The sequence below is a fragment of the Hypomesus transpacificus genome, chromosome 10 (genome assembly GCF_021917145.1).
Source record: "Hypomesus transpacificus isolate Combined female chromosome 10, fHypTra1, whole genome shotgun sequence".
NCBI lineage: Eukaryota > Metazoa > Chordata > Actinopteri > Osmeriformes > Osmeridae > Hypomesus > Hypomesus transpacificus.
Window position 1 is genome coordinate 3105784 of NC_061069.1, and position 60176 is coordinate 3165959.

The 60176-nt window shown below is 42.4% G+C and overlaps 10 protein-coding genes across 16 annotated transcripts; 5 read left to right on the top strand and 5 right to left on the bottom strand.

Annotated features, from left to right (window-relative positions):
• The first annotated feature begins 972 nt into the window (after window positions 1–972).
• bcl6ab (BCL6A transcription repressor b) lies at window positions 973–17862 on the top strand. Of its 5 annotated transcripts, XM_047026965.1 has the most exons (11): window positions 973–1223; window positions 5823–6639; window positions 6867–7011; window positions 14079–14250; window positions 14451–14672; window positions 14762–15625; window positions 15724–15851; window positions 15970–16137; window positions 16280–16410; window positions 16510–16647; window positions 16933–17862. In XM_047026965.1, the coding sequence occupies exons 3-11, from the start codon at window positions 6942–6944 to the stop codon at window positions 17074–17076; spliced, it is 2037 nt and encodes a 678-aa protein (XP_046882921.1). In that variant the 5' UTR covers window positions 973–1223; window positions 5823–6639; window positions 6867–6941; the 3' UTR covers window positions 17077–17862. The 5 variants fall into 5 exon arrangements, with proteins under 5 accessions (XP_046882921.1, XP_046882922.1, XP_046882919.1 ...); XM_047026963.1 differs by lacking the exons at window positions 973–1223; window positions 5823–6639 and adding an exon at window positions 6685–6769; XM_047026966.1 differs by lacking the exons at window positions 973–1223; window positions 5823–6639 and having other exon boundaries at window positions 6676–7011.
• A 657-nt stretch (window positions 17863–18519) lies between these two features.
• cmpk (cytidylate kinase) lies at window positions 18520–22603 on the bottom strand. The gene is made up of 6 exons (XM_047027055.1): window positions 22326–22603; window positions 20813–20959; window positions 20439–20591; window positions 20171–20247; window positions 19885–19981; window positions 18520–19729 (listed from the first exon to the last, which is right to left on the bottom strand). Exons 1-6 carry the CDS (start codon window positions 22467–22469, stop codon window positions 19688–19690), a joined length of 660 nt encoding a protein of 219 aa, XP_046883011.1. The 5' UTR covers window positions 22470–22603; the 3' UTR covers window positions 18520–19687.
• Window positions 22604–22767: 164 nt separating this feature from the next.
• Window positions 22768–25528, top strand: fam78ba (family with sequence similarity 78 member Ba). The gene is made up of 4 exons (XM_047027038.1): window positions 22768–22895; window positions 23261–24021; window positions 24276–24555; window positions 24684–25528. Exons 2-4 carry the CDS (start codon window positions 23693–23695, stop codon window positions 24924–24926), a joined length of 852 nt encoding a protein of 283 aa, XP_046882994.1. The 5' UTR covers window positions 22768–22895; window positions 23261–23692; the 3' UTR covers window positions 24927–25528.
• Window positions 25529–27398: 1870 nt separating this feature from the next.
• Window positions 27399–32577, bottom strand: slc35a3b (solute carrier family 35 member A3b). Of its 2 annotated transcripts, none has more exons than XM_047027028.1 (7): window positions 32321–32577; window positions 29062–29323; window positions 28698–28975; window positions 28408–28582; window positions 28071–28189; window positions 27831–27964; window positions 27399–27587 (listed from the first exon to the last, which is right to left on the bottom strand). In XM_047027028.1, the coding sequence occupies exons 2-7, from the start codon at window positions 29261–29263 to the stop codon at window positions 27509–27511; spliced, it is 987 nt and encodes a 328-aa protein (XP_046882984.1). In that variant the 5' UTR covers window positions 29264–29323; window positions 32321–32577; the 3' UTR covers window positions 27399–27508. The 2 variants fall into 2 exon arrangements, with proteins under 2 accessions (XP_046882984.1, XP_046882983.1); XM_047027027.1 differs by lacking the exon at window positions 32321–32577 and adding an exon at window positions 29972–30084.
• Window positions 32578–32841: 264 nt separating this feature from the next.
• Window positions 32842–34937, top strand: imp3 (IMP U3 small nucleolar ribonucleoprotein 3). Its single transcript, XM_047027062.1, has 7 exons — window positions 32842–33057; window positions 33405–33512; window positions 33616–33690; window positions 33994–34073; window positions 34196–34247; window positions 34326–34398; window positions 34646–34937. Exons 1-7 carry the CDS (start codon window positions 32921–32923, stop codon window positions 34670–34672), a joined length of 552 nt encoding a protein of 183 aa, XP_046883018.1. The 5' UTR covers window positions 32842–32920; the 3' UTR covers window positions 34673–34937.
• Window positions 34859–37203, bottom strand: sec22ba (SEC22 homolog B, vesicle trafficking protein a). 2 transcript variants are annotated; one of them, XM_047027056.1, is made up of 5 exons: window positions 37001–37203; window positions 36661–36770; window positions 36237–36397; window positions 35943–36089; window positions 34859–35786 (listed from the first exon to the last, which is right to left on the bottom strand). In XM_047027056.1, exons 1-5 carry the CDS (start codon window positions 37073–37075, stop codon window positions 35632–35634), a joined length of 648 nt encoding a protein of 215 aa, XP_046883012.1. In that variant the 5' UTR covers window positions 37076–37203; the 3' UTR covers window positions 34859–35631. The 2 variants fall into 2 exon arrangements, with proteins under 2 accessions (XP_046883012.1, XP_046883013.1); XM_047027057.1 differs by having other exon boundaries at window positions 36661–36766; window positions 37001–37198.
• Window positions 37204–37322: 119 nt separating this feature from the next.
• zgc:55943 (uncharacterized protein LOC406337 homolog) lies at window positions 37323–41293 on the top strand. Its single transcript, XM_047027075.1, has 6 exons — window positions 37323–37666; window positions 38666–38798; window positions 39387–39472; window positions 39703–39773; window positions 39946–40006; window positions 40211–41293. Exons 2-6 carry the CDS (start codon window positions 38708–38710, stop codon window positions 40247–40249), a joined length of 348 nt encoding a protein of 115 aa, XP_046883031.1. The 5' UTR covers window positions 37323–37666; window positions 38666–38707; the 3' UTR covers window positions 40250–41293.
• A 45-nt stretch (window positions 41294–41338) lies between these two features.
• On the bottom strand, window positions 41339–42666 carry tsen15 (TSEN15 tRNA splicing endonuclease subunit). The gene is made up of 4 exons (XM_047027064.1): window positions 42483–42666; window positions 42303–42384; window positions 42053–42188; window positions 41339–41846 (listed from the first exon to the last, which is right to left on the bottom strand). The coding sequence occupies exons 1-4, from the start codon at window positions 42561–42563 to the stop codon at window positions 41663–41665; spliced, it is 483 nt and encodes a 160-aa protein (XP_046883020.1). The 5' UTR covers window positions 42564–42666; the 3' UTR covers window positions 41339–41662.
• A 453-nt stretch (window positions 42667–43119) lies between these two features.
• Window positions 43120–47356, top strand: LOC124472238 (procollagen galactosyltransferase 2-like). The gene is made up of 12 exons (XM_047026976.1): window positions 43120–43369; window positions 43940–44050; window positions 44144–44261; window positions 44384–44518; window positions 44724–44928; window positions 45058–45177; window positions 45602–45675; window positions 45761–45867; window positions 46078–46210; window positions 46516–46643; window positions 46755–46961; window positions 47063–47356. Exons 1-12 carry the CDS (start codon window positions 43134–43136, stop codon window positions 47337–47339), a joined length of 1851 nt encoding a protein of 616 aa, XP_046882932.1. The 5' UTR covers window positions 43120–43133; the 3' UTR covers window positions 47340–47356.
• A 316-nt stretch (window positions 47357–47672) lies between these two features.
• On the bottom strand, window positions 47673–52829 carry zgc:153115 (uncharacterized protein LOC768186 homolog). The gene is made up of 2 exons (XM_047027047.1): window positions 52041–52829; window positions 47673–50618 (listed from the first exon to the last, which is right to left on the bottom strand). The coding sequence occupies exons 1-2, from the start codon at window positions 52537–52539 to the stop codon at window positions 50365–50367; spliced, it is 753 nt and encodes a 250-aa protein (XP_046883003.1). The 5' UTR covers window positions 52540–52829; the 3' UTR covers window positions 47673–50364.
• Window positions 52830–60176: the final 7347 nt, after the last annotated feature.

Consider the following 60176-nt stretch of genomic DNA (forward strand, 5'->3'; position numbering starts at 1 on the left):
GTGTGCATGTGTTTGTGTGCATGTGCATGCACATGTGTATCTGAAAAGCCTGTTCACTGCAGATGTGCTTGCTTCATTGCCAACAGTGAACCCTGCAGACCCGAACAAGCTACCGGAGCGCCCGTCTACACACACGCCACAAAGACAGATGGTTTCCATGGCAACGCATGTGTCCAGAATCATTTTACCGTTGTTCTTTATCTGCGTGTGGATCATTTCTCCATCCTCTCATGTCAGAAAAAAAGATTTTTGAATGGATTTTACCCAGTCACCTTAATCAGCAAGTTAGCACAGCGGGTTTCACAAGGATCTCATTAAAACTATCAACTCGGATGAACTAGGGTGCCCCGTCGATTGTGCATAAAAGAATGATGGGATAACTTCCTCCAAGAACAAATTAAATGAACAGTTAATCTACATGTTAAAAAGTGTAATGCAACTGACACATGGTTCATATGTTGATTATTGGACACAGAGCCATCTGCTGAACCACTTTATCTAAAGTGAATCAAAAGTTTTCTTTACTAAATGCTTAAGATTTGCTGTATCCATTAAGGGTTATTCCTCTCGAAAACAAACAAGCTCTCAGGCTCTGATAACTGCACATGAAATACATGTATGTTGTTTAAAGATAAGAGCGCACAGTTATCTCATAATGACCACATCAATTATCTGAGAAGTGGGTCAACCTAAGTTCCTTTTCAGAGGAAAAACAAACGCTTCAGAGATCCTTTATTGCGTTAACGAAACAAAATGTACAACATGTACTGGAAAAGATTATGTAAACGCCATTCTGCCATAAACCTCAAGTCAATCATTTACCAAGGCAACTGTAAGATAATAAAGAAAGTGTAATCTCAACAGCAAACATCACTACTTGGTCACAAACGGGTTAACGGTGACAGAACTACGTCAGTTCCAGAGAGATCTGGAGCTACGTTTACACACGGGAAAGCTTAGGGCAGCTAGGTTCATGCTGTGCGGAATGTGAACAGCATGTACCCAACTGATTCAATTTACAGGCGACGTGTGGAGAACAGCATTGTGTGTACATGATGTGGGAACAGAGAGGAGACAACACAGGAGGCCACCTGCGAACTGCAGACATCTGATTTATGAAATGATAAAACCCATCATCTGTAAGAGTTGGTCTCGGTATCTCTTTTTTTGTTCTCACAGCATGAGCTCTTCGATTACACTGCTGGACTCCAGCTAACCATCAGGTAAGCATTCATCTATCCAGTGTACAAGACTGAAGTTTGAGTTTTCTGAATCTCAGCATGTAGCTCTCCTCTTGGCCTTTTTGTGTCATGCAACACGAATAAATTCCATAGACCCCCCCCCCCCCACACACACACACCACCAACACAAACACACTCACTTTTTCTTGTCCTTTATGAGGAACACTCACACAGACATACACAAAAACCATCAGTAGGACAGCCTAGGCGAACAGCAGGTGAATATTGAGCTGGGCCTTTCAGCATCGACTGCACACCCCAGAGAGTCTCTGTTGCCAGGGCCAATCTCAGGCAATAATCCACGGGTCAACAAGTGTGTAGCCAGGAATGAGTCATCTCTATGGAAAATCAAAGAGGCAACTCTGTTTGCAGCCTGGTACATTGCTTGGCATCCAGACCATCAGGATACATCTCAACAATTAATGAACTGTGTTTTCAGAGAGAAAGAGATAGTAGAAAGAAAGAAAGAAAGAAAGAAAGAAAGAAAGAAAGAAAGAAAGAAAGAAAGAAAGAAATTGGGCAAGTTAGTTTATGAATACTTCTGGTGTTGATAGTTGTGGGTCAGTGCTGCTTTTCTCTGGCACAGGACGCCCTGGCTGTAAAAAGATGGTGGACTGATTGATATTTACTTGTTTCAGCAGTGCAAGAAACAGTTACTGAGTAACTTCTAGTGATTGTTCTCATAATGACCTAATGATGTTAACTTTGGTCAGACAGTGCCCTCTCCAACGAGTGGGAAGGTATAACCTCTAATCTCATTTACATCAGTTGTGTGTAATAGACATCCCAAATTAATTTATCTGACAAACTGGTTCCTTCTGAGTTTTCTCTGATGTTATGGGTGCCAGGACTAAAAGATCATGTGTTACTGATGAATCCTGCGGTAACTGATGAATAGTGAATGGAGTTTGTAAGGGTGAGGGGAGTGTCCGTGTTATGTAACCTATATTGTCCAATCGCATTCACAGTTCTGCGTTCCCATGGGAACTGTGCCCAGCTATAGAAAACCACTGTGCTATGTACACAGCTGATTCCTTATGGGGAACACTGAGAGTCACATGTCTTGCCTGTTAATTAACTTAAAGGACAACAGGAAACTAACCCAGTATAGTGTACAGTCATTAAGGAACCCTTCACAGTGTTTTTTTATATTAACAACACAAAAAAACTGTGTAGTTAAAAGTTTGGACCACAAGAAAATATGTTTTGAAGTTTGAGGCCTCTTGTTGGATGTTGAGATCGAAACTTTTTTGTCACATCTCAGAAGAGTCCAGCACTGTGACAGCAACACTGAACTCTACCTTTCCTCTTCCTGCTGTCCATTGATTCCTTGCATCATGCCTCTATATTAAAAGGTAATTCTGTAGGAGACATACACTATACTGTACATACATGCTTGTATCACATTTCACTTTCATTCAAGTCCATCATTACTAATTGACCTTTCTGTTAAACTTGCATTCAGTTATACATGAGAACATGATATGTTATCCATAATTGGCCTTTGAGATCGAAAAGTTATTTTGAGATCTTAATATTTCCATCTGGAGATAAGTGAGTGTTTGAGACGTATACATTCCATTTGCAAACAGCATGATAACATCAACAGTATGGTCCTCGAGGGAGATCTCTTATTAGTTATTATCTTCCAATATTCTCTCCCTTTTCCTCAGCATGACTATTTCCTTTGTCTTTCTTCCTCCATCTTATCCTTACTCTGTCACTCTCTCTCTCACTTTATCTCACTCTCACTCGCTCATACACACACACAAACATAGGTACACTTTATCCCCCTGCTTTAATTACATTATATTATTATGCGTCTGGACACAGTCCAAACATAGCAGACCGGAATGAAGTTGATGTTATGGTGTTCAGCCTCCTCTAGGGCTGGGTGGAGGAATGTGCTCTCTCAATCCACCCAGATCTCCTGTGACTGTGGCCTGCATGTGAACCGTGTTCTGTAGACATGGACTTAGCCGGACACACATGTCAAGAATGCACAGCGAGACGTGGATTCTCTCCAAGTGCAACACCATGATCAGGGAATATAAACTTCATGCATTTGAGCTTTAAGAAGCATATTTTTCCTCTGTCTCAACAACTGTCTGACCCTTCTGACTTATAAACCATGCGACCACCTCCTGCATCTATTGTTTAGCCACTGACACTAACTAAAATACAGCACTTCAAAAGCATGGTGGGTTGGTATTTCTTATTGAGGAATCAAACCAATTCATCTTAACCAATTCAACTTGAGTGCTTGTACTGTATGTGCCCCTGGAAAAACGTTTTGTTTCTATCTAAATGCCAGTCAGCAGCCTCCGTTGCTGTTATACTTGCTTCCTATTATGTTATTCTACTTCTGTCTTGTCCTTCATCCAGACAGCGGCACCTTACGCAAACTAATCCATGCAGGGGTCAGATGAGTGGTTGGAAATCTGTCAAGTGCAGGTGTGAAATACAAGGACAACCAAGAACCCCACTGTGACATGGCAGCAAGCCAAACATGCTCCGGTGATTCATCTCAACACCGCTGAAACACAGACCCACACACCTCCGATTGCTGCTTACCAGTGGGTCATGTTACTCCTGCCATTGTGGTACTATGTGTGTTGGGAAACCAAAGAGATGATCTGGAATTTAATCCCTAGATCATGGAGACCATCTCCAGTGATGAAACAGCTGCCCTGTCAACATGGTTTGGGCACACTGCTTTCTTTTACTAACAAATCACCCAACAAATATTTGAAATAACAACTTTGAGGGATTTGTTTGGGGGGTTTTGGAGTGGAGAAACTGAATTCTGAGCACATCACTTATTCATTAGGGCCAACACATTTAGATCCTGGGTTTCTTATGAATCTCTGTTTGTGAGCAGAGTCAATTGTGAAGAAATGGGAAGAAACACAAGAAACACTAACTCTCTCCAAACCTAACCCTTTACTTGACAGTGCATTAACTAACCAGCTGTTTTGCTAAAAATTACAGAAAAGGATGGTCAATCATAAACAAATTCCCATTTGTTCCTTTTGAGTTTAAGTTTGCAAATGATTTTAAATATATTCAAGTGTGTAAACGTATATAAATCATAATCGTACTTATAGACGGTGGTAACGAACCAGATTGTCACCACACAACAATAACATACACAAAATATTGAAGTAAAACGGCAAAATGTGAAAAATAAATTAAAATGCAGGCAATTTCAATCAAACAATGGTTTTGACCGAGATAGAGAAATGCACGTTTGTCAGCTATAATCATGGCATTACTGGAAAACACCAAAGCAGATAGCTGGACAGTGTTTCAGTAACCCACTAACTAGCCAGGTTATAAACAACTCCACAGGCATTTGCTTGCCAAGTGACCTTCACCTGTGGGAATGTGAGCCTGGTGATGGTTACACAAGGCAAACACAAGGCAACAGAACAAGGGGCCCTCAGACCACATGCCCCAGCACCATCAGTAGAGTGGTAAGACTTTACCTGAAGAGGCAACCGGTTTTAAAAACCTGAACAAAAACGTAACTTTAACATTTAAAAAAATGCATCAACTAAGTTAAAGATTCGAAAGAATGGTAGAATGGAATGATACAATTTCAAAACTCAAGATTAAAGAAAGCAGATATGGTAGCGTAATGAGGGAATCTGCAAATTCTTTATTTTTTGTATTTACATTTACATTTACATTTATTAATTTAGCAGACGCTTTTATCCAAAGCAACTTCCAAGAAAGAGCTTTACAAAGTGCATAGGTCACTGATAATAACAACAACATAGCACCAAAAACATTGCGGGTAGCCAAAACATGAAGCACATATTGTGAACAACCAAAATAAGGGCCAAAGGAAAAAACCACAATAGCATGTGATTAAAAAAGTTACAATTACTGTAAACAACATGAATCACTATAAGTGCAAGTGTACCTGTAAAAAGCAAGCAACAGTAAAAATGGATGGTTTGTCAGTTGTAACAGAAAGGATACACACATAGGCTACATCAAAATGTGCAAGGTTCTTAAGGTAATGAGCAAAGGTCAACATAACTACCTAATGACAGGTGAGAACCTGTATTGCTGTGGTACAAAACTGAATACCGAGTCAGTCCACTTATCATTCTTAAACATTCAACTTTACAATTCCCACAATTTTCACACATCTTCTGAATATCTGAAAATCGAGTTGAAAGTTAATGGTTTATAAATACTGTTAGGGTCATTGAAATTCTTCCTTTCTTTTTCCTACCATCTTACTGCACCGTTTCAGATGGCAATGTTTGTTGACCCCACAACTCGATGATGAGCCTGTTTTGATGCAGCAGACCACACACTCTATCTCACTCTCTCTCTCTGTGTTGCTAACTGATTTACCTTATTTTTCTTGTCATGTGATGCCTTTTATGGCTTTGAAAGGAAGGCACTGTTAACTTATGTATCAAAGTCAATTTAAGCCTGGTTGTCAGACCTTTTCAAATGAAGATAAATGAGAATGAAATGCATTTCTGTTTACATGAATGGACATTTCTCAATGCTACCCATATAAATCACTTATGGCAGATTTCATTTGTTGTCTAATCCTAGGTGTGTCCTGTGTGAGATGATGTGAGACCTTCACATCTGTCATATATTCCACAGAATTCAAACTTCGCAACATGGATTCAATTGTTCTTCTCATGAACCAGTACAGAAAACAAGAAACTTGTTTGGAGTGATTGAAAAGAATCTAGGTTGGTTGACCACAAACTCAACCCACGTGACAATATGAACAGAGCCTGGAATTAGAACCTAGCCTTTGACCTTGTCCTGTTTGACCTCGAATGATCCTTCAAAGCATTTACTACTCGTAAATCCTGCCTTGTAAGACTTGTTCACAACCAGAGAAACGCACAATTACTTACATACAGATGCAGTTATATCTGTGCTGAACCTCCCTTAAATATACAGGTATTTCCCTTGGAAACATCAAACATACAAACTGTCAGACGGAACCAAGAACATCTTTGAACATCCAGTAGCAAGAACGTCTGAGACAGTCCAGGTCCCCTTAGAGAAAACAGAAAAGACAGAAATAATTTTTTTGTGAGACAGTTATGGTTTGAGACCTTCAAGTAAGGACACATTCTTTCTCTGCTAGTTTGGAGACCAGCATTTTAATAGTTTTCATGAGTTCAAAGACCACACCAATAACTGTATTTTTCAATTATTTGCTTAAAGGAAGAACAAGAATGAATAAATGAATGAATAAAGTGAGTTTGGGAGAGTAATCTGGATGTGGCAGATGAGTCCTAGGGTCCTGACTGGATTCATTAGAGCCCAGCCAATCCCCCTCGAGGTGCCTGGATAACAGAAGAAACTGAGGAGGAAATGGGGAGGGGCTGGAAGTCAAAAGTAGAGACATGTAAGTGGCTGGTGTAGCCGGGTTGTATTTATAGTTGGCAACTGACTGGCCTGAGTTACACATTGGATTAGCTGATGAGTAATTGATATGGTAATCAGTGGTGGAGACGAAGTAGCAGATGGGAGTTGAGGTGTCGTCTTCTCCCAAACCTCAATTTGTTCTTACCCCATTTATTCATATTTTAAAGTATATTCTATCCCACTTTATTTATTGTATCTAAATTACAGAAACCTATACCCAGTTGGTGTGCCTCTGGTTACCTTCTCTGGAAGTCCTTCAGTGAACAGGAATGCCAATTATTTATGGAATTCAGAAAGCCAAAGCCATTGTCTGGCCTCACATATACCGGTACATCAACCACACGTATACAGGGTAAGTCTGAAGGCCATGGTATTTCTATCACTACTGTTTGATATCAGTGAAATGGCTACCCTCATTTAACCCCTTGCCTACGTTCTCAGATGACCTTGTTAGGCCTTAATAAGTCTAATCTAATTTATAGGTTTTTTTTGCCTCAGTTGAGTGAGCTCTGGAACGACACCAATACATAATCTAACACATCACAACAATTCTGCTGCTAAAGACGACATTATTTAAGAGCTAAACTCAAAATAAGAATCACTCAGTGAACTTACTGAACTATTTTTGCACGTATTTTTTATGAGCCAATTACTTAAATGTCCTGTAGGATGGTAAACTATTTAATAAGTATGTGGCCAAGATTTGTTCTGTCTGGTAATAGCAGCATCAAAGTAAACAGTATAACTTGTAAAAAGAGTGCCAACGTGAGGGATATGCTTAAAAGTACCTCATTTCGTTTATATAACCAGTTCGACATGTCTTTTCGTGTTTTTCTGTCATGTATAATCTTTGAAGGGTTTGTTACTGTCAACAATAGGTCATATTCCGGTACAGTGTATCAAGATTTTGAGCTTCAACAAACTAATGCCTAAGCAATGTGTTGATGTGGGTTACATGGTGATAACTTTATGTATTTGTCAAGAGGATTGGAAAGAAAATAATTGACTGGATTCCTCACTGTGAAGCCAGAAGAACTGAAAGTGTAAAACAAATGTATTGGTACTCACATATGTAGAGGTTACTATAGGGCTTTCAGACACTGATGAGTGCTGACATGAACACCGGACCGTATGTGCTTAGCCATGGTTTGTTTACGTTCACTAAGGCTTGTACCCAGAGTTGGATAAACTGCACCCAGCCATGTGTTTCCTTCATTACTCAAGTCTGAGAACAGCTGGGTCACATGACAACCATCCTTCAGAAGGACGTTGCAGCAGAAACATTAGCTGGGGGTGAAATCAGACAGAGGCAGCTTTATGTGGCCCAAATACAAATGGCCACTTGTATGTTGAGACAGAGAAAGGATGTGATTGGTCCTTTTCTTAAGATTCTGTAAATGGACTACTAACATCAACGAATGACAACAAGGTCTAACCATTTGCTTGAAAATAAATTTTAAATGTTTTAATCATTTAGCATACACTTTTATCCAAAAACAAATAGTGCATATAATCCCAGTTTCCCAGACATGGATTAAGCCTTGCCCTAAAGTAAGAGAAAGGTTCAGTGAAGATCTCCATTGAAAAGGTTTTTAGTCTATGACTAGGCTTAATCCATGTCTGGGAAACTGGACAACAGAGGTTACAGCAGAGCATCAAGAATCTGAAGTGCGCAGTTGGTGCAGTTCGCTGGTCAGTTAGTTAAGGAACAGTCTCAGCTATAATGGACTGTAATAATACCTCAACTACAATACTGTATAATACAGAGCATCAATAATAATGTGAATGAAATGGTCAACTGCAGAAGGGTTTTATTACTTGTATAATTGTTTTTATTGATTTTATGTAAAGCACCTTGAGCTGCAATTCTTGCATGAAATGTGCTATATACATAAAATCTTATTATTATATTACAATATAAACACATTTCTCGATAAAATAATCCGAAAACATGACTGATGATGAAAAGACAAGTCCTTGTCCTTTTTGGCAATGTTCCCTTTCCATGGGGTACATACTAAAGAACATAATAATAATCAGATACTTAACCATCCTATACATGGTAACATGAAGTCCAGGAGTCAGCATTTAGTATCTTTCCACACCACCAGTCCTGTGTTTACATTCCACATGACATTCAAACAATGTCTGGCCAGTTTCCTTCAAGGCTCTGTGGTGTTCTCCTGGACATAATTACCTTCCAATATTTTGAATGAAGCCTCACAAACGGAAAAAACTACTGTGTGCAACACACACCAGTGAAAGTGTTGTTGGAACTTAGCTGCGTCATCCTTAGCTAGTAAAAGGGCAACTGGCAGAGCAGGGCTCATCTCTAGCCTGCAATACCAGATGGCAAGTCACCTCAGATGACAGTGAACAGCTACAAGAAAGTACAAAGTTGCATTCCACCCTCCTTCCTCCCTGAAGACCCCTTCCATATGTAAGAAAGACAAATTAGAATATAATGAATCTTTTTAACCAATTACTCAGAACAGAACGGTGCAGCAAGTCAAAAAAGTTCATCTTTATGTTGGTTTTATGTTTTTCTTTATCATAATTTTGGGAAATATCAGCAAGATATCATCCGTATGCCTTCATAAAGTTAACAGTCAACAAAGCACTTCACACGATAAGCCCTTATTTATGCCTATGAGTCAGTGCCATGTCAAACACTCAAACTGCAGATGCACTCCTGATGACTTTGAGTATTGTGAGTTGAAACATTATCACCTAACAGTTGTGAATGTTGTGATCTTGTCAACAACAATAGAAGTGTCAGCTCCACATCACAAACCAAGAGAACCAATGTACCTCTAGTATGGGAGATACCAACAGTTGTTCTCATACTGAGTGACAACAACAATGTCATGACAACAGTATTAGAATTATATTTACACACCAGTTGCCTGCTTGCCATACTTAAATACATGTATCATTGGTAATGATCTGATATGTATAACAAAGGAAAACAGCACTTGGTTCATCGAGTAGAATCAGCACATAATTGTTTTCACGACATTACTATATAAAGGGACAGACACAGGCACCTTACTGTAGTGTCACAAAAAAAAAATCTGACTGGTGCTTACTAAAGATATATAGACTCTATTTAAATGTATTATGCAATATTGTGTGTATGTGTGTGTTTTGTGTGTGCGTGTCTCCACAGTCATTCTGATTTTGTGTTTATGGCACATTTTATGTAACATATTGATATGCACATATAATGTAGTCAGACCCTCTGCGTAGACCCGGCTTTTGAATCTTGAACTAACCAGTGGGTCTCCTGAGGACAGGATCTATAGAGTTCTAAGTTCAGTTCATATAGATTAATGTATTTACAGTAGTTCCCACATGGCGCATGTCTATGTATGCCTTGGGGCACCTACAGGACAAGTTTTGTGATGTTGAAATATGGTTCCTGTTAGCAAAGACAGTTATCTGACCACATACAGACTGAAATACTTGTGCTGACAGCTTTATGGTTGAAATCAATTACAGTTATCCAGTGTAACATTGTAACTGGTGCTAAATAGACACAGGTGGTCAAAGTCACAGTCAACTAATTGTACCAAAAGAAACTGTTAAGAATGTACTGAATGCAATGCCTAAACCAAAATATTTGAAGCACTGCGATATGGAATAGTTTACTTTAGTTTTTCATTTATTTAGTTTATTTTTACAGGGACAGTGCACATTAATCAATGTTTCAGTAAAAGTGCCGGTTTTAACCAGCCGGCTCATTTTCAACCGCAGTCCCTGGGCCCCAGTCCCTGAGAATACAAAATTATATTTTGTAATGAAGCTACTCAAAGATTTATAATATGATAACATTGGGTCTATGTTAAACAGATGCCAAATCGGTTAAAGCATTATTTAATTCTAGTCATTGCTATATGTGAAGACTGAGTTGATGTTGTTCCTGGTGTTGACCCCTGTCATGCGTGGGCTGTAGATAGAAGCCTGTGATAAGTCAAGAAATATAGTTGATGTTGAATACTGTGTTCCAGTAGCTTAGGTACCAACACTTCAGTGTTCAGATCTATCTTAACAACTTTTCCTGGCTTGTCTGAGAATTTACCTCCCATTAAAACAAAAGAGTAGAAATGAGTTATTCTTATGTATTGCTTGTTTGAGTTCACTCACAAAGACATTGTAGAAGACAAAAATTAAATGGCAAATTGTCGTCAATGCAGCATTGACTGACAAAACTTCCACAGTCGTAACATTGAGTGTGTCTCAACCCCTTGTGTGTGGGATTGAGAATGCTGATCTCAGAAAGGATTCTCAGATCTGCCCAGTGTGCTGCTTGCAGTTAATAAGGCTGCTGAATGCTGTGGTGAAGAGGTTAAGGCAACTGCAGTAGGACATCAATGATTATCAACTATTATCTGGTGCTGCTTAAGACACAAACTGTTTGTACGTGTGTACGTGTGTGTTTGTGAGAACCCAAGTACATTATGTTTCAAAAGGATGTGAACACGAACAAACCACAGAAACTTTAACCACGATAGATAACATTGAAGAAAACAAGACTAATATAGAGCTCCTAGTTTCCATGGTCACCTAAACACCTTTGTCGTATTACAACAGTCAAACTATATAAGGTTGTAGATGCTGCTGCTCATACAGAACTGCCCTCCACTCATTTTTACAATAGGTAGACACTGTATTTAGATAATGTTACTGTGCATTCAAAGTCATACATTTCACCAGATTATCAATCTTACTTTAAAAACACCATTCCTGCAATTTTCCTACTGGCTTAGACACGTTAAGCTCCTAATGTAACCCATCCCTGTGACCCAAAAACCTGACCATTCAACCCAACACTATGAAGAATGGTAGCCATGCACCAAGAATAACAGAGGTGGTGCCACTGAAATTAACCCAGTAACCAGACAAACTGAAATATTGTAATCATTATTCAGTAAATGAATTAGAAGACCTAACAGAAGATAATGAGTAATTCATCCCAAAAGTATGCGAAAGTTATTTATATGAATTTATATGGTTGTATGCAAAGGCATTATTGCATTTGTGTGGTAAATGCAATGTCAACTATATTCACAGATATAACCCTCTACTGGTTATTAATACACATGTTTCTGTCAATTAATTTAAGGCAATTAATGCAAATTGTAATTTTTTATTTTGAAAAATCCATGAGAAGATGAGTTGCTACCCATCCGCGAGGTAGCAACATGTTTTACATAAACCTCTTCGAACAATAATTATATGACTGACAGCTTATAAAGAAACGACATGACGCTTAATGGTCATAATGGCAAGTTACATTGTTGCATGCCATCGCGCTGAATTGTTAAATAGTTTTAACCTGTGGAAACTGTAGGCAGCGCAACACTGTTTTCGTGTCCATCAACGTGTCCTTTCTGCAACAAACCTGCTATAGGAAAGGTTCCAGCGACCAAACATGAATAAATCAATGCTAGGACAAAAAAATAATGACAAGCATCCGTGACCATCGTAATTTCAATGTTTAAGTTTGCCAAATAGAGCCAAGTTCAGAAATGCATTCGTGCGCAGCAATGGACAAGCTGACTTCGCGAACTAGTATCTCCATGGTTTAAGAGGTCAGGTGACCTTGCTTTTGGACAAATCTATTTGAAAGAGTAATCGATTCATATATAGAATTGTGTTGATTTCACAAAAATCCAAAAAAGTACTGAATAGTTAACATGTGATTATTTTAATACATTTAAATATGAGTTGTTCGTTATATGTATATCTTATCCAAAATATGTACAACGTTCAACCGAAATAATCAAGTAGCACCCCCGTTACCTCGAAAATGGTATGGCTTCCTGGTAGAATTCCGAGAATTAAGCCCTTGAGTTTCTTAGAACTGGATTCTCAGAACTGGTGATGAACGAAGTTTCCAGGAAAGTTTTACAAGGTGACTTTTTTCATATTTCTAAACATTTCGCCAGCAGTTGCATGTAGTGGTAGACGTTAGTGGTGATATATGCAGCAATTCATCTTGTATACGATATTTAAGCGATGATTATGCCAAACGTGAATCCGTAGTTCGTGTGAAGATGTTTTTAAATACGATTTAGCCGTACTAGGCGGAGATACTTGAAGAGCGACTCGGAAGTTCGCCATGTCTGAACTCAAATTTTGATTTGATCGACTAGGGAGTCAATTTCTCGTTTTGGACACATTGATTTGTCTATTATCATATCGGACACATTTGGAAACTTAAAAGTATAGGCTACACTTTCAGTAAACAAGTGAAGTGAATGCTGTTGACAATTTAAATGGGGGGTTCTGTTAAATGAATGTTAATTACTTTTTAAAATGTTACAAAAACATTTTTGGTACTCGTCATTTGAACAACATGGCACAGGCTCTGTGGAAATAAGTTGAGCAACAGGACAAGCCTGTCAGTTCAGATCACTTGAGCTTGAACTATAGCCTCACACAGCACTGTGTGCATTTTTTCCAGTCGCCTAAAGCGCAGTTGTTATTTTCTATGCTTATTAGGAATCATTACCTACTTGTGTAACATTGTTATGTACTGCATTGCCATTTTAACATGGCTCATCCAGGTGATGTGCTATATGCTATTTTAGCCTATACTTAATCAAACATATTTTAAATAGTTTATATCCTGTTCATGTTCAATCCCTCATGAAATGAGAAATCCTATGTTTTCTACTTGAATGTAAAGTAAGCTAATGTAATTTTTCTAGTTGAGAGTAGGACGTTATAGCCTACTGTACTTTAAATGTCATTGGGTAAATAGGGTAGCTGATGTCGTGGAATAGGAAACCTTTTTTAGAAGCAACATAATCTATTGCACACAAGACGGAATGTACTAAATGCCAGACACGTTGCGCGAACAAGCCATATCGAGGTGGCCACCGCTATACCTCCTCGGAGGTGGCTATTCTGTATTCCCCCCCCCCCCCCCCCCCCCACACACAAACACACACACACACAAATCTTAATACTCCGAACGAGTTTAAAAAATACCTTGAGAAATATTGAGCATTCCGTCTGTATTGGCACAATGGCGCCACCTGTTGGGCAGTGAAGACACTCAGACTGAAATGGTAATTAAATTACAGTATAATTGAATGCAAACATGATTTATAGCCTACTATAGGTGGCCGCTAAAGTGTTTTTTTTTTTCGTTTACGTAGAACGGGGCTGCAAAAACCGGAAACTAGTCACCCTAGTCAGTTTAGGTTTTGACTCAAACCCATTTGTAACTAACCTGATTCAATTTGGCAACTAGTTAATTGTTTAAAATCAGGTGCCATTGATTAGAGTTAAAACAAAAACCTATAGGTCAACCCTGCCCTAGAAAAAAAATAAATATCTGCTTTTTGTTTCTGTTGGTATGTGTGTCTGTTAGTAATAACTCCATCTTGATTTGATGTTTACCTCCAGATTCAGACAGCATGGCCTCCACGGCAGAAGGCTGCATACAATTCACCCGCCATGCAGGCGATATCCTCCTTAACTTCAACCGCCTACGCAGTAGAAACATCCTCACCGATGTCACCATCCAGGTGGATGGACAATGTTTCAGAGCTCACAAGACTGTATTGGTGGCTTGCAGGTATAGACTCAGTTAATGTCTAACTGATCCTTTAGTATGAAACCATTTTCAGATACTCCAACATGCATGCCCAGAGACTCCAAATGAAGCAATTTAGTTTATGATTTCACATTTTACTGACATGTACATATTCTTCATTAACTTGTGAATTAACTTTTGAGAAGTGGATTTTAAAAAGCATGTCGTTTCCCCTTTCGTAGTGGCCTCTTCTACTCCGTATTTACGGACCCTCAAAAGGGCAACCTCAGCGCCATCAGCTTGGACCCCAAAGTGGATCCTGAGGGCTTTGCTGTCCTGCTGGAGTTTATGTACACGTCCTGCCTAACTCTGAAAGAGAGTCTGGTCCTGGCCACCATGAACACTGCAGCATACCTCCAGATGGACCATGTGGTGGACACCTGTCGCAGGTTCATCAAGTCCAGGTGGATGATGATCTTGATACCGCAGCTCATTGGTTTACACTAACTCCAGGATTTGTTGTACTAAATGGTTGTTTATCCTCTCACCCTAGGGGTCTGTCTCTGAGTTTGCAGACTGAAGATGTACAGGACAGCCTGATGCATGGGTCTCAGAATGGGCCTGGATTTAAGACCGTTCTTGGCACAGAGACGTGCCCCAAGTCCAACCACACATCCGCCCCTCCTCTCAGAGACTCGAGGGCCTACGGCCCCAGTGTGTTCAGTGGGATCAATGCCTCTGGCAGCTCCTACCATGTGTACGGACATCTGCCCATCCCTTTAGGAAAACTGTCTGAAGCCTGCAAAATCAGCGACCTTCCCAAGGGGGGCACCCTACCTCTGAACCTATGCTCTCAGGTCTATGAGGGCACCGAGGCCGCCACCACAACCACGACCACCATCATCCACCACCCTCTGTCATCTCACTCATCCTCCTCTCCTGTCATCTGCAATTTGGGAGCCCTTCGGGGCCTCCAGGCACCTGCATCCTCCATGGAAGATTGTACCCAGTACCCACAGCCTAGCCCCCACAGCATGTCCCCAGGCTGTGGTAAAGGGGTGATCTGCAGCCCGCAGAGCCCCCACCGGTCCGACTGTCACCCCAACTCTCCCACCGAGTCCAGCAGCAGCAAGAACGCAGCCCTGTCTGTTACCCAGCCCCGCGGTTGCAAGGAGGAGCCCAAGGCCCACAACTGGAAGAAGTACAAGTTCATTGTGATGAACCAGACCTCTGAGGAAAAGGAAGAGGAGGCCGAGGGAGGCAGGACAGAGGCTAGGGGCTGCTCACCTCCACTGGGCCGTTACTTGACCAGCGAACTAGATGCACACATGGATGTTCAGTCTGGCGATATGGGCAGTGAGCATGATAAAGAGCTTTCTGTCCCTCAGGCTGGCCATCACAACAGCAGCATCAACAGGTGAGCCCCAATGCCCCACTAGCCAGCATGGGAACATTTGTTGGATTCTTGCAGGACTTGCCCTGCTCACCTTTTGCATCTCTCTTTCTTTCTGTCAGCCATCTGAGATGCTCCACCTGTGGCTCTGATACACCTCATCACCGGGACATGTGTCTGCGCTCCCCTGGCTCTTACAGTGGGGAGGAGACCAGCGAGAGGCAGTCTGAGTACTCTGATTCAAGCTGTGGTGAGTAGGAGCTCATGACAAGTTGCTGTTACGCATGTTGTATTGCCAGTCTGAAGCTGCAGTTTTTGGGACGTTATTTAGATTCAAGTCACTGATGGATGTTCTGTCACCTTTTCAGAGAATGGTACCTACTTTTGCCACGAGTGTGACTCCAAATTCTCTGAGTCTGATTCTTTGAAAGACCACATGCTCCAGGCCCACAGTGACAAGCCTTACAAGTGTGACCATTGTCAAGCGGCCTTCCGCTACAAGGGGAATCTGGCCAGCCACAAGACTGTCCACACAGGTAAACGTGAACGCCTTGCATTGTGGCATTTCAACCACCAGATACATTACTATTGAATTGTTTTAGGGCTGTCAAGTGTCGAATAGTTTGACAACTTTGATTCAACTCAAATTTTTTCGAACAACTTTGTTGCATATTCAAGGTGAAAAGCCATATCGCTGCAACATCTGTGGGGCTCAGTTCAACCGCCCAGCCAACCTGAAGACCCACACCCGCATCCACTCTGGAGAGAAGCCGTACAAGTGTGAGACGTGCTGTGCTCGCTTTGTACAGGTAGGAAAACATTTGCTGCTGTTGTGTAAGAAAAGAAAAAAAAGAATGTATTATACTTTCATCGAGAGGCCATGTTCTCAAAGTCTCCTGTTTTCTTAGGTGGCCCATCTGCGTGCCCACGTTTTGATTCACACGGGAGAGAAGCCATACCCTTGCGAGATCTGTGGAACACACTTTCGCCATCTTCAGACATTGAAGAGTCACCTGCGCATTCACACAGGAGAAAAGCCTTATCATGTAAGCACTTGTCTCTTCCATCTTCATGGCCCAGTCTCGGTAACTAAATCTGACCTGACCATTTCCTCAGTAATCTCTTCCTACCTATGACTCAACTGGTTATATATAGCCCTAAGCCTAGAGGTCTAACAAGCCAGCAATGGTCTTGCACTAATTACATCCCAATCAACTAATTGACCTTGATTGGAGAAACAATTATTGTTTCATGTAGTTGCCATGGGCCTATACTTAAGTTTGGCATCCACCAAACTCACTTCTTTCAAACCCTTTTCTACCCCTCTGCAGTGTGAGAAATGTGACCTCCACTTCAGACACAAGAGCCAGCTGAGGCTCCACCTGAGACAAAAGCACGGTGCAGTCACCAATACCAAGACTCAGACCCGGAGACCCAACACTGACCTCCTGGCCAGCTTGGCCAAAGCTTGCTGAGACTTTTGAATCGCAGTCCAGGCTGTTGGTCAAAATCAAGCTGTCTTTGCGCCGTATAATCTGAGAATTAGGTTGGCTTTATATGTACTTCAGATATGGAAGTACAGCTGTTTTGTAATTTTTGTATGTTTGTAAATAAGTTCAAACAGAAGTATGTACATAAGATTTTAAAATGTTTCTACTTCATAGATTTTCATTAAATGTACCTGGACATCTTTTTATTGTAATACAATGATAAATCTATTATTTCAGTCATGTAATTTTCAGGAAATGTGAACTTCAAAACCTCAACTGTACATCATTTTGAAATGGTCATTCAAATTAAGTAAACTGTTTCATTGGTACATTGTTATATTTGGTTATGAATTTTGATTGTATAAGCTAATGAACTATACCTTTTGGTTTATCATAGTTTATTGTGAATATAAAATATAATATATCTTTACAGATTGCCCTCTGCTGGCAGAGAATTATAATTTACAGAAAGGTACTTCTGTGTTGTCTGCTATATCTTGTCAGTATGCTAGGGTTTGTGTTGACATCACATTGTGTAATAGTAATGAGCACCCTTGTAGCTATGTATGCAATGTATTCAAGGTGCCTTACTTTAAGCTACTTTTGTGCAGTATATCAGTACTGTAATTTCTTTTTCCTGCGCTTTTTGTCAAGTTTAAAATGCTGTAAATACACCTAGTCTCGAGCTGCGTTCTCAGGAATGTTATGAAAGGATCTTTGTTACTGCAGAGCTTAATGTAGAGGATATCAATAAAATGAATGTTTGGTGAAAATAAATATGTTGTGTATTTGCTACCCAGTGAAGAATCAGTAGTATATATCTTATGGTGTGCTAAATGACTAGGATAAGTGGATAGATAATTAGGTAACGTATTCCTCCTCTGTGGAATTGTAGAAACATTCATAACATTCAAGAAGGTCTTTGACCCTTTATGACAGTCCATTCATTTCTGGTTTCATTATTCATCAATTAAGGCCTTGAGTGAAAAAGCTGTGGTAATCTTTTAAATTATATGTATTTTTTGTTGACAGTGCTGTCAATGATTGTATTATTGTTTTTTATCAGTAGCAGCATCCGTGTTCAAGTCATTATTTAAACAAATGACAACCTCAGTATCAGAGGGTTTTAGAGGAACCAACTCTTACTTTAGCCTGGAATATTTTGGACCCAACAGCCCGGCTCATTAAAAAAACTTTTTCCTTTACGTGCACCACCATGCCTGCCATACAGACAGTCATTGAGGCGAACTATTGTTACTAAAGTTTGTCAAAACTAGTGGTAGCTAGTAAAATAAATACCCTTGTAGTCATAGTGGCACACATTATGAATAGGTCTGCATTGGTAAGGCACTCTGGTGTAGAACGTGGCGTCGATCTGGCCTGCCCTCTGCTGGTCAACAAAGTGAAAACAGCTCTTTGAGAAAGGCATTACTTCCTCGCCCTTAAGGTAACCTTTATTTAATCATTATTGAATAGATAACAATATGCTTCTCTACACATCACTGTTACTCATGTCAAATCCTTGACTTTAGAGAATCCAAATGGACTGGGAAAAAGGTGTGTATTGAATCACAGTAAAAGAGAATGAAGAATGTACACAAGTAGGTAAGTCATTCATGTGCTTTCTGTATATTTTATATCCTTGATCACATTAAATACATTTCAGATTTGTCAAAACTGGTCCTTTTTTGATCATCAATGATTTAACATAAGTAGGTAGCAAAAAGGTCAGAGCGGATCTTTGCGCCCCTTCATCACACATTGTGATAAGTCTTCTGGTTCTACATACACTAACTCAACACTAACTCAACATGACACAGAATAGTCCCAAGGGAGCCTTAAAGATTGAAAATAGATATACCAACACATACCTACATAAATGTGATCAAACATTTGGCGTTGTCTTTTATGTATCTGCTTCCCCTACTATCTTTGAATTTGTGTCAGGAGATCTCCGGGGGAGATTTCAATGATTTGATATTTCACCCAAGAAGAGCCGAGTTGAACGTACTTTATTAGACATAGTGAGAGCCTGTGAGCTTTAGTGTCACTGTGTCTGGAGGAGCCTGCACAGCTCTCTGGATTGAAACAGCAGGCTTCCTTCCCGTGTCTTTCTATTGCAGAAAACAGCCAACTGGTCTGTAAGAAAATGCGCTTGCCTTGAAGCTAGATCAAGTTGTGATACTGCACAGGACAATAAATGCTATTACTGTTCAAGTCAAGTACAGTATTCCTGTATTTCTAGGAGAAATCGGTGCCACATCAAGCCAAGCGCATTCCTACGTATGTACTAAATTTTCCTTTGCAAAGGTTTCCAACTACTATGACAAGTTTGGCTATGGATATCCCTCCACCATGGTGACCTTCCTCCACTCTAACCATAATGATCCTGTATAACAAGCAGAGACTTGTCGAGATCAGCATTATTCTGCCTCAAACTCACAATTATCTTCATACATTCTGTACACAGACATACATAAAAAATGGAAAGGGTAATATGACTTGACCAATAAACTGACTAGCATAGTGTAAATGTAGTTGATAAAAAGATAACTAAAAGTTGACAGCAAATGGTACAGTTATTGGCAGTTGGCAGTCAACCTTCCTTGTCCAGGACGGCTTTTACATCAGAAAACACCTGAGAGCGAGAGACAAAGAGAAAGAAAAGAGGGAGAGAGGGAGAGAGAGAGAGGCGGAGACATTGTTTCAATACAAAATCCAACAGAACGGAAAAATCCCCAAATCCACCTGAACAGAATCAGACTCCTTAACAGTCTCCCATGCTACTCTCACCTCGTCCACACCGCGGGAGGCGTCCACGGTGCGCACCTTGCCCTGCTTCTCATACTGGTCGATGATTGGCCGGGTAGACTGCAGGTAGGTCTGGATCCTGCAACAGCAGAGGAGAGAAGGAAAGGCACATGAACGGGGCCAGCTAGCCCACAGGGCACACTCCGGCTCGGAAGATACACCCAAAATGGGTCGCAAACTGGGGCTACGGTGTGCTTCGAGCGTGAAGGACAACAGTGGCGAGCTAGCTAGGAAAGAGAGGAGGTCGTGGGGGAGGACGATGACTCACCGCTTCTCCAGGCTGTCTCTGTTGTCGTCCGTGCGCCCGCTGCTCTTGCCTCTCTCGAGACACCGGTCGATGCAAACCTGCAGACAACATCACACTCCGCCATCACTGACCTGCAATTGGTGACATGTCGAAAAGGACACTAAAAATCCCTCGTCCAAGACATTGTCCCTCTCTGGGACGGCAAACCCCTACATGTTGTAGCTCCTTGACCCAATTCGAATAGAAGAGAATACGGAACCGAACTGTGGAAGAAATTGGCGAAAATTACCTTGTTGCTGCAGTCGAAAAAGAGCACGAATTTGACATCCGCCTTTCCGTCCATGACGGTGGTCCATCCCTGGAGGTTGTCTTCGTTTCGGGGAAAGCCGTCGATGAGGAAGCGGAACTTCTTATCGTCTACCTGTATGGTCTCCTCCATAGCCTGAGCACAAGAGTGAGGAAAAGCATCAACGCCAGCCTTGAGCCTTACCCTTACACCGGGGAAACACCAGACCGTTTAACAGAGAACATGATGGGACTGGTAACCTCCATAGCTTAACATCAAGCAAACATCCCTGCAACAAGGATAAGCAGACATTTGAAGATGACATTTGAACGCCAACGCACACATTTTAGAAAGCAGTACCTGAAGTTGTTGCATACCTTCCGAAGTAGGTTAATGGTGATCTCAACGGGGACAATTTTGCCCTCTTTGATGTAGCTGTCGATGAGCTGTCCAAACTCGGAGCCCTCTCGGCCCCGTTCTGCTCTGAGCAGGTCCCCCGCTGACAAGTGGGTGTAGCTGTAATTCTGGAGTGAGAAGGAGGTTTGAATGAGTCTCGTCAGAGTCTTAGACTTCAATGATTATAAGGCCACTGTCCTGTTGCCACACCGCTTGGATATGGAAAACGTGTATTGCCATTTGACCATATTAAAATGTCTGTTGAAACTGAAAAATGTGAGCCAGCACATTGTTGCCTGTGCCCTTTTACTCATCAGCTGGTTGGGTCCGTGTCATACGGAATGTCTGAATGAATGGAGACTTACGAGTGTTATTCAGGTTTAAGCACCAAGCAGGTGGCAAACAGGATGCTTGCTCAATATTAACCGACATCTGAACGGCACAGAAAGCGGCTTTGTTTGTTTGTGACAACTGTCAAATAACCTGTTTTACTTTAAGTAAATATAGCTCCACTTGGTGAGAGATAATGATCATACTGTAATGTGGTGTGTACCTGGTATAGATGTTCAAGAATTTCCCCTTATTGATTAATTTGTAAGACTCTCAGCACAGCACAATGCATCTCATTGAAAATAAAGATACTATTTTCACCATAATACCAGTTCAAAAGTGCCATTTGATCCAAATGTTTGCTTGATTTTCTTTAACTTGCAGACTTTTATGACACATCATATGCAATGCTTATGGGCATGGTACATTGATCATCCTAAATGATCAAATGAATATGAACAGTGATTCATTTATTATTAACTATTCATCATGAACATGCCTTCTTCCATTTGCCGAGAGGTACTAATCACACCACAAACTAGTTTGTGCCTGGTATGAAGCCAAAACAAACGCAGGTAGACAAAACAATTGCTGTCATCTATTTGCTTTAACAGGGTAAGAATAAACAGTCTGCTAGCTAAGACAAGAGTGCCACATACAAATTTTGTTGGTGTGTGTTACTATTAATCACCACAATGAGGAAGACCTTTGTTCCAAGTATGTTAAAGGTTAATGCTGTGTCATGAGTCATGACTACTCTATGGTGATTTTATCAGTATGTTATCAGTACTATGGAGTACACTATTGACATAATACAATTTAATATCATTATCGTGTAAGCTGTCTTTACCAGCTGTACAAAGATGACTAGGGCATTTAAAGATCCAAAGCTTCTTCCGCCTTCTGCGATAGTATTGATAATGGACATATTTAGTTAGCTGGGTAGCTTTGGTTTGGCTCAATTGCTTTGTAAATTGTAGGAAGCTATGAATAACACTGCATAGGTTCATTTTAGAGGACAACCGGAAGTTGCGCAAATATTCAACCCCTTTGGATAGATGCCTGAGAGAATAAGAGAAAGAGAAGTTCGTCATTTAGGTAACGTGTGTGTCTTTTTAACCACAAGGTGTATAATATGGTTATTTTCATTGTTCTGCCTCCTACCTCTACGATTCTGGCGCACTGAGTTCCTTTCCCAGCGCCAGGCCCGCCCAACACGAACACAACCTGAGGCTTCATCATCAATGCGACCCTGCTCACAACGTTAGGTACCTTCTGAGATAAGGTTCTCAGTAAACAAAAAATCATCAACAAAAACTGGAAGACAACACAAAATACAAAGGCTAAACGACCCAGTTGCGAGTCCTAAAACTGGTTGAATGACCGGTGAGTGCGTGTCATACGGAAGTCCGCTGAGCATGTAACACCACATCCGCTAATGACGTGCCGCTTTCAACCAATGGAAAAACAGAGGGCATGTTCATAGGTTGTAAATCACGCCCACATGCACTTGTTTTTTCAATGCAGGGGTCGGGTGATGCCTCTCCCTGCTGGTAGCTAACTGTCTATCTTCACAGCATCAGCACCTGCCCAAAGTGGACAGCGACAGTGTCCTTTTAGAAAAAAAGATGTGCTACCAAACAAGAAAGAAAGGAATTGCAGTCATTCAGTCGATTATAAATACACGGATAGTAGGCTACTTGCCTGCATGAAAAGGAATGATTGAACGTCTGGGTATGCTATTATTGTCTTTTTGCATATTTATGTACCTCGCTTCCTCTCACCATTCACGATGCACCATTCATGCATCTCCTGGACAATTCATCTTAAAGGGACTACACTTGAGTAAGAACATTGAAATGTAGACTGTTTCAGGTTAAAACCCGAGATATACTTTACGTTAATGCATGTTTAATGTATTTTGGGGGGTTTAAGAAGCCTTATGAGCCATAAGCTGTATTAGCCAATGATAACGTATTGCCTTGCCTGGTGCTCTAAGGGCGCCTAAAATATATAGGTTAATGCAAGCCATCTAAACAAAGGCACCCGAACACAACTGACAAACCTGCTTCTCCGTCGCCACTGACATGACAACGCAGAGCCGAAGGACCAGGATCAAGGGGCACCGACCTGCAGCCGGACGCGTGGACTCAAAGAGGAAGGGGGACGCCGAAGCAACGGCAGGGAAGCTGCCCAGCGGAGGCCGAATCGCAGTTACTGGGGACAAGCACCAAGGGCAGTGCGGCACTGAACAGACGTATCGGGGGAAGGCTGCGGGGAGCTGTTCAGTCTACCTTCCCCTCACTTTCCACGGCGTTCTTCACTTCTTACCGTCCCATTTTTCCACGAAAAACGCTTGAAAACAATCGCTGTGGCTGTTTTTATATTTGATCGAATGTTCGGCTTTATGTTTGTTTTCAAAATGCTGCCTCTATTTCGTTTTGCCTACAACCAAGCATTTGAGCGCATCTATGATGGGCAATTAAAAGATTGATCTGCTCCTCAGACTGAGTGGAATTCGAAAGGGACTGATGTCCATACTGGCCAGGTCTCATTTGCTCCCTCTGATTCTGCTTACTCTGCTACTTGTCAGCACCATGGGCTGCATTCAGAGCATCGCATGTAAGCCGCGTATCAGACGGGAGAACATTGTTGTGTACGAGGTATCAGCCTCTATTGATCAGTGTCCAACTGTCATTGAGGAGAACTCGCCCATCGTGCTACGTTACAAGACACCTTACTTCAGGGCCTCTGCAGGGATCGTGATGCCTCCGGTGCCCCGCAATGAGACTTGGGTGGTGGGCTGGATCCAGGCTTGTACACAGATGGAGTTCTACAATACATATGGTGACATTGGCATGTAAGTTCTGAGTAGTCAGAGTCGTCAGTCAAGTTGGTGCCACTCAGTCTGCCTGTCTTTCTGTGCCTCTGGCATGTCTTTCTTTATCTCTCTCTCCTTCTCTCTCTTCCCTCAAACTCTTGTCAGTCACACACACACATGGGATCGAGTTCAATTGCATGTTATAATGTTTGCAAATCGTAAACAGGCAGTGAGTACGTGGTTTGGTTGAATGTTTTCTCTTGATTTGATGGTGCCGCCGTCCCTTGCCTCAGGTCCAGCTGGGAGTTACCAGAGCTCCGTGAAGGCCGGGTCAAGGCTATCAGTGACTCTGATGGGGTCAGCTACCCCTGGTACGGCAACACCACCGAGACTGTCACCCTGACAGGCCCCACCTCCAAGCCTTCAAGACTGACAGTCAGCATGAATGACAACTTCTACCCCAGTGTGACATGGGCTGTGCCCATCAGCAACAGCAACACGCCCATGTTGTCTCACATCACCAGAGACCAGAGCTTCATCACATGGCTAGTGGCTATGAACTCGGTCACTAAGGTAACCTACAGTCCTCTCTCTCTTTTCACTTTTTCCCCCTTCAGTTATTCATTTTTATCACTTTTCCAAACACATTTTCCAGACCTGTTTCCAAAAGATGACTTTCAATCCTCGATGTGTTCCCGCAGGAGCGTATTGTGTTGCAGACGGTGCGGTGGAGGATGCGGGTGGACATTGCCGTGGACCCTGACATGCCCCTGGGCTCCCGGGCCTCTCTGGTTGGTCGGCCACACCAGGAGCAGCCCCACATCCTCAACTACCAGGAGCCCATCCCCCCTAACGCCCTGGGCCGGCCCAACGCCAATGACGCCCAGGTGTTGATGTGGAGGCCCCGGAGAGGGGCGCCCTTAGTGGTCATACCGCCAAAATAAGGTCAAAAGTACTGCACCTCCAGAAAAACTGTGAATTAATAAAATATTTAAGGTTTAGCCAACGACAAAGGCGGAATGAACCTCCCGCAAGTGTTGTTCCCTTACCTCCAGTCAGTCACGTTGACTATCCAGTGGGGTTTCCACAGAACTGGAAGTGCCACAGTGAAGTGTCGGGCATTAACCAAGACAGATTGGTGTTGGAGATGGAACTGCATCAGAGTTTTTTAATGAGACAGACTATTTTTGTTCTGCCTCACTTGTGCACTCAAGTTCCATAGCTTCTGAATAGAAGCCAAATCAGTGGTCATACCCGTTGTTGGACTTGGTCTCTGCTGTGCTATCTGAGTTTCAATGCTGAGGACCATAAAGAGAACTGCATCCCGCATCCAACTGTAGATTTTATTGCATGAGAGAGAAAACTGTCTGTGAGAGGCTGAAAAGCTGATAGACAAGGACATTGAATGTCCAATTTTCACAGGCCATGATATCCTGCAAGCTGTAAAACCCTCCTCAGTGCCAATTATGGACATGGCCTTCAAATCTCATATGTCAAAAGGCTACATAAAAGAAAATGTCAATAGAGACTTATATTATATAAACACACTTTAAGTTTAAGATCAACTTGCACAGTCAGATTGTATTAAGAGCATCCACTTGGGATAAAGGTCTGAAAAGATGTGTGGGCCTTTGTCATCTTTTTTAGACTGATCTGTTGATAAGATATGCTGCAGCTCTGTCATCATCATAGTGAAAAGTCTACAAGTGGATATATTGCCTTACAGGTCTTGGATTAATGGTCATGGAAATGATTTGGCATAAGGTTGTATCATGGAAAGGCAAATGATTGGATTGGAACAGGGCCACCTTGTACCATGACAGTGATCAGGACCACAGGGTTCATACCAAGGGTGTGTGTGTGTGGGGGGGGGCACCCACCCCTACCGTACAACACACGTCACATGACTCATCATCCATCTGTGCTTCTCTACAGGTTCAGTCCTCACCTTTCCATCTGTCTTCTCTTTCTAGTTTCCTGCTCTCTCATCCCCTTCCCAATCCCTGCATCCATCCAAACACCAAGAGGACAGAGGTCTGATGGATGAGAAAACACAAGCGGGTGAAATACGTATAGCTGTTCTTTTCTTTTCCCCAAACTGCCTTTTCCTTATCATTCATAATTAGGTTTGTCCTTCTTGGGGGAAATGCTACTTAGTTCGCTAACACACATACAAAGATATTAGAATAGAGTGTGTCAACAAAACCAAAGCGAGAACCTCATTGGTGTTGGGTTGCCATAGTGACAGGTTTGGTTCATCAGAGTTCAGTTAAAGAGGAACCAGACAAAGCAAAAACATTCACAAGCAATCATTTTATGACTCAACTCCATCCATGCGTCTCACTTTGAAGTTAAGAAGCGTAGTACTCGTTTTAGACAACAGTTTCATTTATTTCTGTTTTCATTTGAAGTATATTTTCCCCAACAGTAGTTGGATGTTCTCTTTTGATACGAGTGGGCAGATAATGAGTAGGAAGGTCAGAAAACAAGTTTGTGTCTTCATCAGTCATAAAAAAAAGGACATTTAGCATCTCCTCACATCCTTACAGTGCCCTCCTCTTTGCAGCAAATATGCATTACCTCATAGCTCCGCTAGCTGCATACACATGCAAAACTGAACAGGATTTAATCTTTTATGGAGCACCAAGGCCTCATTAATGCCCCTTATTACTCATTTAACACATTCTTACTATCCTACCCCTTTCCCAAACATAATTTATAGATATATGATTGAATATATTATTGAAATGATTAAGACAGTAACATTGGCAGTGATTATTTTTTCATTCTCAACAGTCCCTGCAATACCTACATGTATGCCACAAAGCTTTATTGATTGCTATCAAAGGTGAAGGGTTATTGGTAGGCTTAGCCCTTCATATAGTGAGCTCTTGTAACAGCTTCAGATTCATCTGACTACATCTCTGTGTGTGTTAGTGTCTCATCAATACAAGTACAAAGCTGAATTTGAACGTTTCCACTTACACGCAATGTTAATTCACATTTCGCACCCATTTCCCCACTTTTAACCAGGTTTTGTGTTGTTGTGTACAAGGCCAGATCACGGAGGGCCCCTCTATGCCTAAGGGCCCCTGGGCACGTGCCCAGATTGCCCATATGGTAGATCCGGCCTTGATCGTGTGGGTTTCACTTGCACAAAGGTCACATCATTTATGTATGTAGAGTACATAAGAGGAGATTGCACAGAACTCCCCCAAAAAGCATTCACATTGATCAGAAAACTTGAAGTCTGCTTGGCTCTGTCGTGTGACAGAGTAGTAGCAATGTGCTGTACCGTACAGTCCACAGCGGCTTCCTACTGCTCAGTCCTTCTCCTCCACCGAGGTGAATGTCTATAGCACATTCACATGTCCTTCTGCTCCATCTTTAATCCTGTATGGTTTGCAGTGTTGATCAATTCCCTTAATTTTGAAAACTTTTTCTGCCTTTCTCTATATTGCCTTCACATGCTCCCTTTGCTCTGGGTTGGTCAGCTCTGGGTCTCCCCCTCCCAACGCTCCCCGATTCAGAGGGGCTTGGAAGAGGGCTCATAGCCATACAGGAAGGTGGCAGCAATGACAAGAATGGCGCCCAGGAAGAACACACTGAGATGGGAAAGAAAAAAAATAGTATTTGTTTTTGCATTTTACCTGGCCATCATCTTTTCATAATTAATATGTAGACAGACAGTATTGGGACATCTTGGTGTTGTCTTTTTCCAAACTAGGTTAGGGTCAATGTTAAGGTGTTTTATTTGTCCATTAATGTGTTACAGCTTTTCAACCCACTCAATACCTGTAATGCCATAGTAGCACTTTGTCAGTGAGCAAGTGCACATGTGTGTATACCTGGTGGGGTCAAAGTCGTGCAACCAGAAGTAAGAGATGAGGGTTGAGAGGATGATTGAGAGGGATGTGGCAAACCCTTTCAGGATATTGTCTGCATACTTAATGACAGCTGCTATGACCAGTCCTCCAAGAGCCTGACACACAGCACACAAATGAGGCAACAATCAACTAAGAAATCATAGTCATGCATAATCCGTATACCAATAGACAGGTGGGGTAAGACGTGTTTAACGGACCAACCTGTAAGGCCACAACTGTGCAGGTGAGGCTGTTGTAGCCTTGGAACATCCCGGACTCCTGCACCCTCTCTCCATCGTACACAAACACGCCAAAGAGACCAAACACCAAACCAAACACGCCTGTACAGGATCGAGATAACATTTCTTATTACAATTTGTTTATAATAATGGTAAGGGTTAGGCTTGCAGATAAGTGCAGTTGAAAAACGTCTAGCTAGTTTTGGCCTCAAATTGAGTTCACAAGTTCAGTTTATGCTAAGAAACGTCACAGCTTCAGTAGTGCGAGAGGAAGTTTGACAACACCAAAGCGTGAGACACACAGGGCAACTGCTGCTGACCTAGTTGGATGTTTCGGATCCAAACGCTCTGTTTGGTCTCCTTGAGGATCTTTTCAAAGTAGACTCCCGCAAAGCCGCTGGAAACACAGGCGACCAGGACGGCCACCACCCCCACAAACTGGGAGCCTGCGGACAAAACCTTCTGCTCTGGACTTCCCAGAGACTCTGTAGGCCACTGCACCCCCAAACGCATAGCCACAAAAACAGCATTAAATTGCAAGTACAGCAACTCATAATATTGGAAAATTTGCGGTTGAGAGGTTTGCTTTGTTTACAGTACAGTGCATCACCTGTACGAGAGCGATTCCAGCCATGAGGATGAGCAAGGACAGCCACTGGTAGATGCCCAGATTCTTCCCCAGCATGGACACAGAGAACAGGGCCGTGGTCAGGATCTTCAGCTGGTAGGTCACCTGGTAGGTGGCTGCGTCCAGGTTGGAAAGGGCGACGTACAGCAGGTTGTTCTGGAGCGTGTAGATCCCAGAGGGGATCGCCAGCTTCAACGTCTCCATGGGCTTGTTCAAGATCTCCTCCTTCATCACGCGATTCAGAGCCCGCACACAGAAGCCTGAGAGCGAGAGATAGAGAATGATCGTGTGAGAGGAGACTCTCCCCCCCAAGCAGGCAGACAGACAGACAGTCACCAAGGCTCACTGTGTTCCTTGAAAACAAGCAGGGTGCAGAGGAGGATTTTGAGCAGCTCGGCGGAGACGACGGCAGAGGAGGCCAGGTACAGCGGGCCCTCGACCTGCAGCTTGCGGGAGAAGCGCATGGTCAGGACCAGGGAAGTCGTCTGGAAGACCAGCACCCCTAGGGACAGGTACTTCAGCCTGGGAGAAGATGCAGGTGGCAACATGGATGCGACGGAAGAGGCCTCCTTCGAAGAAGGGGCCAAGACCAAGGGAGAAAACCCAGACTGTAGAGGAAACACAATAACAGACTAAGGAAGACAGACATTTCATAAAGTTGCAAAACTAACAATTCTAAATCAAACACTTGATGAGCAAACAATTAAAAAACATTAGATGGATAAGGTATGTGATCCATGTAAACTTTTGTCCTCATTCTCTACTAAACCAATGGTTCCTCTGACTGAAATTCAGAGAAAATTCATAGACATATAAAATGGTTAGCAAAGTGGTTAGACAGAACCTACTTAACACAGTACAAAAAGACATATAGATGAACTTGTCCTGAACTGAACATTAGATTTACAATGTAGTCATTTTTCGCAGATACTTAAATCCAAAGCGAAATGTGGAAAGTGCATATAGAAAATACAGGAGAAAAACAAGGATCAAGTGAATGGTTCAATTAACATACTTCAATGTTAATTGTTCAGATTTCAAGGTGCTGCAGATTTGCCAAAAAAACTGCACAAAGTTATGGATCGTCTCCTTAGTATAAGTAGCATAGACATTTAACATTCATTCAGTACTCCCACAGTACACATTCAGCCGAGCACCAATACATTCTCTTTCACTTCATCTTCAGTTTCTAAACACATTTTCTCAATATTCACTGCTTCTATGAGGAGTCTAGTATATTTAGCACCAAGACAAACCATAATTAGAGGGTTGAGATGTCACTCCTGAATTCGTGTCACCTTCCCCAGTGGCACTCCTGTCCTGCTGCAGAGGGACTAGAAGCCGGATGGGAAAAGGATATGCTTCTATAGTAAGGTTCAAGCTATTTACCCTCAGGTAACACCCACGCATTGACTTAAGTTTGTTTACGTAAGCTATTCTACAGTTATTGTCTCCAATCCCTTGCAGTCTGTTCACTCTTTTTCTCAAGGATTGGGTGGCAAGCAAGCCTTATCGCTGAGTAAACATCATCCCATTTACACAACAACATGGCCCCTTTTCAGTGATCCCAGGAGGCCCTCCTAGTTTTGACAGGTCACACCAAAGAACCCTTTTTGGTACAATAAGGCTACTCCAGGAAAATAAAAACGCACAGTGAGAGGTCCTGTCAATATAAACTGACAGCTGTCGGGAGCAAATTTCATTTTGATAGGAACACTTTGCAGTCGCATGAAGTAAATGTGAGCTCATAGTCTTTCGAAAATATAAACAGGGAAATGGGTCGGAGGCCCGTGCATGCTCTCTTTTGGGTTTTCAACAGGAGTGAGCAAGTTTGGCCGTGTTAGTGATGAGAGAACAGAGAGGTGTGGTGTGTGGGGCACACTGCTCTCCTTGTGGACTCTCTGGCTGCGTCTGGGTCACTGACACACAAGCTCTCTGTGTGTGTGTCTCCAAGGGAGGAGCACACCAAGCAGAAGAAGACATTTTTCCTGGGAGTGTCCCACATACTTACACACATAGCCACAGGCAAAGTCAAAGGTTTCTTGCCAAGTTGCCTCCTCCTCGTGGACTGAAAAAATTCCTCATCCATTCACACAAACCCACTCAGTCTTTTGATAGTTATCATCAATCCATCTCTCTTGACTGACCCCAGCTCAGAGCCAGGAATGATCTCTGACTGTGTTAACACACACACACATAAAACACTGTGCTGGGGGGGGGGGGGGGGGGGAGGGGTCGTGTAGTGTAGCACATAAGCTTGATAATCAAGCATGTAGGCCTAATTTGTGCTGAACATGGTGCAGGGAAAAGGGTCATTTGGTACCTGATATGGGGCCATTGTTGCTGTTCTTGTCATACCCTCTCTTCCACTTCGACCGGCAGTGAGCCTCACTTTCCCTGACCACACCTTTTCTCCACCACACCTGCATTCAACCTAATAATTAGGCTCTCCACCTGCTTGCTTGCTCACTGTATGCCCTCGCTGATCCTCCTCTTCCTAAGAAAAGCTGGTTTTTCCATTGCATGTTTTTTCAGGAAATGTATGCAGGTAAAGCCACTTGCTACTTATGGTGGATAACTTGAAGAATTGATTTTCTTTGTTATGTTATCCCTATATTTGTTCGGTGTTCTGATGTAACAGACTGATTGCAACTTTGTGTCTTGCCACCGGTTGGGTTGGTGGCACCATTCATAACTGTCTTTTTAAATTGTGGTTCCCTTTGGTGGTTTCCTGTACAAACCCTCTTCACTGTTCTGCCTTAAAAATCCTCACACAAGGAAACAAGGAAATGACTCATTTTTCATAGCTTCAGGTTACTACAGTGCACTCATTCATTCTTCAGAACCTAATTCAGCCTTTTAAGTTTGCTAAAATGTTCTGTATTGCAGTACAAAAGAAAGTTAAGAAAGTTTAAGAGGTTTTTGAACATAGAATGTTCAGTAAAATTTAACATTCTACCATCAAGGTAAACATGGTTTAAAGCACCCATATAAAAGTGCACAAAAGTGATCATATCATTTGGAAGTAATTGGCTTGTCAGTGGCACAAATGGTGCTTGTCACGAGTGAAGACCAAACGACACACCTCCTTCAGCTCAAAGGAGTATCCTAAACCCACTCTCATTGTCCAGTCCACACCTGTTGATGATGTGGAGCCTTCATAGGAGTTGCCTTGAAGAATTAATATTTAACTTTTTCCAAACATTCTGAAGACGCAAGAAGCTTCGCAGCAAGTTTGAGGCACGAGCTGGACAATGTCAGACACGTGATTTTTTCTTGATTCCTTGTTATCAAAGCTATTAAAGCAAGCCATCGGATCACAATAGTAAATACTTGTTTCACTTTGTGTGAATAAAGTTATGCTTAATGTTTTTGACTTCCAGAGGCACAAGGAGGTAAACGAGTCATGTCGGTTGATTTACATGATCATGTGTAGTGTCACACAAGGATGAAGCCTTGTCATCAGTCCCTGACTGTAATGCAACACTGTGCAACACAAAAAAATGGTGCTGTCAGTCTTTTATACATTAGGCTACAGTAGTAGGCCTATACATCTTTATACATTTTAGTGTACATGAACAGCATAAGATACATTATGCATTTACCTGTATGATTAAATCACGGAACGGACGTGGTCTTGAATTAAAGCAACTAATTAGGCGGTTAATCCTCTGTGTTTTCCTCAAAACTTCTACTGTATCAGCCGCTCCTCTACTGTCGTTTCAGTGTTTTTTTCAGTGCTACTTTAGCAATTACGCTACTGAGACAGCGTTTCTGCGAAGCTGTTCAACCGCTACAGTTAAATTCATGACTTGTCATTCCTTTCACAAAGTTATACCTGCACCGTTTCTTTTGAGACTGGTAGAAGTGGGTACGTGTGTTTGTCGACACCTGCAGGGTGGGAGGGGCGCTTAAAAAGTGGAGTTGAAATACTTTTGAGAATTTAGCTACCTTCCAAAGTGGTGTATAATCATTAGTTTGTCAATAAAGTGTACATTTATGATGATTGATTTTCTTTGCATATTTTATTGGTGCGAAGTTTTTGCCATGTACATTTTATGGTGCAATTCATGGCACCAGTGACAATACTGCAGCACAGGCATAGGCGGCGATATGTCAAGAGATCTGCATTTTTTTTTTACACGTGCTTCCTGTACAGTCTATCTTGGTTTCTAGTTTGTATTAGCTGAATCTTTATTAGGGAAATGGTTCGTAAATTGAAATATCATGAGCAGAAGCTTTTGAAGAAAGTCGATTTCATTAACTGGGAAGTAGACAACAACCTACATGAGGTGAAAGTATTGCGAAAGTATCATATCGAGAAGAGAGAAGATTACACAAAGTGAGCATGCGGACTTTTTCACATTTGTATTGTATAGCTATCTAGTAAGATGACGTTTAGCTAGCAAACTTGTAGTCGTTTGGCGATATATTTTCATTTTGTTACAATCGATTGTGTATAAGCTGCCATTTGTGCATGGTCCTTGGTCTCAGTAACGGTTAGAAACTTTAGCTGGCTGGTTTTCTCTAGCGTGACTTATTCGTATGTACAATCACATCTCGGTAAAACCTCAAGGGGAATGTTTATGAAGCTGGATATTGATGACGTATTGATGTCGTGACACATTGAGAGCAATACGTGTCTCTATCCAGTACTTGAAAGCCATTTAATTAATTTCTCTCCCTTAGGTACAACAAGTTGAGTCGTAATATCAGAGAGCTTGCCCAGAAGATCCGTGATCTAGATGAGAAGGATGGGTTCAGAGCCCATAGTACATCTTTGCTGTTGGAGAAATTGTGAGTTTCTCAATGTGGAAGGATAAAAAGATGTTCTCTTGCCAAGAATGGCGGTGTTGACTACCAACCAATGATAATGATTTAAATTAATCTCTGTTCTAAGATATGGCACCGGCCTGATCCCAACCAAACAGAACCTGGCTCTCACAGAGAAGGTTACAGCTTCTTCGTTCTGCAGGTAAATCAGTCCCTGTGTTGTTTCACAGTTAGGGAAATAAATACAGAACTAAACGTCTGGGAGAAACAATATGTAATTACCATGCAAAATAACCCCTTTGTGAAGCCTGCAGGGATGCCATATTTGATGATCACATTTACATGCAGAAGTCACAAATGGTTTCAGTTCATAAAAATGATTTGGTCAAAGGTGGTCAAGCCTGTAATCATCTCTCTACAGTATTATAGTTGGAGGCATTGACATTGCTCATACAATCTTTGCTCTTTCCTCTCCAATTGACCCTTCCATGTTCATGGTTTCAAGGAGGCGGCTGCCCACCATAATGGTAAGCCTACGTATGGCCCAGAACCTAAAGACCGCCATCACATTTATTGAGCAGGGACGTATCCTTTATGGACAGATTGACAATGATGAGGGTTGTGACCCTCAAGTACACTTGACAAGTGAAGTTTTGTCTGGTGTCGCAAGTTTTGTGGGTTGTTGTGTTCTTGACTGTGTTTCTCAGATGTGCGAGTAGGACCAGAGATTGTCACAGACTCGGCCTTCCTTGTCACAAGGTGAGTGGTCTGACCGCTTGACCTGCTGTATTTCTATTTTTGCAGTTTTAATAAATAAACTATTGTCTTTACTTTCAGAAATATGGAAGACTTTGTTACTTGGGTTGACTCTTCCAAGATCAAACAGCATGTCATGAACTACAACGAAGAGGTCAGAGGAGGACCTTTTTCCTTCACTTTTCTCTATTTATATTATAAAGTTTTTCTTACTCAAGTGAACATTTTGTATTGTGTCAAGTAGCTCACATGTTAATTTGTCAAATACAAATGCTTATATAGCCTAGCAGATTCCTTGTAAGCAAGAAAACATTAGCATATTGCATAATTGACTAACATTTACAAAGGTAAATGTTGAAACCCAGTTTTGGGCTGCTCTCACGTATTACATTGTTTTTCAGAGGGATGACTTTGATCTTGTGGTGTAGACCTGTTAACCAGCGGCTCATTCATCATCATGGAGAGTGGAGGAATGTGAAGAAGCTTGTATGTTCAAGTATGAACAGCTTTGGATTTTTGAGAGTTGGTTTAGGGGGTTTGGGAATGAATATCACAGAAATATTCAGATTGCATACAGTTATGTATATATGGTACAAATCTGGAAAAGAATGAAGTGGTTGAATATATAATTTAATTGTCAACAGTTACATTTTATGTAAATTTTGTAAACAATAAACTTTTTGGTATAAGAAATTGGTTCATACATAAGACCATTGCATATATGAATTAACTTTCACAGCATAGCTTTGAAAGGAATTTCCATCCTATCATGTAAACATAGATAACGCTTAGTCATGTATCCCTTTTATGCTCCAGCAAATGGGAAACATCCAAACACTGCGTGCCCAGATCCCACCTCCCTTCAGTCATCTCAAGCAGCCTCTCAATCCAGGTCCTTGGGACCCCCTGCCCTGCCTTTTTGAGATGTTTCCCCTATTGCAACACATCTGACTCAAATTGGGTCATTACCAAGCACAGCAGAAACCTGGTAACAACTCATTCATTTCAATCAGGTGTGTAGGAAGAGGGAAACGCATAAATCATGCAGAGCAGGGGGTCCCAAGGACCTGGATTGAGATAGGCTGACATAACCATAAGGCAGTATTTGAATCCATATACACAAGACCAGGGGCCTGTTCCATAAAGTGAGTTTACCGACTAAACCAGGCTTGTCAGGGAAAGTAACTAACATAAGCCTGGCTTATTCAGTAAACACGCTTTATTTAACAGGCTCCAGAGACGAGACATGACAGTTAAAAACAAAAGAAATATGTCCCTTCTATCCCAACATACATTGCCACACCTTCTCCCCAGACATCCACTTAGGAACGTGTGTTTTACTGTTAACAAATCAAACCAGTTGGTTAGAATGTCCCTTCTCAGTCCATCAAAGCCACCAGAAACGTATGTAGACAACAAGTGTGACGAAAAAGACTCCCACTGCTGCTATCTTGGCATAGGTGGAACGTGTGTTGAGGTATTTGGCATCACTGCGGTATTTCTTTGAGAGGCTGGACAGGTTGCTGGCTTTGGAGTCGAGAGCTGAATTGACAAAAATTATAATTTTAGAACGCTACACTGCTATACGCAGTCATCGATTGAGAAGCAATCAATCTTGCAATAAATCGCTCAAACGAGGATGGTTTTATTAGTTTGTTGGGTCCTAGGGGAAGCTTGTATGCCTGAACATTGAGTTACCTGATAAGGCTTCTCCTCGCTGTAGAACCTCTTCAATGTTAGCAACCATGATCCTCTGCACGTCCTGCAGCTCTGTGTTGATGCCGCCCAGGTTCCTCCTGGACCTGCTGTCAATGTACGACTTCTTGGTCTTCTGGATATATGTGTCTAAAAAAAGGATTTGAGATGGTTTGCATCCAAGTAGTCTAGGGTTTCCTTAAGGATATGATAAATTAGAACAGGGGAGTGTCTAAATACATTTGTATTCTTTATTTAGGGTCTAAAGACTGAGCTCTTAAGAGAAAGGACGCTCACCAAACTCAATGAAAGAGTATGGCCGAGAAACCGTGGGGACCTTTTTTCCATACTGATCGTGGAACTCTGCTTGAAGTTCTTCCAGATATCCAAAAACCATCCTCTTGGGAAATACAGCTTCACACAACGCCAGGTAGCACACACCATGTTCTATCACATAGCTGAGGAGACAAATACACGTTAGGAGTAGGACTAATGCCATTTCACTTTTTTTTGTGAAACTTGAACATGTGGATACTCTATAGGGCATATGGGAGGGTCTACATCTCCAGCCAGTCTGTCTTTAAACACTACTAAGATGAGACGTGGGTGAATTGAAACTGGAAAGATTTGTATTTATTATTTAAACGTGTTACTATATTTGGCAATTCATTTTTATCTATGAATGGCGGTTCATTGTAGGGTATTGAATGGAGTAACTTACTGAAAAGTCACAGCCCCAGCCTCCAGGGTACAGCGGTTGGGACTTTGAGCGTTGAGTTTGCGAAACAGCTGCTTTGCCTGGTTCTGGTACTGCTGCATGTCTCTTCCTGACTGACAAGAAATCAAGGTTCAGTGGCCTAACATTCTTCAACATTTACTATAATGAATATACAATCTTTACAAAAAATGACTGAATAAGACACCGTTTTGTTCAGTAAGTAAATGACCTAGCTTGTCCGCAAACAAAGTAAAACAAGTTAACAACTATTGTTGGTATATTTGTGATACTACTGGCTAGTAGTCAACACTGCTGCAGTAGCTAGCTAGTTTTTTATTCAAACCTGTTCGTCCTCTTGCATCGACGCGGCAAGCAATAGTCCGTCCGCTACACGAGCAATCATTGTCAGTAAAACCATTTTGGTATGACTATATAGCTTGTATTTCTTCAAAAACTGCAGTTTGTGTCAATACCAATTATCCAGCTACGTTGCAAACTCCAATCTTGAGCAACCTCTCTAACTTGATGATGCAGGTGAGCTGGCCGGAAATCCTTGTTGCGCCGTATATTACTGTCCGACTACATTTTCCTTATTCAATGAAACTTTGTGGAAAGCCTTCTTTAGCGGATAGCATTACCCCAAAAATAATATTGCATCAAACAAACATAAACAATTATACAAACAACATGTTGAATGTGTATCAGTATTTTTTTAATGTTGTTTCTTTTAATGATGAGCAACGATTGTAGGTTACGACACTTATTCTCGATCTTGTTAAATTTTCTGGGATCTGCCTCCATAGACTACTTTCAAATTCATCCAACCGGACCAGACTGGGTGCCAGACGGATAGCACATCTCGATTGCTAATGCCTGTTCTCTCTATATGAAATGCAGATGCAGCCCCCGATGTGGGCGACCGTCTGTCTCATTTGAACCTGGAAAAAATCTTCAAACAACAAAATCCAACGTAAGCCTGCAAAACCATGGGCAGGTCCTGTACCAAATGGTAAATTTGAAAAATTATATTAGGCGCTGTGTTTGTTCGTTTGTACCTCGGCGGATACACCGCTGGCTCTTTGTAGAATAGAATCGCTGCTCTCTTTGCTCCTCTTTTGTTGTTGTTATGAAGGCTATTTGTGAGCAAATACATTCCGATCCTTTTTATGTATATTTTTATTTGGTCTCTGATTTGTGATGAATAACTAAGTGATGCAATGGAAACAGATGACGGCTAGGCTAAATGCAGATTGGCTATGTTGGCTTCGTAAGGGAAGAACTCGGTGTGTGATCCTGAATTCGTCGATTTAGTTTTTGTATCGTATGTTGGCTACAACTCTGCAACAGATACACATTTATTAAGGGATGCTGAAACATGACATCCAGTTGATCAGCTGACACCGCAGCTGGACTCAGCTGTGCAGTAATCACTGCGTTCAGTCCCAGAGACAGAAGGACTGGCCATAATCAGGTCAGAGTAGCGTTTACAAAATTATGGAAATGTGAACACTTCATGTTCTATTTTAAGGTCTAAAATAATAGCCACAGCGTGTGCATTTCGGTCATTAGTAGGCCTACATACAAAGGAAAACTTGTAGACGTAATATGCACGAAGCATAATTTGTTCTATTGGAAATACAGTGACACAACATTTCCACATTCCCTGGTTGCGGCCCAATAACCTAACCGGCTCAAAAGAGATTAACCGGCGCTTTGGCACCGTGGGCATCGCCAGTGCTATTGAATAGCCTATTGTGTGAGATGCAGCTTGCATTATCGTGTGTTTTGATTGGGCTACCAGGCCGTGCATTGGTAAATTGCTGGCCGTTCGAAGGCGAATTTAAAAACCCACCGACTATCCCTTCATCATACGACTCGTTACCTTTTTGGGATACGTATTTTAACCATGTCCCCAAATCACACCGATTTTCACTACTTTACCAACTTTACTTGCTTGCTTTACCTCACCACATCTTCTTTATCCATGCTTTTCTCTCCCATCCTCCAGGTCAGCCTGTGATGCGCGTGGTTGAGGAGAGTTGAGAAGGAGATGGGCTGCACCTCAGCCAAACAGGTGTCGGCGGTGCCCAGTGGAGAAGAGGGCCGGAGTAAAGCCTACAGTAACGGGGACCTTCTCTCTGGTCAGTATCACACATGGAAAGTATCATCATTTACTGGTACTTTCAGCCAGTGCTGCTGTATATAACACATTCTTCTGATAATTGTTGGTTACAAACCAGTAGGCCTATAGTTGATGCATTATTTATTGTAGACCTGCAAAATAAGGAAGGAGGTACTTAATTATTGTTCTGTTCAAAATAATAGTTTGGTCATAATTGTGATACCAGTCACTGTATCAGGCCATCCGTGCAGTCATGTCTCTCACCTGTCGTTCTCCATTTCCTTTCAACCATCATTTTAGGCGTGTTTGTGTCTATGTGAGAAAATGCATAGAGAAAATGAGAGAGAGGATGTGACAGGTCATGTCTGCTTGCCAACTACTGTGAACAGAGGATTTTCTTTGAACTGTGAGAATTCAAGCACATATTTATTGTATCAAGTGTTGAACTGAGACAACTGTTGACCTGGATTCTGTTGATTACAGAACGGCTCTAACTGTGCCACCCCCAAGCACCCCCCACCCTCGCTGTTGGACTAGTCCATTAATAGAAAGAGAAGTGTTTGTGGTAAACTTGTGTGTCTCACCCTCATCCCTCACTCTCCTGCAGATGAGTACAAGATGAAAGGAGTGGAGAAGGTGAAGTACATCAGCGGAGAGGAGGGAGGGGGGAACAACTGCCACCAGGACAGCACAGTAAGACGGATTTCTGCTTCTCATTCTCAATGTGTTCGCTTTTGATGTGGGGAAAGACAACCCACCCCAGGAATAGAGGCCGAACCCCATTTATATGAACTAATTAAACGTCGCTTTAGGTAAAAGCATCTGCTAAATGAATAAAATGTGATAGCGTCAAATGTGGTTTAGGTTTGTGAGTGTCATACTGCTTAGTCATGTTCAAGCTCATCTTCTCACCCGTGTTTCAGGAGAAGAGTGCCCTGCTCAGCAGAGGCCAACATACAGACAACACAGGATCAAACGGCAACGGAAAGATACAGTGAGTGTGACTCAGTCGGTAGTTGTGCTATTTCTGCTAATATGCAGTCTGTGCCATATTGACTAGCATATTGTTGACATCATCAGTATTTTAATAATATTTAGAATGTTTTGGCATACGAATAACTTGTTTTACACATGACTAACTTTTTTAAATCACAATCTTTTTACAGTATCCATTCCTCAGAGAGCCAACAAGAATTTTTCAGGATGTTGGATGAGAAAATAGAAAAGGTGAGGTCTCCTCAGGCATACCAGTCAAACACAGATAACATGAATCTCTGAGTCTCATATTAACATTCAGATATTCCACATTCTCTTCCCTCTCAAAAATGGGGACCAAGAGTAAGAATGTTAAACACTGAAGAAAGACAAGACACCTTGTACATTTTGTTTTAAAGGGTGCTTTATATGTAAAGTTTACTTACTTACTTACAGGGTCAGGACTACTGCTCAGAGGAGGAGGATATGACATAGCTCCCCCTTTCCAGAGAGAAGACGAGGGATGTTCAGTGTGATGGACAGACTTTACCACACAACCTTTCTCCCAGTGACATTGTTCCTATTGGAACAGCCCATGTATGGGATGTTGGGAGGCTGGAGAAGAACATATTAACCTGACTTAAAGCACCTTTTTTCTGCCCTTTGCCTACAAACCAACCTGCCACACTGCCCAGTACTGATGAGCCCTAAGGAACGATGTTTCCTTCCATATGACTTCAGACTGTCAAATAATGTTGTATTATCACCAGTCGCACTCTGCGTGAGAGCCTGACATCATGTTTACCCTTGTAGTAGTTACTACTCTAACCGTGTGCGCTCCTTAAAAGGGACTATGACAATGGGAACATAACATTCATTATGACACGATCTGTTGACTGAGACCAATGTTGCCAGTTCTACTGGTCTAAAGGAATAGTCACCCTGTGTTTGTATGTTGACCAGAGTATTGGAGGCTAAAGTGATGCTGTTTGGAATGATACAGACTTTACCCAGTGTCAGACCATCACAGATGGACTAGCACAGGAAAAAAGCAACTTCTCTCATCAGTTGATTTTTTTGTAAAGTGTCACTACAGGTGGGAAACTGCTGTGTGCTAAGTTTTCAATGTCTGACTTCTTAACGTGTTCCCTACTAATATAAGGGGACAACATCCTGCATTCCAAGACACTTTTCTTTTTTTCCAGTATTAACATGTTTCTTCAAGTATCTTCATACAGCGTGTCTTTGTGTCTTCCTTCACCATGTAGAGTATTCTTGTTTAATGTTATTACTCAGGGTTAAGGTGATTAGTCATGGTCTTTTGTAGCCAAGTTTTCCTCTTCATTAGACATCCATCATCATACATATACAGACTCATCTGAAAGTATGAATACTTCTTGTTCTCCATATGTTTTTACAGCAGTTCTACACAGAATACACTGTAAATGTTCATAGTATGGGTCTCAAGTGTTGTCATTGTGTTTTAATTATCATGTTCAACTTTTGTTTTTCTAATAAATAAAAGCAAGTATTTCAGTGTTTTTGTGTGAAATGGTGGCAAGCAGAACATGTTTTCTACAGCAGTTATATCAAAAGTAATTTGACACATTTTATGCTGTACAAACCACACCACTCAATCAAATAAGGTCAGGAATACAAAATAGAGGAAGCAGCATCCACTCTGTAAAATGACAATACTCAACATCTGCAAGTCCATATTAATATCCGTAAATAAAGGGTACACATCTTCTGATTATTCAGGAATTTCTGCTTTTCCTACACCAAACCAACAGAACCTCACATAATGTCCCCTGATCACCCCTCTGAAACACCACATCTATTCATTACCAGGTGTGTGAGGTGGATGGTTGTACTATATGCATCCTGGGTTTCGCAGGATTCTCCCCTCTACTGCTTCCCCGTCCATGGCTGCTGACGCCTTTTGCGGTGCTGCCGGCGGCCCAGATCCTGGATGCCCACGGGAGGATCCGGGGTCAGCAGGCCGTCACTCATCCTCTGGTAAACCAGGCTGGAGTCAGACGCCACCACACACAGCAGCATAGGGCTGCCCCGGCCCAACACTGTCCGCACACTGGAGATAGAGAGAGAACACAGTGAGAAGATGTGAGGCGCAGGTAGCAAAAGAGAGCTGGAAGGGACAGGGCCTTTTGTGTACCGACTCAGTGCAGAGAAACATCAACGATTACGAAATACCTTTAAGATGTTAAGTACACTGGATGAAACCAACACTGGATGAAAACAACCTGAAAGAGAAACTACCAGTCACTTTTCTTTCACCTTCTGTGGCTCAGAGTCCTGTGTGCAGGTAGAGGGAGCACGCTCTGTACTGGTGCCCCCTCCTTCTCCCTCCCCTCCAGCAATACCAACTGCAACTCAGCACATTCAACGCCTGACACGTCCTTCCACTGACGCACTGTTGGACAGAGATTATTAGAGAATGCATTGATACATTGGTAGTCTTTGGTAAATAAACGAGCACAAAATTACGTTTGATTGTTAATGCAAGATTCTATTTTTGGGCACTCACCTTCAGTCAGATCCAGGTAAACTAGAAAGGCGGCATACACTTGAGCGGATTCCCCAATCTCCAATTTCGTCAAATGCTGATACTGATGACAAACAACACACAGCTTCTGAATTATCAGCACAGTCATGTACTACCTAGCTTGCTTGCTAATATTGACAGTCATTATATTTTAATACTTGCCATTGGGTGCTGTAGAAACCAGTTGGAAGGAATTGGTTTCTCAACGTAACTTTTCTCTGACTCATTTGTCCCCGTTGACATTGGAACGACTACAACTGATCAGAAATATATTCAGAACACGTTAAACTTTCGAACAGAAACATGCTGCTACCTACAAAAGTGTCAGTGCTGCTCTTATTGGCTAGCTGAGGTGCTCAAACATCTAAAATCCGGGTGGACACTGTAAAACTATTTAAGTTCCAGGAATTGCTTCTGTGAATTAGGGTTGTTGTGTGTGGAGGAAATTACTTATGAAAATGTTTTATCCTTTATAAGAATTGTCGAATTATTAACGAAATATGTTAGACCAGGAATGTCGTTTTGTGTTTACGTTTGTTTTTATTATTTAGATAATATTATTCAGGTGGCATATAGCTCATTGTATTTTTCTTTGCATGATTAAACATTGTATAATCTGACGAACCATACAATGATCGTATTATTTATGCCTAACCTACATTAATAATTGAAGTACAGTCTGTCAGCCAACCAGCTATGGGCTAGGTGCCGCACCTCACACCTGCGTTTTGACCTCTCATTCATTCCAAGACATTCACTCTCACACAACTGCAGCAGTCTGGGCTGAAAGAGATAGGTGAAGTACGGGGAATAATGCATTTAGGATTTTTGTGTATCGGACTTTTTTTGTCGACTTTAACTTGGAGATTCCCTTTCACCTGCTCAGAGGACTTGACTATTGATCCACAGAAACCTGCCCACTCCGAGTCTACCTTGCAGAAGCCTAAAGTATTCATAACAGTTCTTGCACGAAATGCAGGACACAGCCTTCCCTATTTCTTGGGCTGCATTGACAGGTTGGACTATCCCAAGGATCGTATCGCAATCTGGTAAAAAATTTAAAAGATCAGAAACAGAAGGGGAAAAAAATATATTTTCCCTCAAAGCTAAATTTATCTAATTTGACATAGGCCTACTAATATGTGTATGGGTGGGCCTGAAACCCAATATGTAAACCACTCCAGTAATGGACTTAAGTAAATCAGATGACGCTTGATTAATGTGCCTTTTAAACATTATATGTGCCTTTTGTTAAACAAATATCAATGTTGTTGACTGTGGTGGTAATTATAATTGTCAGTTTTGATGAAAGGACAAAGTAAATGTTTAGTGTATGCAAAAAAATGTTATTAGCCATGCAGTCCTTTTCAGAAAGTGTCCTGATTTCAACCTCTCTGTAGTTATACTGAGAAAAGTAAACAAGGACGTTTGAGCATAGAGGGTGAGACATGATGTGGAGTATCACATCAATGTGAATAACTGCAGCAAGGAGTCCGAATAAGGAACTCTGTGCTGATATTGACAGCTGATAGGCTGTCATTCTCGCAAAACCAATAGGATGAACAGTCAAGTATGAAACGTGAAAGGTGTTGATGCTGTGGAACCTTATGATACTCCAGGGCTGCAGCAGACCACAGTGTGGACAACACCACTGCCATGCTCCAGGAGTGGCTGAAGGAGGTCCAGAGCCAGTACCACTCTGTGGAGTGGAGACCAATGGAGAAACCCAGGTAAGCGCATACTATTAAAGACATTGTGTGGATCAACTTTATTAAATTATTGTCTAACCATACACAATTGTCCCTCGTGTCTTTATTCCACAGCTTCTACGATGATGAGTTGGGGCCAAAGCACTGGCCGATATCTCGGTTAACCCACGTGATGAAGCTGAAGCAGGCTGCACTCAGATCAGCCAGGGGACAATGGGCTGATTATATACTGGTGAGATTGCTATTACAGTCTCACACAGAAACTTCCCATTAAATGTCATCAGGAGTCATGGGCTTAACTAAGAACCACAAATCAATTTTGGGACTGATGAAAATTATTTCTTCATTACCCAGTTTGTGGACAGTGATAACTTGCTGACAAACAAGTGGGTGCTGAGTGATATGATAGCAGAAAACCTGACTTTGGTGGCCCCCATGTTGGAGTCCAGAGTTCTCTACTCCAACTTCTGGTGTGGAATGACTCCCCAGGTATTTACTTTTGACTTGCCTGTCCTTTTGCCTGTTGCCCGTCGTTGTTGGTCTAATGTTTTTCCACGATCATCAAATGGTTTTGATCAATAAGGTTTTGAATCTCATAATTATTTCTCATGTTCAAGAATGATGCACAACTCTTTTCTTTGCAGTTCTCGCTCTTTTATTGTCCTGTTTCCATACATTTTGTCTGTCCCATCAGGGTTACTACAAGCGGACTCCAGAGTACATCCCTATCCGCAAGTGGAAACGCCAGGGCTGTTTCCCTGTTCCCATGGTGCACTCCACATACCTGCTGGACCTGCGACGCAGCGCAAGCCGCTCCCTGGCCTTCCACCCTCCCCACCCCCTCTACACCTACCCCCTTGATGACATCATGGCCTTCGCATTTTCTGCACGTCAGGCTGGTCAGCACATGGGCATCCATACTGTACATGCATCACATGCTAACTGCAATACGCATAAGCTAACCTTGTGAGGGTGGTCACGCCACAGACATGTACACACAATTACTTTCCCCTTGCTGTGATCAACAGATGTGCAGATGTACTTATGCAACAGAGAGCACTATGGCTACCTGCCACTGCCCCTCAAGCAACACCAGAGTCTGGAGGAGGAAGTGGAGAGTTTCACCCACACCCTGACTGAAGCTCTGAGTCGGTTTCATTCATTATTTGTTAATTTGCCCTCCTCTTCTGTCAGCTGCTATATTTCTCTCTCTCTTTATTCAGCCCCTATACAGGACTGGCTCTGTTTGGTTCCTCTCACTTTCACACTCCTGTCAGAATTCTCACTCTTCCGTTATAGTTCTGTCTCTGTCTCCCCCCCCACCCCCCCCCCCCCCCACCCCCTCTCTCTCTCTCTCTCTCTCTCTCTCTCTCTCTCTCTCTCTACCTGTATATATCTTTTTACCTCTGCATTTAAATATGAATGAAATTAAAACATAGTTTTCACATTCAACTATGACTTCCCTTTGAAATCATGCATGGGAAATGTCTTATCAAATATCTTTCATGATATTTATTCATCGCAGTATAATCAGGATTCATGTGAGCACAGCATTTCCTTGCATTCCACCAGTTGACTTCACCCTGGAGCCTTCTCAGTATGTCCACTACAAGCCTAAAAAGCCTGGAAAGCTGGGATTTGACCAGGTAAACTATATCTATTGATAGTCAATCATTCCAACTAATTAATAAGGAAAAACACATCTAGGCAAACGGTTCTACTGCCTTACAGATCTTCCTGATAAATCTGAAACGTCGTTTGGATAGGCGTGAGCGAATGCTGAGCACCCTCGCTGTGTTAGGCATTGATGCCACTCTGACAGAGGCGGTGGATGGCAAGTACGACACCACAGCCACCAATAACACACAATATCAAACGCATCACAGTATAAGCCTATCCAGTGAGGAAACATTACACTCTTTAGAACATCTTCACAGTGGTGGAAACTGACTATGTCTGGCCCGAGGCTTCTTTAAAAGTCTGTATGCTTGGATTAGTTTTTGTTTTATTTTTTCTGTTTATCCTCTCTGGCTCTTACTCTCTGTCAGAGCCCTAAACTCCTCTCAGCTGCAAGCGATGGGTATAGACATGTTGCCAGGGTATAAAGATCCCTATTCGGGGCGCGTGCTGACAAGGGGGGAGATCGGCTGCTTCCTCAGTCACTACAACATTTGGACACAGGTGAACATCGGTTTTACACACATGCAAACCCAATCCATAGCCTACAGTTACATAACCCAATATCCATTCAAACTAATTACAATCAAATACAACTGCATTCCTCACAGAGGTGTTTTCTGTTAGTTTTTCAATGTTTTACTATTTTGTAGTCCAGTTATATCGAGGTTAATATTGTTAATATTTCATATTATTAAATTAATTAATGTTGAAGAAATCTGGGAATAAAGCATTTCAGTGCCAAAAATATGTTAATGTGAATAACACAGTAATCTTTAATTTAAATGTTACCCGATGAATATATCTAGGTGGTGGAGCAGGGACTGCAGCGTGTGCTGGTTCTGGAGGATGATGTAAGGTTCGAGCCCAGATTCCGGAGCCAGCTGTTGGGCATCATGGAAAATGTGGATCATGCATCGCTGGATTGGGATCTGATGTGAGGGTCACTCGTACCTTCTGACATTTCTTTGTACAGATATGGTTGACACATTTCAAAGCCATCCATATGCTCTTTCTCTGCCTTTCTCTCATTGGGCCGGTCTGGCAGCTATGTGGGCCGTAAGCGGCTGCAGGTGAAGCAGACTGAGCGCTGGGTGGAGGGGGTCACTAACCTGGTGCACCCTGATTACTCCTACTGGACACTGGGCTACACCCTGTCACTGAAGGGTGCTAAGAGACTCCTGGAGACCCAGCCCCTAGGCAAGATGCTGCCTGTGGATGAGTTCCTGCCCATCATGTTCAACAAGCACCCCAAGTAAGTCTCTGCCCATGGACAGTCAATATGAATGAACCCCAGGAAGTCTTTTTTCCCTTTGTTGCATCCATGTTTTCGTTGTAAACGGTGTGTTTCCTCAGTGAGGAGTACTTGGCTCAGTTTAAGAGGAGGGACCTGCAGGTGTTCTCAGTGGAGCCTCTGCTGCTCTTCCCTACACACTACACCGGGGAACCTGGCTACTTCAGCGACACGGAGACCTCCACCATCTGGGACGACGAGGGGGTGGCCACCGACTGGGACCGCCAGAACGCCCAGCGGAGAAGCGAGCAGGACAGCCAGGCTCCCGTCACCCCTGGAACCTTGGATGGAGACGATGTGGCCCCGACCTCGACCATCAACAACCGAGATGAACTTTGATGAGGAAGGACACACACATACAGCCTTCACATTAAAAATGTCTTTCAATGCACTTGTCTGAAGGCCATTTATTTTTGGTTTTGAGTATGCAATTCATGAGTGAATAATGTGTGTATTTACTGAACTTAATGTCTGTATGAGTTGTGTAGAACATACAAATAGTACGAGTTCTGCCTGTTTGCTGTGTATGAGTCACATAATGCAAGCTAGAAATTATAGCTTGAAGTTCTGAGTTTGAGTCAAGCTGTTGGACAAGTAAAATAATGAAAGATGGATGACGGACAAAATGTCATTAGAACAGCAATATTAGTCTTCACACAAACAACCAAAACATTCAACTTAAGAATTTTATTTATTAAAAAAAGCGCCGGCAGTTTGATATCAAGCAAACAATGAAACACATTTTTTGTAGTGTTCCATATCCCCCCCCTCCCCAAAATAACTATGAGCTATGAAAAAGATAATTAAACCACACAAATTATAGTTGTAATAAATTAATCAAAATAACAGAAACAAAACACACTTGTACTTGGGTGTTGCACAGGTAATATGGAAATCCCAGGTTTGAGTTCAAGACACCTGAGAGCATAAATATTAAACAGTACGTTGGAGCAAGTATTAAATTAGTTCCAGTTCCTCTTATAGACAAAACGCTTGAGTAAGAGGATAGAAAATTGCATCATTAATGTAAGAATTAGGCATCAATCTAAAAAAGTATGTTCTGTACAAACAATGTGCATATTTGAATTAGTGGAGGGTGGAACACCACAGCAGGTTGTGCCTCCAGCAAGGCAGCGCAGCATAGGAAAGTCTTAGAAATGTTTGTACCCAAAGCCAGATATAGTGGTTTGCAACACAAATGGCCTATTGAATATCCAGACAGGTGTAAATATATTGCGGTAGGTCCAAAACAGAGCAAAGCACAGAACAACGTTGCATACATGGGAATGTGCTGGAAGAACAGAAATTATATCCCTTGCTGGATGTTGTATCAGTTGAGGATCAAAAGTATCCAATATCCAAGGCTCAATGGCTTTGGGATCATCTCTAAAGGTAGGACCGGATTCATTGACATGCCCTATTGCAAATGGAGCTGCTACCAACAGAAGACAACACTCTAAATATAAATCTTGAGGTAAAACGTTTGCTATGGTGAAATTCTTACTTTGATGAGTCAACAAGGGCAAACACAAACCCATTTGTAAAGTGAGATCTAAGGACACGTATATATTTACTAGGTCATGTGTTGTTGTGGTTTGACAGTTTAATAGTCCATTTATGTCAAGATAACTGCCAGCAGTTACCAACAGAACTGTCAACTGATTTTCAAGATCCTTGAAGAATGTACTTGCTGGGTGAGTACATTTTTATCAATAAGCAGTGGTCTACAAATGCAGGAAAGTGACCAATGAAATCAGATTCATTCGTCACCAATGAATGTTGGTCTGGAATAAGACAAGGGAAGACATTGAGTATGAAGAGGTGCCATAAGATCTGGACAATAACATGCCCTGGCTTTTATCACCCCATGTGTCTCATGTCTCATGTAGATATGAATCACTACAGTGTCATGTAGATATGAATCATGGGATTTAGAAAATCCACCAATCTAGGGAATAAACGGCCTGGGGTGACTTTTGACGCAGTCTTACCGTTTGACAGTTGTGAAACAAAGCTTTTCAAGAAGTAAATACAGTGTGTTCCAATGAAGTATGAAAAAAGCAAGATACATAGTTAAGTCATTACAATGAGGAGAGGACCTTAATGACCATAAAAGCAAAAACATCTATAAAATCTAAATAATACATAATGCAAAGCTATCTGCATCACGCTTTCTAAAGCAACTGGCAATGAGAGATGCACACATTGCATCAAATTCCACAGTGTCCACTTGAAGCACATCAACACAGTGCAATTTTTTACTAGCCAAATAGAATTATAAACAACACCTGTAAGAAAAAGTGCCATATTGCATATATGTGTATTTGTAAATGTGCCAACATTGGCATATACCTGTAGAAATGATCTGACTGTAAACATGGTGCAAAAGAAGTCTGAAATAGTTTAAGGCTTTGAGTTTCCTGAAGTGTTGTTCACTGAGATAAAGTAATTAAGAGTCCATAAAATGGACACAGTGGGAAGAGCAGAATTTTTCTTTCTCTAACAAAAACGTAAATAAGACACGCGCACAAAAACTCACAAGCAGCACTATCCTATCCAAGCATATAATCTGTCACCCCTAATATAAGGACTACAATTCATCACAAGTATTACTCGTGCTAATAGTATTTTTTAAAGATATCTCTAGAATAAAAGCTTAAAGCTTATTAAACATTTGCATCGGTCTCTGACATACTACTAGATTTATGGTGTGCCAGCATTTCATTGATGAAGGAAAGATGGAGACTTCTGGATTAGTGTGGTCCATTGGTCTCAACAATGGAAGGGACCAGCATTCACAATGATAGTAATTGGAGGACATATTGCAAAACTGGATGTTTTGAAACATAACTATGGCAACTAATTAAACTAAAAGGAAAAACTATAATAATAATAATAATAATGGAATGTGCAAACTCTAAAACTTAAACATGGATTTAGCCAAGCTGCTAAAAGCCTCTAGTCAACTCTGCCTCACTACCTCACAAGGGCCACTATCAAGGAAGGTAAAGTGTGCACATTAAAAGATCTCATACCATATTTCTAATGACATCAAAATATAGGGAAAAACATTTGGCTGACGCGTGTGTATGTGTGTTGTGTGGACAAATCCCTGCATTTGAGAGTTTTCTGTTAAAGTTTTGAGAGAATGAGGTTGTGTGGTGAAAACGAGGTCAGGTGAGACAAGATCTCTTCTTTCTGAGGTGCGATGGGAGGGTGGGCTGACTCCTCGGCCCTCCTGCCAGGTCCTGTGGGGTGAGTGATGGTGAATGAGTGGAACTGGGGCTTGGCAGGTGCACAGGTAAGGACTACTCTGTATGACCAGAGCAGACCTCAGGTCCCAGGACCAGGCTCAAGCCTCCTCCTACTGACCCAGAGAGGGGCTGGAGGCCCCACCCTGACCTCCAGAGCAGCTTTTACGCCCCAACATAGACGGCTGGAAGTCGGGGTGGCGGCGGGCATGCTTGATCAGATGGTCGCTGCGCATGAAGCGCTTATCGCACAGTGGGCACAAGAAGCGCTTTTCTCCGGTGTGGGTGCGAGTGTGACGCGCCAGCTCGTCCGAGCGGGCAAACTTCTTGTCACAGTCTGGCCAGGTGCAGGGGAAGGGCCTCTCACCTGGAGCAGAGAACAGAACGTTGGAGAGAAACATTCACCACGATATTCACAACAACCCCAGTACATTTTCTACATTTTATATTTAAAACTTGTACACGTTTACCATATGCACCTTCCAGCCATAGTAAATTCCTTGTTTGTGCAAACTTACTTGGCGAATAAAGCTTATGCTGAATTATTCAAGATTCACCATGTTCTATACAGACATGGCTGGCACCTTCATTGATGCATGCATTTGAATACTGATTATAAGGTTTGGCTAAGCCATCTGTTTCAATTCAATTTATTGGAAACATTTATTTTTGATTTAAATGTTAGACGTTTTGATGGTACATGGCTCAGTTGGAGCTTGGTAGTCTTTCTAGTGGAAATGGGGGTCTATAATGCCAGCCATTTTAGATCAGCCACATTCAACCCCCTCAGAAAGACACTACACTAGACACCCATACAATTATGAATCCAGCCCCATGTCAATGGATGTATAGAAATATATTAGCCATTTAATAACATGGTAAATCAACAGGATAAGATGGCTATTTCAACCTACAACATTTGGTCGAGGGGACAGGATTGAGTTTTCTGGTGAGCCCGGAGGAGGTTTTCCAGTATAATCACTTAATGAAGGGGTTAGAAAACCCAAGCTGCAGTACTACAAGGGCATACACAAGGGGGTGTCATGGGGTGTGTTCAGGAACATTAAGCCACGTTTTGTAGCAGTTTCAACTCCCCTGCTCCTCCGAGGGCGTTCCTAGTAGTTAGACCTAGCCGTTTCCTGTCCCTTAATCCGATCGCGCCTGTGCGTTGACCCTGAACATAACCGTTCTTATGATAAACGATGGACCCTAGAACTACCTGTTATTAGTCCAAATCCCCGACATCGATATGAAATGTGAGAGTTGGCTACTCGGTCGTCTTATCTAGTTTTATAAAAGATCTACGATTGCTTATGACGAACATCTAAGCACTACAGTAGACCAGTGAGAGACGGCCTGTAATGGCAAACGAAAAGCTAGAGCAACCTGAACATGTAGCTTACTACGGAAATATTACGTTTCACTTAATATGCAAATCTAGCCTGGATGTAGATGTTCGTCACAGTGCATTTTGTCCTGCCCCATTCTTTTGTTCATTTACTTCTTTGTTGTGAGCCCTCTGTTGGATACTTTTCCCCTCTTTGTTAGGGCGAGTTATTGTACTAACTCGCGGGTTAACGGCTGATTGCCTCCCACCCATCCAACAACGTACGCATGAATAAAAAAATGCTCTTTACACGACGTGTAGATTGTAATCAATTGTGAGTAGGGACCAAGTACAGGCGTAAATTGTAAACAAACTACGAGTTCTGGATGAAAAAAAGATGAACAAAATGTAGACGTGTTAATAAATGCTCAAAAAGAACACCAAACTATTAGAAAACAGTACCTGTGTGTGTTCTGATGTGCGCTTTCAGATGAGATGATTTCCCGTAAACTCTGTCACACCCTATGAAAGTACACTGATGTCGTTTCACAGGGGACCGGGGCGGCCCTCCTCCCCATTGCTGCTGAGTGGCATTGTACTGTCCAGGAATTGGAGTGGCAGAGGGGGTCATAGTGGGGGTAGTTGAGTCAGACAACGTGGTGTAGCCGCTTTCCCCGCACGAGGAGTTGCTGCTCTCTGAGTAGGCCGACATGGGGCGGAACTTGCCGTGGAGGTCGGTAAGGATTCCAGCCACAGTCATCATGTTGGCCCCTTCAAGTCTCAGCGTCTCACTCACCTCCCTGTCCTCGTTCGACCCTTCAGGCTCCCCGGGAAGCTGGGCCTGTGGACGGGGCTGGGTGGCAGCAGGGGCTACCGGGGTGGGTCGATGTAGGACAGGACCACTAGATATCGACACTAAACATTCAGCGGCGAAGTAATCCGAGTACACAGATAACGACATTATCGTACGTTGTTAGCCTTCTATTGTCGAAACAAAAATGGTCTTGTTGTTTTCAGTCGTGTTAGCGACTGGCTTCGGATTTCGACCTCGTTTTGTCAAACAAGCTCGAAAACGGCCCGTTATAGACAATTATTTACCTTCTCAAAGACTGTTGATAAATATAGTCGAAAAATGTAAAATAATATCAAACAAAAAGGAAAACGACTCTGGCTAAACGTGAACGTGGCGCCTGCCCAGCATGCGTACCTCACATAGTCTGACGGTTCATTGTGTCTGACTCTGAAAGCCGGTTAAACCCACGCCCCCGGTAGAGCAAAACGCACAAACTGACGTTGCGGACTGACGTGAACGGGCGTGGACTACCCTGGCAGATAGGCAAGATTGTTGTAAAGTGTAATCCAGTGATAGTCTGGGCAGTGACTGATGCAGAAATGTTATGTTCATTTTGACCATTAGGTCTAAGATTAGGTTTATAGACTACAATTTTGTAAAGGCTATGAAGTGGAATGTGAATTACTATTAGACCTATACATGATACAGCCCACAGTAGCCTAATTATTGTTCCTGTGGATTTTCTTCACCAGGCATTTCATATGCTTAATTACCATATCCAGCTATATCATTTTGAGGTAGTCTAGACACTAGAGGTCTCTCTTATTTTTTAGCTGAAATGTATAGCCTAAATATTCCATAAAGACATTACGTTGGTTTGTTGGAACTTTGATGCAATTGTTTATGTATAGACGTGATTAGAATTTCGAAATATAGACATTGTGAAACTGCTCATGTCCATTGTCTTTGTTCAATATCAGTATTTGGGACTCATTGAAAGACTCACGGCTGGGTATTTAGAATTATATCACACAAGAGACACATTGGATTCTACAGTGTTTATTTAACTTAATGTCATGTATTTTTGTGTGTGCAAAATTCAATAAAATCCAGTATGGTGTTCTGCTCTTTCTTCAGCCATAGGGGGTAATAGAGGGTCTATCCATTCTGCAGGGGCCCAGCCCTGTGTCAAGCGATTGGTTCACTGGATGTTTGTAGCTCCAGCTTGGAGGTATTTCCTGATTGGATGCTGTGAGCAGTATGGGTCAATGTGGCAGTACAAGCACATGTATTCACTGGCTTTGAACAGTGACTGTTTCACCAAGCTACTTACATGAGGAGTCTTGGAAGCCAGGGCTGCAGAGAATGAAGGCTGCTATGGACATGTCCTTAATTGAATGTCTTTGCCTTATATCGATGGCTTTCATTCTGGATGGTGAGTTGTTTAAAACATTTGTACTCATCTGTAAGATATTGTTCAAACTTCTCAGTTGATCTATTAAATTTTTCTGGACGTTAAACCTTCTGCCTGCTATTTTTCTGAATAAGATTTAAAAAATGTCTATTTCAACATCAACACTGAAGCACTAAATGAAAATGAATGTAAATGAAACAATTATTTTGAGTGTTCGCATTAGTAATTTATTTTCTGCCGTGTGCATTATGTAGTAGGTAACTGCCTTCAGATGGAGCAACAACTCTGTGATTCCAGTTGTGTTGGTGAGGACAAATCTAGGGAGTAACAATGTTACAAATGTGTTATAGGCCTACCCATTGCTTGCTCGTTCCTAGGACAATACAGTATTTCCAATACAGTTTATGCACATGATGTGTGTAAAGTAATATACCTTCAATGCGATTTTTAGCCTCCTCTCACAGCTCCTACAAGAGTGGGGTGAGGTACACCTATAGATACAGCACTACAATAACCACCACCCTTGAAGGCTCTCACTCGGGCAGAAATGGACTGGCCTTAGACTGTGTGGTTGATATCGACGTGATCTCTAATTGTCATTTATTAATGCAGGTGAGAGTTTGCATCTTCTAATTACTTATCTTTAAACAGCAGCATGCTCAAGTCAGTGTTCGTTTGTTATGAACTTTCGTGTTCTCCTTCCAGATAAGGAATCCACAGATAAAGCGTATATCCACACAGAAAGAGCATTCAGTACAACGGCTAAAGAGTTTAAGGTAAAGCTGCAGTCAAGAGGTTTTGGCCTTTTATTGTGAAGCCAAATCTTTTCCCCACATTTTTATGGAATGTTCCAACTGTTTTTCCTATGAATGTGACACTCGGATCAGACAACACCATGAGAGGTGAAGGGTCCAGGGGTCTTGGGTGTCTAGGGAGAGAACCAGCTTGTGTTTTTGTTTCCTAGGGAGTCGCTGGAGAGGAGTCGCCTCAAGTTCTCTCTCCGGGAGGGAAAGGTCACAGCCCTTTGTCCACAGGAGGGGGAGCAGGTGTGGACCCTCAACATCCAGAGAGCTCTACTGAGCATGCTCCAGACCTCCCGCACTAACAGAAAGCAGGAGACAGTGAAGGAGGTTAGGCTCAAACCATCTTTTAAATGAGAGTGTGTCTTGTGCAGTATTTCATTTTGATGAATCTTGAGGGTTACTCTGTTCACTCGTTTGCTCCTGTTGTGTTATCTTGTCAGACCGATGTGTACGGTACCTGCTCCAGCAAGTATGAGATGAGAGGGCCTGTGCTGCTGAAGACCAGAGACCTCCAGCAGTGCCAACAAGAGCGTCTGGCAGACTTTTGGCCCCATTCCTCGACTCTGACAGATGACACAGTAAGTTCCTCTGTATCTTCGGTGCTTGGACATGGTGAAGGTCTTTAGCAACATTCTGTTCCTGTTTTCCTTCTCCTGGTTGTGGATTGAAAAGCAGAGACAGTGGCTCACTGACATTTTAAGTGACAACATAGAACAGACTTGTTGTTAAAAGTCACCCTTCAATATGTTATATCCTATTCCCAAAATTCTGGCCCCTGGTAACATAGATCACAGTTTTACTTTGTGTACTGTTCCTGTCACATGTTCAGACAGTGGACTCCAAGCTCCAGTGTACCCAGCGCCATGGGCTTACAGTCATGGAGGAGGTGAACTGCACAGAGGTCGTTTCCCTAGGAACACTGTCAGGGTCGACAGGTGCGGTGAAAACCCAGACGGTGTCCACCCTCATCCTGCTCAGGGCGCAGGAAGGGACACCTTCAGGTGCTGGTGAGCTGAGTATTGATCCTGCATGGCTCTGTGAGTTTACTGTCCTGTTGTCGAAAAGGAGACTAGTATCGTCACCATTGTTAAACGTTTGTTATAACTATGCTGTCATACTACAGAGGGAATATACATTGTTATTTTTTAAAGCATATCTTCTGTGCATTTTATTCTTATGTCACTACTACTGTTTCATCATCTACTGTACTCAGTACTTCTGTCAAGGTCTTATATGATGGTTCTTGTGCATATACAGCTAAGTACCAAAAACAAGGCTCAGTAACTTGGGTTATTTATGCTTCTTTATCTCCACCTTGTCAGATACCCTGGGACCCAGTGTGCTGACTGACCTACAGTTTGAAGAGGAGGGGGCGCAGGGGCCCGTCCGAGCCTGGGCCTCCACATCGTTGGAGGCCTCAGACACCGTGAGGAGGCTGTGTGGCCTCACATCTGATCAACGACAGGTACAGCGTTATACACTCCCCAAGAATGCAGGATCGTTCTAGCTGTCATGTACACAATTTGGAGGGATCATCCATTAGCTCCATCGGAATACCTGTCCATGACTGATTGGTTTAATATGAACACTTAAACTAGACGTTGAGGAATAAACGTTCCGTTTCATCAGTAAGTACTTTTTCATTTCAGTGTTAGTTATTTCACAAGATAGGTCAGTGACATCACAGTTTGAGGATTCTATTGACCTGTGTACCTTAGATTTAAGTGGAAAAACCCAGTCTGTTTCCCATGTGCAAAGGGGTTTCCCTAAGTAGGTGTCTCCTGCCAAACCGACGTTTGCTTCCTTGGGTTTACGCATCGCGGTATACCTTCCCCAGAGGATTCTCCAGATGAACTGATGCTTTCAATTTAGTTTTCACACAGGAGCTTAGTCAAACTCAATCTGGCAACCCACCTTAAAGTCTGTTTAAATGGGACACGTTTAAAAGGCTAACCTGGCAATTCATCAGCCTCTCTCTCTGTCTCTCACTCTCTCTTTCTCTCTCTCCATTTTGTCTAATTTCTCACTTGTGTGTAATATACTTCTGCTTTGTGATCAGAATGACCCCTTCCCTGTCCTATTTTATTTGAACACACTGTAGCAGTCAGAGCTGTTCCTGCACTTGGCCTTCCAGCTGAGAGACCTGTCCCTCGCTCAGCTGCAGGGTCTCTGGCAGGACGCTTCCTTTAAGTGCCGCAACGACTGGTCAGTCTGTCTCCATAACTTCCACAGTGTTCTCTCTGCCCTTTACTCTGGTTTTCAACCTCCTGCACAGACTGCCTCAGTTATTTTGCTCTATGTAAATAGAGCACTCCTAATTGAGTTGAATGTAAATGATGCAAGCCTAGATAAAGCAGAGGTGGGAAGAAGCTTCTAGAAAGCTTCTTCTTGGTCCCTACTGGGAAAAATACACAACCCTCTGGCGCAGGTCAGACAAAGAGGAGTCTGTGTGTGGGAGAACTGCCAACTCCTCGCTTTCAATCTGTAGCTCCTCCCAAAGACCACATTACCCAGAAACCACTGAGAGGCCTGAAGCCACTGGGGCCTGTTGTTTACATGTAAACCACATGAGTTGTCACAGCATGTCTGTACACATAGGATGTTCTCGTGTCATTACTGTATGCCTCACACACATGGGTTAAGTACTGTGTATGGAAGTGCAATGATCTCATATGTTGTGTTGATGACGGTTGAGGCAGGCAGCCCCTCATGGACGCCCTCCCCGCCTGTGGTTCAGAGGAGTGTATCTTGCTGCTGACAGACCTGATCAGGGACCGGGAGATAGAGCAGGACCAAGCCCACTCCTACCTCTCCACCATGGGCCTCATCCCTCACCCTACCCCCCAAATCATCCACTCCATCAATGTAGGACATTGTAAACAGTGACGGAACATAATCAAGTGTTCGATACCTGTAGAAATACTGTAGAACTGTGCACTTCTGATCCTTGTTCTGCTGCTGTAGGTTTTTTACATGCACTATTTGTACATCGCTTTGGATAAAAGCGTCTGCTAAATTCATCAAATGTAAATCTCAAACCAACGCTATTTGATACAACTATCTCTGCCCCCAGGCCCTGTTGGATATCCCTGAGGTGAGATCCAAGGCTCTGCTGGCTGGTTCCTCACTGGTCCATCTGCTGTGCCTGAGGTCCTCCTGCAGTCACATCCCCCAGGTCCACAGCTTCCTGTTGACCCTGGAGGACATCCTGGAAACAGACTGTGGAGCAGAGGAACCAGCTCAGCTCACAGAGGTATCTAAGGAACTGTTATGAGGAACAGGATGTTGATGATGGTGTTGAAGATAAAGATGGTGGTGATGATGATGATGATGATAATGATGATGATGATGATAATGATGATGATAATGATGACGATGGCGATGATGATAAAGGACCAGCCATGATGACACCAATGTACAGGAGGAGTCCATATAGATTCCATACATGCTTCCCAACAGGTGCTCTATGCATTGAAAGCAGTGGGGAACGCTGGCCTCGCTGCCTCAGCCCTCACCCCCCAGCTAGCCCGCTGTGCTCAGAGTCCCTCTGCAGCCCTGGACCTGAGGCTGGCTGCTATCCAAGCCTTCAGACGCATCCCCTGCCGTGCTGACGTGAGTGACGCTAGTCTCGGCTCGTGATCCAAAACTGAGGCCACACAATGTTGATCTGTCTGTTTTTCTTACTGTGAACGGCGGCAGCAAGGTGTTCCTCCACACTGACTTGACCTTGAGGTGAAGTGGAGACTAGAAGGAGAGGGTTGGCGACGTGCCTGTGATTGACAGCCGTTTCCTCTCCAGAGGGGCCCCCTGCTGCAGCTGTACCGCTCCCTCCAAGAGGATGGGGAAGTGAGGATGGCGGCTTACCAGCAGCTCATGCGCTGTCCTGACCAGGAAGTGCTCCAGGTGGTGAAGAGAACCCTGAGCAAGGAGACCTCCAGCCAAGGTATGACGTGTGAAAACGTCAGGCAGAAGACCCACAGGGGTCTCCTATCACTGTGGACAAACACATATAGAGCAAAATGAATAAGGATTGGATTGTCGTTATCGTTTCTGGATTTTGTTATGCACATGACCAGAAGGGAAGTGACAGTCGTTTGTTGTGTCTAACAAGTGGGCTCCTTTGTGTGGAGTCACCTGACCCACATCCTGAGGACCGAGGACCCCGTGAAACAAGCCCTGATGGAGGTTCTTCCTGATGACATCGTCTCCAGAGACTTTGAGGCAGAACCTTGGAAATACTCCTCTTATTCAGACTATACTACCGACTCAGGTAATGAAGGCCATATTGGGTCCGTTGCCTGATGACGTGTGTCATAGAACATTCTAGTGGCACTGTGTAGATTTGAACATAGTCAACATGGCGGTTTCCATATAATTTATTTAGTTTGCACAAACTTAAGAATGAACAGAGTACTCCGGACCCATCATAGCGAAAGACACATACAAGATGCAACCTACAGGCGTTCGAGAGAGGGTGGCCATTTGTTTTAGCGCCGTTGTTTGTAATGGTTGTAGGAGTGACGAGAGAGTATATTTCGACGACATGTTTCTGATGTTTTGTGGGCTTTGTTTTCCAGGATTTGGAGTTGCAAACATTGAGGGATCCTTGGTGTTCTCTCCAAAGTCTTTTGTACCCCGCTCTGCAGTGGCTAACCTAACTGTGTATGTCCATGGGAGAGCCTTCAACCTGCTGGAGGTGAGGAAACAGAAGATTTCCTGCTCATGTAATGGTTTCAAAACTAAAGTAAATCATTATTATAGTGATGTGGATTTATGGAACTTTGTTCTCTCTGACAGTAGGAAGGGAATAATTTCTCATCTTCCCACAGGTGGACCTGCGTGCTGAAAACATTGAACCTTTTTTGAAGCGGATTTTCGGTCACCAGCCATCCTCTTCAGATCAACAACCCACCAATCCTGATGGAGAGGAAGCCGATACCAAAGAGAGGAAGAGAAGGAGGACAACAGCAAGTGGAAATGAAGAAGAGAGAGAAGACAGGAGAAAAAGCGATGAAGATGATGGAGAAAGCCAAGGAGGGACAGACTGTTTATCCAGCATGTACTGTTACCTCCACCAAGCCAGGACAATGGTGAGACGCTTACTTTCTTTGGTGCTTTCTGGCTGGAAACAAAACACAGTTTTAGTGAATGATAGTGAGTTAAAAATATAATCTCAAAATGTACAGTGCATTTTCTTCAGTTAGTTCATGGCTCTCTTTGTTTCAGTTTGCCGTAGGAAAGCCGGAGGAGGATAGGCCCCGGTGTTGGGTCGGTGTCAAGGTGTTTGGTAACGAGCTGACCATGTTAACCTGTGATGACCTCTACACTCAAGTGAAGCAGCTGTCACTCAATATGGCTGGGGTGGCAGTCAAGCTGCTAAAAGTAAGATTGACCAGTTTGAAAGATTTCAATATACTGAAATATATTTGCCATAGAAGTACCAGCACTGTACCTCTCTCTCTCTCCTTTTCTCCATCCCTCCCTCTCTCTCTCTCCCTTGCTGTCTTTATCTCTTTCATTTGACACTTCATAACACTATCATACAACCTATCTAGGGTATGTCTTACTACAAAAAAGATTGTGTCATC

Coding starts and splice junctions, on each gene's coding strand:
- bcl6ab (XM_047026963.1), top strand. Junction 15,852..15,969: donor GTACTCTGATTCAAGCTGTG/GTGAGTAGGAGC, acceptor TCACCTTTTCAG/AGAATGGTACCTACTTTTGC. Junction 16,411..16,509: donor GCTGTGCTCGCTTTGTACAG/GTAGGAAAACAT, acceptor CTGTTTTCTTAG/GTGGCCCATCTGCGTGCCCA.
- cmpk (XM_047027055.1), bottom strand. CDS start 22,469: ATGATTTTTTGTTTACTGAGAACCTTATCTCAGAAGGTACCTAACGTT. Junction 20,960..22,325: donor AGTGCGCCAGAATCGTAGAG/GTAGGAGGCAGA, acceptor TTCTCACTCCAG/AATTACAGCTACACCCACTT. Junction 20,248..20,438: donor TTTTCGACTGCAGCAACAAG/GTAATTTTCGCC, acceptor TGTTGTCTGCAG/GTTTGCATCGACCGGTGTCT.
- fam78ba (XM_047027038.1), top strand. CDS start 23,693: ATGTCCATACTGGCCAGGTCTCATTTGCTCCCTCTGATTCTGCTTACT. Junction 24,022..24,275: donor ACATATGGTGACATTGGCAT/GTAAGTTCTGAG, acceptor CCCTTGCCTCAG/GTCCAGCTGGGAGTTACCAG. Junction 24,556..24,683: donor CTATGAACTCGGTCACTAAG/GTAACCTACAGT, acceptor GTGTTCCCGCAG/GAGCGTATTGTGTTGCAGAC.
- slc35a3b (XM_047027027.1), bottom strand. Junction 28,976..29,061: donor GCTTGTTTTCAAGGAACACA/GTGAGCCTTGGT, acceptor TCTCGCTCTCAG/GCTTCTGTGTGCGGGCTCTG. Junction 28,583..28,697: donor CTGGAATCGCTCTCGTACAG/GTGATGCACTGT, acceptor TTGGGGGTGCAG/TGGCCTACAGAGTCTCTGGG.
- imp3 (XM_047027062.1), top strand. CDS start 32,921: ATGGTTCGTAAATTGAAATATCATGAGCAGAAGCTTTTGAAGAAAGTC. Junction 33,058..33,404: donor AAGAGAGAAGATTACACAAA/GTGAGCATGCGG, acceptor TCTCTCCCTTAG/GTACAACAAGTTGAGTCGTA. Junction 34,248..34,325: donor TCGGCCTTCCTTGTCACAAG/GTGAGTGGTCTG, acceptor CTTTACTTTCAG/AAATATGGAAGACTTTGTTA.
- sec22ba (XM_047027056.1), bottom strand. CDS start 37,075: ATGGTTTTACTGACAATGATTGCTCGTGTAGCGGACGGACTATTGCTT. Junction 36,771..37,000: donor CGATGCAAGAGGACGAACAG/GTTTGAATAAAA, acceptor ATTTCTTGTCAG/TCAGGAAGAGACATGCAGCA. Junction 36,090..36,236: donor ATACTCTTTCATTGAGTTTG/GTGAGCGTCCTT, acceptor TCCTTTTTTTAG/ACACATATATCCAGAAGACC.
- zgc:55943 (XM_047027075.1), top strand. CDS start 38,708: ATGGGCTGCACCTCAGCCAAACAGGTGTCGGCGGTGCCCAGTGGAGAA. Junction 38,799..39,386: donor TAACGGGGACCTTCTCTCTG/GTCAGTATCACA, acceptor ACTCTCCTGCAG/ATGAGTACAAGATGAAAGGA. Junction 40,007..40,210: donor TGGATGAGAAAATAGAAAAG/GTGAGGTCTCCT, acceptor ACTTACTTACAG/GGTCAGGACTACTGCTCAGA.
- tsen15 (XM_047027064.1), bottom strand. CDS start 42,563: ATGTCAACGGGGACAAATGAGTCAGAGAAAAGTTACGTTGAGAAACCA. Junction 42,385..42,482: donor GGTTTCTACAGCACCCAATG/GCAAGTATTAAA, acceptor GTTTGTCATCAG/TATCAGCATTTGACGAAATT. Junction 41,847..42,052: donor AGGACTCTGAGCCACAGAAG/GTGAAAGAAAAG, acceptor CTCTATCTCCAG/TGTGCGGACAGTGTTGGGCC.
- LOC124472238 (XM_047026976.1), top strand. CDS start 43,134: ATGCATTTAGGATTTTTGTGTATCGGACTTTTTTTGTCGACTTTAACT. Junction 43,370..43,939: donor AAGGATCGTATCGCAATCTG/GTAAAAAATTTA, acceptor ATGATACTCCAG/GGCTGCAGCAGACCACAGTG. Junction 45,178..45,601: donor CACCCTGACTGAAGCTCTGA/GTCGGTTTCATT, acceptor GCATTCCACCAG/TTGACTTCACCCTGGAGCCT.
- zgc:153115 (XM_047027047.1), bottom strand. CDS start 52,539: ATGTCGTTATCTGTGTACTCGGATTACTTCGCCGCTGAATGTTTAGTG. Junction 50,619..52,040: donor GCACATCAGAACACACACAG/GTACTGTTTTCT, acceptor TCTCTGCTCCAG/GTGAGAGGCCCTTCCCCTGC.